The following is a 72,089-nucleotide window of genomic DNA, read 5'->3' on the forward strand; positions in this document are numbered from 1 at the left end:
AGGTGTCCCCTGGCGTTTCCAGTTATCCCTATCAGTTTAGACCCCCTCTTCTTTCACCACCATGCCTGCACTGTTCCCTGTTGCCTTGGCAACCCTACGGCCAGGTCTCTCTCTCTCTCTCTGGATACACAGGGACTTCTGTTCCTGCCCCCAATCAGCTGAAGAAGGACTCACTAAGGTTGTGCAGAGAAAAAGGTACATGCTTGTCCTTTTCTTCTCTCCCCAATGAGACACTTGCAGGAGCACAAACAGGAAAATAATAGCTCCACTCAAACTGAAGAAAGCCTGAACAATGTTATATGTGGTGCTGAAAACTGCACTGCACATACATTCTGAAAACCGGAACATAAAGGTCATATGTTTTGAAGGCTCAACACCCCTGAGTTTTAGGTCAAAAAGGTCCAATCTGTTCCAACTGAAAGGGAGTGCCGAACAGGAATACAATGGTGTTGTGTCAGATTAGTGTCCATTACGATAAAGCGTGAGCACAGACAATGTGCCTCTGCTTTCATCCACTGTCTCATCCAGTCAGCTAAAGCTCATTGTACAGGGCAAAAGGTCCAGCTTTAAATAGTTAAATTTTGGGAAATAATATTTGTTTTATTAGCATCTTATTTATTAATGTCTAAATTAAGCATTCACATTCAATTTTATTTGCATTGTCAAAATTTAAGTTCTGTCATTTTTAAGTTGCATTGATATAATTTGTCTTTCTTTTGTGTTACTGTGTTGCTGACCCAGGGGACCTCTGGCCTCCGCCATGTAAAGATTGACTGATGCAATGACGAGTATTAAGTAATAATAATAATGTATTGCCTAGTTATATTTTGAGTTCTGTTCTGTTCTGTTGACCTCTTTTAGGGTCCAGTTGATTAATAATCAATTTTGCTTTTGCCATTTCTCATTTTTAAGGGAAAATAAAAAAACATCTTTTTTAAATCCAAAAACCTGTGTCCTGTGTCTTGCTGCTCGGCCCCTAACAGACTTAACTTTAATAACATTTGTCTGATGTCAATTGCTCTGCTCTGTAAAGGTAAACCATCAAACAAATCTTCTAAAAGAACAGATTCTGGGAAATGCCAAGGTTGTCTAGCTGGCAAAATTGTGTGACAAAAGAAAAGTGACATTAGAAAATACCAGCACAGGTTGCTTTGTCTGACATTGTGTTCAACGAAACAACACAGGTTTTTGAACACTATAGCAAAACACTTAATCTAGAGCTAAAGGGATGTAAGGTTGACAAGTGGAAGGCACTTCTTTTCTATTTAGTCCCATTTCACCATAACATCAACACCATACAATGCAATATGTACAGGTCGAGGGGCCTTTTCCCATGCTCTGATTTAAGTGATTTAATAAAGTGTCAAGAGAATGGTTATCCCTTTGTCTCCTCAGCTGTAACTTATCAGCTTAAATTGTCTGGTTTTGTCTTGAAGGAATTTTACTCGGTGTGTGTATGTCTTCCCTTTGGCGGAACAAATTGTTCTGTTCTTAACAAGATCTTCCAGTTTCATAGACTGTCATGGGCCTCTCAGAGCTTAAGGGAACAAAGAATGAGAGAGGCAGGTGCAGCCTGAAGTGCATCATGTGTACTACTTTTCAGGAACAATACTCAAACACTGAGGGGTTTCTATGCAAATACTTGGTACAAATAGTCGGCATTTATCAGCTTCCAAGCACAGCGAGAGTCGAAACAGATGCTTCTTTTAATGATTGAGTGTGTGCAAGAGAGTGAAAGAGATAGGAAGGGAGACAGAAACAGGATGTCTCTCGGCCTTAAACCATCACTTAACCCTGTTTCATGAGGCAGCGGAGGAGGGAAAGAAACGGGACAAATATGGAGTTTTCTTGGAGAGATCCCTGACTGTGACCGCCCGGGGAGACAGACAGATAGATCTTCTGGAACAGCTTGTTTTGTTGACATTGGCAATGAGAGACACAAATCACTCGGGTAACCTAATGAGATAATTACTCAATCAAAAATGCAAACAATGACTGAAGTAAAAGCTTTAAGAGAACCAGATAATCTGTCCCCTCCTGACCTCTTTTATCTGCTCCATCAGCTTTAAAGCTCTTTCACAACAACTGAGAACTCCCAAGCATTGCTCCCAAACCTTATATGGGATTCTGAGATCTGATCTTTGCACAATATTATCTATTGATTGTCTTTAGACCAGATATTTTTTTTTTCTTTTGAGCTGCTGTAGCACAGGAAGTTCCCCAGTGTGGGATTAATAAAGTCTATTTTATCTTATTTTATATGCACAGATTTTTTTCCCTTTTGTGGGAAGCACAATAGAAAATGTAATGTCAGGTTAAATTACTTTGAGATATTTTAGTCATCTATTTCGTGTGCCTCGTTTTAAATCACCTCCAAACTTGGTTTTAAATCTTAAGTTTTTCTCCATAACATGAATTATTCTTGAGCAACAATAAAGGTCAGATTTGAAAAGAAAACATCCTTGGGTATCATTTATTAGGTGTTAAAACTACTATTTTTTGTCCAAAAACTATTAGAAACACATCAGTGAGACACCTTTGCACTTGGCGACATGTTCCTTCATTATCATGAACACACTATAGTTTGCGCTGTTCTGCTGACGGAAATACACACTATAGCACCAAATGCGCATTGATCCGCTGCTAAAAATAGTCCCAACTAATACACTATTTACTCCTGGTTGAGTAACATCTGCTGAAAACTACAGTGTCCAGATGTTTTAGGATTGTTTTTGCCCTTTTCTAAACATGAAGGTATATATTCATTACCCAATTAATTTAACAGTATTATGTGTTCAATAGGGACCAATGGGCTGAAAGCCACAGAAAGCTGGGGAAGTCAGAAAGCATTAAAAGACAGACTAACACACTGTTGGTTTTGTTTTTTTCATGAGGCACATTGACAATAAGAAAAATTTAGAATGACGCAAGCTTTATGCCTGGACTCAGTTGGCGGTGTATAAGTCATGAGTGCAAGCAACTGATGAGAGTCAGCCTGCAAACCAGCCAGTCGGTCACCTTGGCGGTCAGTCAGCAAAAGAACCAACCAATTGTACAGTTATTGTGCGTCTGCCAGTCAGTCGCACAATCACCGTGAGATTGCAAAGCAGCCAGCCAGGCAATTAATCAGGTCGGCAGCCAGTCATCCACAAGACTGATGGGGGAACATAAGGGAAATGGGAAAAAGCTGACAAAAGGTTTTCCTTCAATGGGGATAAATATTGTCATAGATCTGAAGCACTTTACACAGTTCAGCAGGATTGCAGAGAGGAAGAAATAGGCTGGATGACGGAACAACTGAATAATTAATGTGTAAATGAGTTCCTGTATGAGTTAAGTTGTGTTTGGTCAAATTTGCTGGACAACCTGAATTTGTACTGTACTAGTACATGTTTTACACAACTCCCCTACTTACAACCAATGACAAGAGAGATCATACACAGTATATCTTCCAGGCAATTTGAAAGACACCATGAAAACCTTATTGTCCGCTCTCTGTGATTGGCTGTATATAATCTGTCAGGGTCATGTGCAAATGTCAGCTTAGCCACGTTGGGCCTGGTTAAATGTTAAGGACATTAAACTCCCAAGAACCAAGAAGACTTGTCAAGAAGTGGCAGACGTCCATTCAAAGCACCATAGGGGAAGGCCTGGCAATTGATTGTCTTATTGTAAATAATGTGACAAGGGGAGCCTGAGGCAGACACCCCTGGTGAGTCTCAATAGTGTTTTGTGCAAGGGCCAGTCCAGGAATGAATACACACATATATGTCCTATACACACCATCAAGGGAAAAGAAACTCTTTGAGATGTGACAGGGGGACTAATAGTGCCGTGAATACGTTCCCCATGATGTCAGCCATCTGACGATTCTCATGTTGATGAGGTCAACTTCCTACTGGCTAAATGGGAACAGATTCTGGCTGCACTTGGCTGCATATGCCTTTTCAAACAATCTTTATACCAAGAGAGCATTTTTTTGTGGCAGCTGTACTTTTTCCTCAATTAAATATGTTGACCTTTTGTGGAATATTTCCATTTCAAATGCGTAGACTATATATATATATATATATATATATATATATATATATATATATATGTCTTATAGATATGTCTTATATATATATATATATATATATATATATAATATAATCGGGGCCCCGGTGCCGCTGCAAAATAGCCTCGAGAAGGAATTTGTTTTGGTGGAACATGTGTACGTTCAAAAGTACAGAAAACTCAGATTGGACAGATAGTCTAGCTAGCTGTCTGGATTTACCCTGCAGAGATCTGAGGAGCAGTTAACCATAGTCCTCACAAATCGACCAGAGTTTAAAATTCCAACCATAGACAGTATATAATGGACCAACAGATCCCGTTGCTCTGGACGGAGACCAGTGAAGGATATTAGAAGCACTTTTCCGGTGAGCACTGAGCGTTACTGCGCAGCCTCCAACTGAGAGAGACGACGTAAATGTGACGTGAGCAACCTGTCTGAAAGTTGTAAGTCTTCTGGTAGCTGTGCCAAGAGAAATCTCAATCATTCCCAATTTTGCAGAGACGGAGAGCGTAGGTATATGTAAGGAGATAACATGGACACAGGCTAATTATTGCTAACTAAAATGCTAGTTAACATTAATAATTCAACTTAAACAGCTAATGTGAGTCGAAACTGCCTGTGAGCTTCTCCTGTACTATACGGTAATTCCTCTACTATGCGACAGTAAGTCGCGTGGTTATGACACAATCGTTAGCCTATTTTTACAAAAACGCCCAATCTTGAGGTACAAGGTAATGGAGCCTTTCATACATTCTTGTGTTTCTTTAGAAATAAACAATGGACAAATAAAGTCTTTAAACGCTTCAGATGTAAAGTTATTTGCTGTAAAAGTGACGTCAAAATGAATGGCAGTCAATGGAATGCTAACGGCGAGTGAGTGCTTGTTAGCATCAAAATGGCACCATAGGATCTACGGGTTGTTGACAAACGCTTACCCCCTTGATTCCAACACGAAGAAAGCGTAAGGTAACGGACATCCGGCCGAAAAGAAGGACATACGGCGAAATTTTTTGCCAGCAACGGAACACACCCGGAAGTGGAAGGTCGTGGATATAGACTAGAACAGGGATCTCCAACAAGAGCAGATTTCCAGTAGCTCGCAAATAGGTTGACAAACTGAGACACAAATTTACCACAATATTAAAAGTGAGGTAGCTAACTTTGTGGGCCATAGCAGTGTAAAGTGGTAATGTTTTCTTGGACCCTGATGGGAATATTTTCAACGATGTAGCTAACTATTGGGGCTAAAAATAGTGTAAAATAGTGATTAACGTTGACGTGAAATGAAGATTGTTCATAAGCTTTGGGTATTGCAATTTCATTAGTGTACAAACAGTAGCTTCATTCAGCGTATGTGTGTTATGTAAATAAATGTAAGCAATGTGATGCAAGTAGCTCTTGGCCACTTTTGTTTTTTTTTAAAGTAGATAAAGAATACTACTTGCAGGGCTAGTTGGGGAGTTGGTGAACTGCTGTAGCTGTCTGTCTGCTCATTAGTCACAATATCTCCAGGAGCTTCTCTCTATCTTTCCCTCTACTGTTCTGTTTACTTCCCCCTGGCATCACCATTACACACTATTTTGTTCAATAAAAAGTTATTGAAGATGGAAAATAAAATAAAAACGGTCAGTCAGTAATGGAAAAATAAGTACTTTTTAATAGATTTCTTTTTTTTATTCTTCCACAAGACAATGTATCAATGCCAAACTAAAGAGAAATTTCTCCTTGCACGTACAACAGACTATGGGGTTAGGATAAAGGAGGAACACGAATTTGGACAAACACTAAGACGCTGTGTAGTGGGAATGTGAAGCAGTGTTTTATTTTTTCATTTGGCTCCAGCACAGCAGTCAGAGCACATTTCTTCCCTGCTGGACTAAAAGATTGTGTCAGTTTTCTAGGAAGCAATTGATTCAGGACCAGCCGTGTAGAACAGTAATTCAATTCACATGCATTGTTGATGTTTGTTTGTCTAGTTCAAGTAAAGCAATTCAGATTTGATTGTTTGTTTCATGTTATTGTCTAGGAAACTTGATTCTGTCATAATTGTCTTGACTTTCCAGTCTTTGAACCTTGAATTTGATCCTAACAGAGAAAGAAGGCCACGTTGAAAAGGTTGGAATAAACAATCACAATATTGGTGTGCTGTTTCTGTTGTGGTAACATGAATCATCTAACATTGTTATTGTGTATGTCCATTATGTAACAGACAGGCATGTGTTTTGTGATTTTAGTACATTGCTGTTTGGTTGTATTAGTAACAGGACAAAACTGTTCAGGTCGCTACTTCAGGCTGTGGCCGACAGTAACTCCATACGTTACACATCGCAGATAAAATCGTTCGTAAAAGTCATTATATTGTTTTGGGCACAATGACATGGCTGGATAGCTAACTTGTCTTGTTGTTCAACATACTGTCAAATTATTTTTACTAGGACTGTCAAATTAACGCGTTAATTTCTATTAATTAATCTGAGAAAAAATAACGCTTTAAAAAAAATAACGCAGATTAATCCATTCCATATTGACGTTTGACCCAGAGCCATTCTAGCCACCATTCGACTGTAAAATGAAGGAGGGAGATGAGAATGTGCTGCCTTGTTCATTGATTGGAACATTTACTTATACAAATCTTCTTCCTGAATAGGGTTGGCTACTGAAATCTGGTGCCACTGATATGCCTGCGCTTCTCTCGGATGCTCTGAAACAGACGTTACAGGCACTAGAAACATCGCTGCATGTGACGCTAGTTAACACTAGCTACACTCGACAGCAGCTAACATTAGCCTACCGCTAGTGAGTAGCTGGATTAAACACGGTTAAACTGCTGACAGCTAACGCTAAACGGTATAAAGTGTGTCTGCATTTCACTGTAGAGGAATCCAACACCGGGGTGTAACAATCTGCAGCTGCCGACGTCTGAAAAACAACACAGAAGGTGCGTTCAATGAAACTGGTAAACTACAGCTTCGTGGTGCATTCAAAGTTATTGTTAAATGTCCTTTTCCCATCTGGAGGTTGTTTTTGTCGTTCAACAGCAATTTACCAGTGAAATAAGTTATTGTTATAGTTATTACATTATTATTAAATCATTTAATTTTGACTATATGGCCTTAGTAATAAACAAGATGTTATTTAATGTCGCCGACTGTTGTTTAGTACCCTTCTTTTTTTTCTATTTTTTTAACTTTATTAATAAGTATCGGTTCAGGCACCGTTAATTATGTATGCGATTAATTTAGATTAATTAATCACAGAGTATGTAAATAATTAGATTACATTTTTTAATCGATAGCCCTAATTTTTACTGTCATCTGTACACAATGTTATTGTCTTTGGATCTTGCCAGCATAGTGTTAGCTTTCTGGCTTGTAGCTGAGCGGACTATAAATATCTCCCGTTGCTAAGGGAGGCGAGTCATATCTAAGGTCCTTCCTATTTCCTGGAGGAGTGAACAACGTTTGCATTGCATAAGAACCTTATAGGATGGGAATGATTGTTCCAGGTATTAGTGAAACCGTCAAGCGTAACCAGGGAAACAGAGTTATTGTTTGTAAAATCTTTAGATTTCAATTGTAAAACTAATTAAAATATAAACTAATGTTTTAAAAATATGTTATTTGTCAAGTGACCATGGTATAAGCGGGTTAATGCCCTTTGAGGTGTCGGACAGTTCACGCCTCACCGTCATCCATTAATACCTGACAATGGACACCTCGTCGGGCATTAACCCCATAGACTGTATAAGAATGGACCAACAGATCCCGTTGCTCTGGACGGAGACCAGTGAAGACCTTTAGAAGCACTTTTCCGGTGATGGCTGAGCGTTACTGCGCAGCCTCCAACTGCGACAGACGACGTAAATGTGACGTGAGCAACCTGTCTGAAAGTTGTAAGTCTTCTGGTAGCTGTGCCAAGAGAAATCTCAATCATTCCCAATCTTGCAGAGACGGAGAGCGTAGGTATATGTAAGGAGATAACATGGACACAGGCTAATTATTGCTAACTAAAATGCTAGTTAACATTAGTAATTAAACTTAAACAGCTAATGTAAGTCGAAACTGCCTGCGAGCTTCTCCTGTACTATACGGTAATTCCTCTACTATGCGACAGTAAGTCGCGTGGTTATGACACAATCGTTAGCCTATTTTTACAAAAACGTCTGCTACGGAGCCATAACTTGAGGTACAAGGTAATGGAGCCTTTCATACATTGTCGTGTTTCTTTAGAAATAAACAGTGGACAAATAAAGTCTTTAAACGCTTCAGATGTAAAGTTATTCGCTGTAAAAGTGACGTCAAAATGAATGGCAGTCAGTGGAATGCTAACGGCGAGTGAGTGCTTGTTAGCATCAAAGTGGCGCCATAGGATCTACGGGTTGTTGACAAACGCTTACCACCTTGATTCCAACACGAAGAAAGCGTAAGGTAACGGACATCCGGCTGAAAAGAAGGACATACGGCGAAATTTTTCGCCGGCAACGGAACACACCCGGAAGTGGAAGGTCGTGGATATAGACTAGAACAGGGATCTCCAACAAGAGCAGATTTCCAGTAGCTCGCAAATAGGTTGACAAACTGAGACACAATTTTTTTTTGTAGCATCAAAATGGCGCCATAGGAGGTTCGAGCTCTGAAGCGAAGCTTACCCCCTTGATTAACCCTTACCTATGTAAGGCTGAAATTCCGCGCTGGGAGACTAGTTGGAGTGGTGGATGGATCAAACACAGGACTTTTACCCAGGAGACCGGGGTTCGTGTCCCGCTTGTCACGTTTCCTAAAGTCGCTTTCTTCTTTAACTGTTCCGTTATTCCCACGTGTCACGGAAGTGTAAGCCCACCCACGACCTTTTCCTAAACTCAGCCGTCCTGTTCCCGCGGGTGTGTGTGGTGTGCTATAGTAGCAGTTAATGTAGCTTATAGCCTCAAACTAGCTACAGAGCTCTGTTAAACTCTTTCTAACTCAACACCTGCAGATTTTTTTTACTTGAGGCAAATTATCAAACTACGCAGAGGTCTCGCTGGAGCCACAAACCTTTTTTTCACATATGCAGTACTACTCCCCAAAACCTGTAAACAGACTTGTGTAAGATGTGTAAATTTGGTGGAGTTCCCCGTTAATCCAACAACAACAACCAAAAATGTTACAAGCGGCTGCTTTGCGAAACAATCATTGAGCTCTGCACATGTACTGTACTGGTACACCATAATTTTGGAGTAATTACGCTGTACGTTGCACGCTGTAATCTAAAGTGTTACCAATATTTGCTGTCAACAGCATTCACATCTTTGAAACACTCTGTTAACCCCCAAAAGCTCTGCAGACATCTTTCCAAACACAGGCCGGTCTGTCTGTTTAAAGCAAGGCTTTTGGTTTATAACTTTCTGCAAGCATAATCTCTGCCCTAAACCAAAAACCAAGGCCAAACAAACAGAAATGATACCGTGGCTGAGCCAGTGCTGAGTATATGACCTGCTCATCATATTTGCATGAATATATTACTGTAGGCACTGTGGAGCTGAGCGTTAGCATAAAGCTTTGAGGTCTGTTGCTGTAGAGGATAAATATATTTATTCAGCCTTTCCTCACCTTTGGCTTCAAGAAAACGCTGATCCATGTGTAAGGAAATGCAGTTTCGCTGGTTTGTGAAGCAGCATAATTGTGACCGTCGAGGCGCCTGCCGCTCCCACACCATCAATAGACAATACAAGACAAGAACAGATGGAGCTTCTGCAATACAATGGGCTCTGACAACATGGAATTACAACCTCTGCAGCTGAAAAGTGGCTTTTTTATTCCTGTGCTCTTGGGAATGGCAATAAAGGGTGGGACATATATTGAATAATAGCATTGATTGTCATACAAAGAGGCAAGTGGCAAAAAAGGAGGCAAAGCTAGCATCTGGACTGATCTTCCACTCCTGAATCTCCTCCCAATCAATAAAGAAAATACAAACAACGCAGAGGAAGAAACTCGGTGAAGAGAGAAATACTGGATGCAAGATGATTCAGACAGAGGCTTGTGATACATCAGCCTTTGGACTCCAAAACTAAACAGCCTCTGAGGAGCTTATATTATGGTGTGCAGAGCTGTGTGTTCATGCATGTGGGCCTGTGCTGAGCTCATTGAACAGCTGTGAGGCAGGCTGCAGGTGAAAGATGAGTCAAGTCCTAGGAGGAGACATCAATCATTGATGGACTGACACATCTGAGAAGAAAGACAGAGAGAGAGAAAGACAGAAGGAGAGCCAGGAGAGAGCAGACAACAAACACACTCTTACACTGTTGAGTTCTGACCTTGTTGAAAAGTAGGAGAGTCATCGCTGTCCAGCCCAGCCAAGCCCATCCCAGCACACATGAATCCAGTCTGCCCAGAGGGGGAAGAAAGGATGTGATGCAATTTATGACATGGGCTCTGACTAAACACTCATTTTCCAGAAACATGCGTCATATCCTGTAATTTTGCGTAATTCTGCCAATCAATCTCTACTTAATGCACAAACTTTAAAATTTTGCAGATCCCTGGGTGCTTTATGGTGTTTCAGGATAAAGATGCACTGGGCATTACGCATTATACTGCACTATGAAAATGATTAATGGTTCTCAGCTTGGTTGGTCTAAGATGACCATACTGAAGGATGCAAAAAGGGGAACAAGAAAAAAAAAGTATTGTTGGTGATAGCTGACCTATTCAGAACACAGTTTAAACATCCTAATTAAGGATATTAATTTTGAGTTGTGTTTCTGGCCTCCTGACTGTATGAATGTAAATCCAATATTCACTCTCCTTTTAACCCTGTTTTGGTTTGAAAAAAGAAATCTCCTTAGCTTCTAAATACTCCACTATGTTCACCAGTTAGCCATGAATATCTAAAAGAGGAGCTAAAAGAGGCACAAAAATGTCCTGCTGAAGAAAAAAACAGATTAATGTGATATTTCTCTGTGGATTTGGCACTATGAGTATTTTTTAATATAACACATTGTCATTTAATTAATTCATGACATTTAATTCATGTCAATTAAATATAATTTATATATAAATACTAATATAAAAATATTGATTAGTTCAGTTTTAAGATTGAACGTAAACAAAAATGTCTGTTTTCACCTTAAAACTTCCACAAGGGGCTATTAAGTATCTAAGCATGGACGGATGTCTCAATCAGGGGGTATTTTCTAAGGATATCTTCTATATTTTAGTCCTATGTCATGCTTTACATTGATAGGACAGATGTAAAACAAACAAACAAAATATTTTTGTATTTGGTTTTTATACATCCATATCTGGACCTGATTTATGGCAAACATAACTGGCGTGATTTATGTCAGAATGCACAGTGTTGCAGAAATGAAGTGCATTTCAGCTGCAGGTGAACAATCTTAGTACAATGTGGCCCGCAGGCAAGAAAAGATGAATGGATTAAATTCTGGGTCCAGCTGGTGCATCAAACAAGTCTGATTCATTCTGTGTTTTTGGGAAACCTGCTGTTACATCAAAAGTCCCAAACAATTTGCCCGGAAAGTGCAAACATTTGTTATTAAAAACCACTGAAAACTAAAATTGGGCATTACACTCTCGACATAAAACAGTTCTCTTGTTGCACGATTAGAAGCACATTTCATCCAAAGTGACATTTATAGCATCTCTGAACTCCCAAATTCTAACTCAAAAACTGAACATCACAGCGAAGTGGGAAGCTTAGAATGGCTTAAAGCACCTTTGAGAGAGGAGAAGAAGAATAATAAAGTCAGGGAGATGTAACCAACAAGGCCACTGGGAAATGTTGCTTCTCATTGATGAATACAATTGGTCTGTCAGTGTTAAAGTGCTCATATTGTGCTTTTTGGCTTTTTCCCTTGTGTTATATATCTTTTTGTGCATGACAAAAAGCCTAAAGTCCCCCCCAAAGGGACTTACCATGTTCCAGAGAAAACACTGTTCACAAACTGCTCCAAACAGCTCTATTGTAGTCCAGCCTTTACTTCCATGACGAACGTGTGTCACTTTTTAACACGTTATAATGCTCGCCTAGCTGCTAGCATGGCACTCCCTCATTCTCTGCAACTGACTGGACAGTAGTCCTTACCTAGATACTGCACATGTGCGACTCTCAACAGAGATGGAACAGAAGTGAGATGTCTCACTCTGTAGCTAAAACAGAGAGCTCAACACACAGGGTGAAAAGAGGAGCTGCAGCAATGTGCAGTACAACAAAAATATGGTGTTTTTTGAAAATTAAACCACATAAACCTATTCTGGTACAACCTCTAAATACAATTATGAACCTGAAAATGAGCATAATATGAGCACTTTAAAGTGAGTCTCTGTTAACAGGATGTGCTGTAGTTTCATCCCAGGCTCATCCTTTGACCCGCTCAGTATTAGATAACCTTTGACTGGTGGGATTTAATTGATGCATACGAGCGTTTGTGAAACGATCACACAGGAATGTGTCTCAGTGACATATGAGTCAGTGGCCAGTGTCATGCTTTAATGACTGCTAATGGATGTGCATTTTGCTGATGTGAGAGTCTCTCCTTTTCTGTCCAGTTTTAAGTGCTATCTCTATGAAACCTTTATTTCAGGTCAACTGAAAACTGAAAAAACGAAAAGATTGCAGAATAATACAAATAAAAGGACAGCTATGTAAAAACGTAAGGAAGGAAAATAGCTAATTAGAATGTGTAAGGTGAAACAATCTTTGAAAAGCAGCCTTCAAAGATTTTTGTTTTTCTCTTCTAACAGCTAAATGATAGCATTGACAGGTTGTGCAAGTTCCTTCAGACACTTGAGATCTCCTGAGTATGAAGCACAGCTGTATTCAGTCAGTCCAAAGCCCCATCTCATATTCTGAGCCACGTGGTTAATGTGGCTCGGTGACACTTCACTTGCCTGCTGCAAGTTCTTACCAGCTTTTCTCTTTCTACTTCCTATGAAACAATAAAGAACTAGAACCAGACCAGCTCATTTTCAGATCAATCTGCATGTAGTAAACAATTGTTATTTATTTGACCTTAATGTAACAAGAAGGCTTGATTAAAGGTTCAAAACATTTCAAAAATAATTTATATTTTTCCCAACTTACCCATAGGGATAAGCAATGCAGAGAGTATTGCTTTTTATTTGCTGATATTTTGAGATTTCGGCTGTAGAAACATGTGCTCTAACCCCTGGACAATGAGGGTGGAGATCATTTTATTTGAAGTGGTTAAGCATTGAACAACTACAGTTAAAAAGCTTAATGCCAACAGGCCTTGCATTGCTTGGCACTGACATACTGTGCCATTCCCCAACATGATTTTGATTCCAGTTCAAGCCCTAAATCTATATTTCCTTTTAAGGAACCTGAAAGTTGTGTTTCCTCCAGATTTGGTGGCATCTTTCCGTTAAACAAATATATACTTAAGTGTGGAGGTGTTTGCTGTTGCGCAGTCAGAGAGCACACCATTTGTCTGACATATGCTGCCAGCATTATCTTGCGCTCAATTTACGTATTTATAATGTGTTTCGTCATGCTTGAATTAATCTGTAATTATGGATCACCTATCAGTGGAGGCCATCTGTCTCCTTGGTTTGGTATGAAATGTGCCTTCAAATAAATGTGTGTGCTTTCCCCACTACAAGAGAACCACTGGAAAAAAAGAAATGGTCGATATTTCATTGATTGAACGACTCAATGTATGAGGAGTTTTGCAAGAGTTTATTGGAAAGAAAATCCAATACCATTTATCATATAAAGTATAGAGTCCATGAATTATGGCTCAGCTTTTACTTTCCTTAGTAAAGAACCCTTGTGTTAACATTCCATCCCAGTTTCAAACTGCAATGTTATGTCCCTGAACAATCTCCATCTCTTCTGTTATGTGCCAAAGACTCATCCTTCTAGTCAAAAGGTACTGTAAAACCCATGTGAATTCAGAAGAGAGAAAGTTTTCAATAACTCAGGTGGGTGGATTCCCCCCAGTCTGAGAGTCTACATCAAACAGAGGCAGCACCTGTGTTAGCCGCTCACCTCGGGCTACAAAACACTCTTTTTTTCAAGGAGCAAGGGAGAAACCCCGAACAGGTGCACAGCTTACATCTCCCATCCACCAAATCACAGGACTTGTATCAAAGCTTTGCACTGGAGCCAGATAGACACCAACAACCGTCCTTACTTAAATGTACTTTCTCCCAGATGAACAAGATTGCTTGCTCACATAAAAGCTGTTCTCTGCTTCTGGGGTGGTGTTTGCATCCTGCAAGTGTTCAGCTGGACAAGAAGCAACAAGCATGTGAAATCTTTGGGGTTTTGCTACACATAGAGAAATTCAATACTGCACATTAATGCATCGTATTGAAATTTTCACTGTAATTTCACCTGTTTGTTTTCTCAGTAGAGTCCTTGAAGTGTAAGGCCACCAATTATACACATCAAACTCCGTTTACAGTTGTATAAAGTATTTTGTGGCTACAGAGGGCGATATGCGAAGTCTGATGATGTCACTTGAGGACTTTTAAGTTTGAAAATGAAAATAATGTGGGAGTCTAGCAGCTCAAGGCTGCATTAGCTGCTTCTAGTGCGTAACAGACCCAAATCTCTGACTGAAATGTCGGTGGTTGAGTTGCATTGTGGTTCGTAGGGCAAGGTTTTGACAAAGATGAAGATAGTGTGGAATAAAAAAGATTTTTGATTTCTCAGATTTTTGATGCATCGTCATTTTTTTGTCCATCGTAAGTCCGATAATGTTAAAGTAGAGGCGTACAATACTAAATCAGCAGAGAACTCTTTTAAGAGAGACACCGTGTAATGTCTGAATGTTCATATGTGCCTTTAAAAAAAACCTGTTTGAGTCGTGATTCACTCGGATCTTTCACCCAAGTCTTTAAATGAGTCGTGAGTCTCTAGTATCATTAACTCGGATCAGTTGAGTCCTACTACAATTCAATCTAAAATGATAACAGCGCCAGACACAAACCTCTTGCAACATTAGCTACTATTAGTCCTAGCCATCTTAGCTGCCAAAAGCTTTATAACTTACAATTTCATAAGCAACCACAACTCCACAAGTCAACTCAAGCGACTGAGTGAGCAGAGAGACAGTCCGAGACACTTCCCGACCTGCAGACTCAGAGCCGGAAGCTCGCAGACCATGGGATTCACTCAAGAACTCATGAGTCCTCGATGACTCGTGAGTTGTCGATGACTCATGAGTTCTCGCGTGAGTCAGTCAATTCCTGCAAATCAGCCGGCTATGAATGGATCTGTAGCAAACGAGTGAGTGAAGTCTCTCCTCGAGCTCAGGGTAAAGCAAATCTACAACAAAAGCCATTCTTTCACTTCTGAAATAACATACAATGTTCTGCACGTAGCCTAGCTAGGCCTACTGTAGGTTTGGTGTATAAATATAGTATGTTAAAATGCAATTAGGTTGAGCAGACAGTCCGAAACATTGCAATCATTGCAATTGCAGATCAATACTGACTCAAGTGATTCAAGTGACTCGCACAACTTGGATCAGTTTAGTGAGTGACTCAGAATAACCCGAATCCTTAAAAGGAATCAAGTTCACCAGGCCTACTTTAAAATATACTATTTCTCACAAACATCTGTATCAAGCTTGTGTCCTGATTTGCAAGTCCATCATCAGCTCAAACTCAAATACACACCAGCACACAAACACGAACTGTTGCTGTAGTCAGACACTCACGCTCACTTTGATGTTTAGAGCAGCCTGACTGTACTGAACCTCAGGACTACTCTCTGTTTCTGCAGATTCTAATATTGTTATAATACTTTTATTGCCAATGTTTTCATGTTGGTTAGCCATGATTGACCACACTCACTTTGTTCTGCTACTTGTGCCTTCATTCTCACTTTATGTGATACACCCAGCGTTGGGCAATATAGTGAATATTCACATTACATTTAGAATAATTAGGAAGGCATTTATTGTATTGTACTGGAGGGGAAGCCCAACCTCAGCATTGTAAACTGGTGGCTAATTGAATGGTTACACCTGCATTCATTGTTTCATGATTCCAGTACAGAGAAGCAAGGTTTTAGTCAGTTGATAGAAATCTACATTTTCTATGGTAATATGAGTACAGACAAACCTTTTGAAATATCTTATTAAAAATATCTTATTATTTTTGTTTAGCAATAATGCCCAACACTATTACAGATGTTGCTGTATTGAACTGAGCAGGAATGCTGTGGGCCTGGGCACCTGGGTAGCTCACCTGGTAGAGCGCGTGCCCATATATAGCGGGTTCAAGTCCGACCTGCGGCCCTTTGCTGCATGTCAGTCCCCCTCTCTCTCCCCTTTCGTGTCTTCAGCTGCCCTATAAAAATAAAGGCCTAAAAAATGCCCCAAAAGAATCTTGGAAAAAAATAGGAATGCTGTGGGCCTGGTCAGTCTTTCTCCTTGTCTTGAAACAACAATGGAAAAAAATTGGCACAAGAACAATGAAGTGTTTGGTGCGCTGGCGTCCATGCTGATTAAAAGTGTAGCTTTCAAGGAAACTTGACTAGTCGGTGCCATTTCCAACACCGTCTAATGAGGATATCCTTTACAGACATGCACACATTTCCAACATGTGAAAAGGAAACAGCAACAGCACACACCGTTGGTCTGTCAAGAAGCAGAGTGGAATATTGCTATTGCTTAAAGTTAAAATATTTAAAAGATTTTCATTAAATCAGACTTCATTTTTTATACTATTTTTATTTATTTTATTTTTGTCATTCCATGTATTTACATTCAGTAATTAACTCTCTAGTAGTTCTAGTAGTCTAATAGTTCACTAACGTTAGTGGCGGACTCTTTAATTGCCAAAGGGTTTCACAGGAATAAATGCAGTATGTAATCCAGAATAATAACAACCTCACTGTTTACTGTTTACTCTCTCTGCATTGTGCCAGAACTTAGTTAATGCTGCTTCACCTTAGAGAGAAGACACACCAGCCCGATAATCGGGCGTCGGGCCGTCTGGCGAGGTCCGTGACTCGAGTCTGTTCGGTGTGTCCCGTGCTGTCGGCCGTCCGAGGAGCCGTCGGCATTCATTTGGGCCCACCCAACATGTTCAGTCGGGGACAGGGCAGTCGGGACTTACCCGGAAATGGGGAGCGGATGAGCCGCTATTTCAGAAACACGTTTCGGTGAACTATTTTAGTACAATATGAGATCGTATTCTGAACAAGCCGCCATGACAGTCTGGCTGTGAATTTCCAGAGAAAAAAGAACCACGTGACGCGTTCGTCCAATCAGCTGCCGGTTTTCATTTTCTGGGAAATAATCAGACTGTTAATGGAAACAATACAGAGCAGCGCCGCCTGCTGCTATGGAGACGTATTACGTTTCGCGCACGCGCAGAGCGTACGCTCAAGTCGGCGTCGCCTCAGTGTGTTCTGAGGCATTTTTTGGACCTCGGGACCCGACTGATCAGTACGACTGGCTTTTTCTGCCGACGGTCGGCCCGTCTGGTTGGTGTGTCAGGGCCTTTAAAAGCATTTCAGTGGTGAAACAGGGTGTGGCTTTTATAGTGCAAAAACAACAGGTGTATTTATCAATGTATTTATCACTAAGGTAAGTGGTAACCACAATCTTTCATAATAGTATAACTGCTTTTGTTGTTACCACAGTAACCACCTGTGTCGTTATGAATTAGTTATATTTATCAAGTAATTGTTGCTTATTGTGGCTATCTAAATTGAGAGAACCTGTTGGAAAGCAGTTATCACACTGAGAACCTTTCACATTCAAGGTAGAACAGAAATAGTCTTGGAGCAGAACTACAGTGACCACAATGTTACCAAGTAACGTTAAATCAGAATCTGGTTTTCAAAAAAGGAAAGAGAGAAAAGAGAGAGAGGAAAGACAAAGGAAAGGGTGTCAAACTGTAACCCAGTTTTTCACCCAGAAAGGTGGGTAGCCTATAGTCTGTGAGTGGTATTAACCTGTTGGCTTAATGTCCATAGTGAAATAAGCTAGCTAGCTACAGACTAGTGTTAGCCTACATTTAATCACCATTTAATCAGTGCAGCGAAACGTTTAGCAAGATATTCATATTAAATCATTGCCCCTGCCCCTTTTAGCAGACTTAACAACAGATGAGTCAGCAGCACCCCAATCTCCCCCTAACTGTGCCCCTCCCTGTCCCAGTGAAGAAGGTGAGCAACATTGTGTTCAATGACATTCCAGTTAGCATCATTGCAGGTAAGGGAGTCTGTGGGGATTTCTCAACCATTACAAAAAAGAAAATGAAATATTTATTAATGACAGAAATTCAAACACTTTTATGTAAAGCTTTTGATGGGACAGTTAGGTCCTAGAGATGTGGTGACAACGGCTCCACAGAAGGGGCCCAATTAGATTTTTTGTCATGGGGCCCAAAACTCCTGGCGGCGCCCCTGGTCTTGAGGATAGAGGGACCAATTAGTGGCTGTATTGCTGCTTGTTCAATTTGTTCAGTGTCGGTATTTGCTGAACCAAGTGCTCCAGCAATTAAAAGGTAGCTGGTGTTACATCAGGAGTGCTCTTTGACAACACACCAAACCCTTTAGAGGGTGATGCATGTTTAATGCAAATACATCTGTGTCCTGAAAGTGTGTGCACAGAGGTGAGCATTCATACAAATGCTTCAAAACTCCCAACAGGCGGATAATTTGTCTGGATTAAGAAAGGTTGAAATAAGAGAGAATGTGTAAGCCATATTGATTACTGCTTGTTAAAAAAACAAAACAATGTTAAGAGCCAGGATTTAAATCATTCAAGCTCTTTATTTAAGATCTCTTTTTAGTGGACTCAAAGGCTCAGAAAAATTGCAATACATGGGGATCATTTGATTGATCTCACCTGGTGAATGATGTAACCTCATTTTAAGGTTGGCTGAAGAATCATAACTACTTCATGCACTGAAGTAATCAAATCAAGTGCAGTATTCAAAAGAATGTTCAGATAGATTTTTCCTCAAGTGTTATTCATCTTGAGACAGAGTGGGCGTGCACTGCAGTCTGCAGCCATCACAGAGGTCTGATTTATAACTACATATATGGTTGCAATGGGAACTCTGTCTTCAAGAGTTTTATTTTGTTTTTCTTTATTCAAATGGTACAAATGTAGCAACCACGAGAGAGCCAGACCTGCATGATAGTCTGCATGTATTGGGGTATTACACAGTTGTCGATGAAGACGTCTCTTCCATTTTCTTGTCTGTCTGTGGACAGTCTGTCTGCAAACTCTCATACATTTGACACTGCACACTCCTGAACAAACTAACAGGAGCTGTATATCCTGAAATAGACACAAGAACTTGGTCCAGTGGGCTGTGGGGCTGTACAGTATGTGTCATTGGAGGAGGATGCCCCTGTGTTAATTACTGGTCTCTCCTCAGGGGTGAGAATGACCTCGGCTATATTAAACCCCTCACTGGAGTGGGATTCTTGAGACACTGTGACCCCACTGTGGCATTCACACTGTTGTCATAGTTCACATACTTTTCCTACAATCCTGTGGAATGTGTGTGCAACACCTTCTAGTCAACGCTGTACAGTATTTACAGAAAAGCCCTTTTGAAAAAGAAGCATGCATAAAGGCGAGATATTCATTAACACAGATGTTTCTAACATTTGCAGCCTACATGCAACAGCTGTGCCGAAAACACAAAGAATGCTCTCTGTTTTAAATGCTTCATGACAACACAGGATATTTCTTTGAAAGAGGCCTGATCTTACACAACAGCCTGCCCATTCTCCGGGGATTTGGTTTGAATTTGAACATGTGAACTTCATTTGCCCCAACACGCCCTGCCTGTACATCTCTTGAAAGCACTGAAAGCTTGGAGCGAACTGTCAGAGGACGAATGAGGTAATGCTGTTACACCCCAATAAAAACACGCTGTCAAGTAATTTGGGAAAACAGAGTAGGCCTACTACACTGACATGAATGAATAGCAAACACATCGCAGGCCAAAGTTAAAATACATTGGTGTAACAAATTGAACAAGCTGGGCTCTTTTGTTTTTATGCCCTCTCAAATTTGTGTAATTAAATATGACATGACATGAAGTGTCAGTGAAGCCTAAGTAATCGACAAGACTACGTGTTTACAGCCATTCTAGCTGCTCATTGAGACTGTAATGATAGGCACAGCAGTGCTTTGAGCTAAATGTTAACGTTGGCATGCTAACATGCTCAAAATAATAATGCTAACATGCTGATGTTTAGCAGGTATAATGTTTACCATGACATTATCATACAACATACAAAGAACAGCTGAGGCCGATGGGAATGCCATTAGTTTCGCAGGTATTTGGTCATAAACCAAAGTACTAGACAAACTGTCCTGATGATGGCTTTAAATAAAAAGAATCACCAAAATGATTAGGCTACAATTCATCTTGAGGGGGGCATGAATGTCTGTACCAAACTTCATTGCAATCCTTCAAGAGTTATTGAGATATTTCACTTAAAGCCAAAGATTTAAGTCAGGGGATCACCAAAGTCAGTATGGTTCATTCTCTGGGTAACATGAATGTCTGTACAAAATATCATGGCAATCCTTCCAGCAGTCCATCAGTCTGGACTGATTCCTTGAGACATGCCACTAGCATGGCTAGAAAACAAAAACAGAAAGTCCGATAAATATTAGTGAGCATGGTCCCAAGGCTAGATGTGAATCACGGCTCTGATATTTCATGTTGTTCAGAGACAAAGGCTGGTCTGTTATTAATTAGTTCAAGTTAGTTTGTGGGCTAAAAAAGTATAGTTTGAGCATTGCACAAACAGCCTTTTATTATATGTCAGGTATGCTGCACAAACCTGCACAAATTCCTGTCTCAAACTCTTTCTTTTCACTGTCAGTAACTTGTTGCATAATTGGCTTGTAGATGACATCATCATTATGTGTAGTTTTAGAAGAAAATTATACCTGATTGCAAAACAGGTCTCAACTTGCTGAGGCCATAACAAGTAGCACTGGCACATGGCAAATTCTCTCTCTGATGTAAGTTCCCTTTAGAGAAAATCTGTTTAAGTTCCCTTAAGAGAATATCTGTTTCGGATTAATCATAGTCTAACATGCTCCTTATCCTGAGAAACAAATGCAGTCATACACTCGACCTTCGTCACCACACTGTTCATGCATCAGTCTGGAAATACTGTACTGGATGGATTTCTAATGCTACAATTTACTGATTAATGAATTTTAACTAAACGGAGACTTTAGGAGGATTTATTGGCAAATGGGTCTGACAAGAATCTGCTTTAGCATCTTATTTTATTGTGTTTGTGGCTATTTGTGCTTGTGCATGTGTGTGTGTGTGTGTGTGTGTGTGTGTGTGTGTGTGTGAGAGAGAGAGAGAGAGAGAGAGAGAGAGAGAGAGAGAGCACAGCAAACAGTTGACCGTCCAAAGTGATGAAGCAGATGGTAATCACAGTCTAGACAGGCAGGGCAGAGAGGAGGAAGGCGAGGAGGAGATAGGTCTTGCTGTTTAATCAACCACCCACAGGAACAACCTTTTTAAGCCGTTTTCAAAGACTCCACTGCAGATTTCTGCAATGCGAAAAGCAAGCAGTGTAATTATCATGGTAGCGCATCATGATGAACTAACAGTACCAGACTTGAATATTAATTACGTTGGCATGGAAAAAAGGAGTATGTGTTACTGAAAGTCAGAGCATTTGCTGCATATTACCTCACATACTGTATTTATTATGTGAACAGCACTTTTTATGCACACAGATGAAAGAAAGACAGAGGCATGACAAAGAGAAAGCCTCAAATGGCCAGAAGTATGACTTATAACCCAGTGAGCTCTCAAACACCCACACATTGTCTGGTTACGTGCTCAAGTGATGTTCTATAACTGTGAGAAAACAAGCGGATTTTCCCTTTTGACAATGCCTGCAGTGTTCTTACCCTTGAATCTTCTAACATAACAATCAATACAAACTCATCCCACTTTGCTGACACAGTTTTAACCTAGGTTTGAGCCCACCAACCCGCAAACATTTAAATTCACAGCGCACTTGTATCGATGGGCCTCTGAATACTGAAGGGAGCCACAGCAGCATCTTTATGTAAAAGAGGATATCCTGTCAATAACACTGGATAATCACAGGCTGCAGGAGCCTGCACAGGCCTCTGTGCCCAATGATAGCATAGTATAGGACTGGAAGGCACAGTTATGACACACAGACAAATAAAAGAGCACATCTTTACTCTTTACAATTATACAACACAAACCCTCAATCATTTTCTGATTACCAGAAACAAATTAACTGGATCAATCGAATATCGTTTCCTTTCATGTTGTAAAAATATGTGCCTTTAAATGAGGAGAGCTATGAACATACAGTGGACCTGCCTTGAGCTTCTCTGACAGTTTTTAAGCGAAACACTGATGTAATTATTCCTACATTATCAACAATAATGAATTAATTAAGGAATCATATGAGACATGAATTATTTGGACACTGAAAAGATGTTGAATGCTCAGTCACACAAGTTCAGTGGAGTGCTTGTGCCCTCTAGTGTCAGAATTGTACGTTTCTCTGATATGTTTCTAAATCCATTCAATCAAAACATCGTCAGCAATCACTTGAAGACACAGGAGACTGCTTTTAATGGAATAAATCAAATCATTTTGATTTTATCAAGGAGGCATGAGGCATTTGGGTATGTCAAAAGGCTAGGTTTTTATCTGAAATGTTCCTTTTTTCCACCTCATGCACTTCCCCCATCTATTCCAATTTTTCTTTAAATAACCTAATCTAAAAAAAATAAAACTATAATAGTTCCGTGGAGATCTGGTACTCACTGTTTAATCGTGTCATACTAAGTAGTCAAAATATATAATTGACAGCTTTCCTCTGAAATAGGTTTATTATGCTAATCTGTTCTTGTCAGAATGTATTTTGTTGCTGTATGTGTATCTTTGTGTGAGTGGTTGCATTACTCACATTGTGGGGATAGAAAGGTGTGCACACAGTCCTATTATGGAGATTCACATGTTTGGGGACAGACAGCTGGTTCCCACAACAAAAGAATTTTATTTTAGGGTTAACGCTTCTTATTAAAAGTCCCCTTTTACTCAAAAATATGTTTTATATATTGTAACTTAACTTGGATGTTTGAGCTTCAGAATGATGAGCAGAGTTTGCCAGTAAACTCAACTCTCAAATTCATCTGGAAATGTTTTTTTTTTTTTGCACTTTTCTGCTTTTTTGCACTTCTGGTTAGACGCACACTGCATTTCGTTGTCTTTGTACTTGTACTCTGCACAATGGCAATAAAGTTGAATCTAATCTAATCTAATTTCTGTGCTCCCCGTGAGTATCTGTATGAGCAGGATTTTGTGACATCACAACTGGTTTGGAAGCCAATCATTGTCCAATATGCAATTACACAAATTTAATGTGGAAACTTGAAGCCTTCAGTACACCGAGAATGGACTTTTTATTTGCATTATCCTTTTTATTCATAGATTCTGGCTTTTTCAATGAGGAAGAATAAGCATTAAAGTGTAAGCAGTTTATCAAACTTCTTTTGTTGAATAAGAACCATATCTGACAAATTATTATCATTCAGAGCAAAATATTTTTACATGCCTTAAAGCAGGGGTCACCAACACGGTGCCCGCGGGCACCAGGTAGCCCCCAAGGACCACATGAGTAGCCCTCAGGCCTGTTCTAAAAATGAAAATTGAATACTGATATTATCTGTTTCCCACCTTGTTAAGTCATTGTTGATAATTATTGATAATGAGAAATCATTAACGTGATCAGTGTCTTCACATAGATGACTATCATTAATCATTAATAATCATATATAACTAAAGGCAAACTGAGCAAATTGGTTATTTCAGAAGAGTGTATCAAACTGGTAGCCCTTCGTATGACTCAGTACCCATGAAGTAGCTCTCAGTTTCAAAAAGGTTGGTGACCCCTGCCTTAAAGTATGTCAGTCCTGTTAATGTCGCCAGGGTGCAGACATAGCGCCACCTGGTGGATTTTGTTAATGTCATACAAAATATGTGTTTTACAGTAAAAATGACTCCTAGGTTATTGTTACTTTTATATTACAATAACATTATACACTAATAGAATTGTCGTATAATATAATAAGTAGGCTTTTTTTATTTTATTTTTTTTAATTAGCAACATGTTGTGGCGTGGGTAGGCTAATAGTCGGTATCAAAGGTTGTAAAGCCTGTTTAAAACATCAGTATTCATTGTCAACGACTACATAAAGAGGATGTTTAATGGCTGGTGGTGAATTCCACTAAGTCAGCCACATTCCGCCTTTACTTGTGGCGTTGAGGAGGAGCTCAGTTGTTTATTCATTCACGTCAGCCCCTCTCGCCTTCCCTTCCCTCCTTCCTGCTACACACAACGGGGACCCACCGTTGTAACTGTTTTTCCCATATTGAAATTAACCACAATCACGCCGCCACCATAAACCGATTTTGGAATCAGGTGAGTTATAATTTTATGTTTCTCTTCCTTTTGACGATAAACGAGGAAATGTATGTGCCGCTGGAGCGTTGACTTGTCCGGCCCGGCGAGGCGGAGGAGTGTTTCAACCGTAACTTATTAAATTCCTCCTGACCAGGCTAGAAAATGTATGCGCGTTATGTCTGGCGATTTTACTGCCTGTGCGTTTTAAACGGGTGTCTTTCGGTGTGGTTTTCACGCTAAACTGAAACAAATGGTCGATGTAGGTCAGCAACTACAGGCAAAATGTCGTCTTTTCTTTTTTTACTTCCACATTCTCTCATGCCACAAACAGATGGCGTCGAGAGGGGGGATGGAGAGAATGGGGAAAGAGACGCATAAAGGAGTAGGGGCTACACCAGGCCACATTAGCCCGGGTCTGCCCATCACTATTCCATACCCTGCACATACAGCATAACCAACATCTTCATGCCAGGACACGGGAGGCCGAGATGTCTTGCGTAGGCCTGTCTTGAACAAAGTTTTTGCTGCTAAGTTGTCGGGCCTTTTTCTTTTAAAGATACAGCGCGAGTTTCGGGGGGAATAATGGTTTAATTTAAGCAGGCAAAGGTGTTCACAGTCCCAATGTTATATAAAGCTCGCCCCGTGCAGCTTTGGTGTATAGCGTGCAGTCGACACCACATTTTGGTCACAACCCAGTGCAGAGGGGATATTTTTGACACCTCAAAGCACCGGTAAGATGCACTGCAGCAGATAACAGATAACCTGTAGCCCGGGCTGCTTGCTCCTGAGGGGGATACAGGGAACCACCAGTTGGCTGACTCCTCACTGGCTGTTGGAGATCATTGGTAGGCCACAGGTATCCTCCACTACACTAATGAGGGCACTGCATCTCACACTGACTGTCAAAGGATGTGAAGGTCCTGTGGCTGTCTGGCTCTGCATAGGCTGCTCTCATTTTGGACTGCTTGAGTGCCGTTGGATGTATTTAAGTGCAACGCCAGAACGAGTAATAACACTGCTGACCCCTTGCATACCTGCCATGCAGTGTATAATCATGTAATGTGGATGGTGCATTGCATGCAGCAAGGCAGCTGCATACTGTGCATACCAGTTGGCAGCCTGGGGCCTATGGATGTGCTCCGATGCAGTTCAGTGTCATTGCACATCAGTGGCTGGCAGTAATTAAAAAGACATCCTCCCCTTGTGGTCTGTGGGTCATCTGATTGACGGTCATTTAAATGGAAATATTCAAATGACTCAGCATTGTACGACCAAGGTATCACCCCCATGCAGATCTTACTTTTCTCACTGTTTGAAAGTGACCCATTTCTGCTGTCAGTTTGAGCAGACGTGCGTCCTGAAATGACACCTTGACTAAACTGATTTTCATCTCAGTGCCCAAGGGAGTGCAGGGCGTCAACCATCTCTGTCCAACTCACCCTTCTCTAGTGTTACAGTAGCCTTTTGTCAGGAGATCCTATTTCATTGCAGCTCTTAGACTGAGCATCCCCCGTCATTTTTGGCCATCCTTTCATGCCTTATGAGTGTTGGTCAAGTGATGCTGGCCTGGTATTTTCTCACTGTAGAGTCCACCTCTACCTCTGTCTTCTAAAGAGTGCATTTATTGGCTCTCGCTGTGCTTTTTCCCTTGAACTGTCAAGCAGCTCCAGTGAATTCTTACGTGAAGTGTTAGCTACATCGTTGATTGGAGTGCTCTGCCTCCCAGAATGCAGTTTTGAGCCTCTTTGACTTGCACTGTTTGATGTTAACCTCTCCAGTCTGTTTTTGCTTGAAGGCATCTCGCCTCATATTACTTTGCAAACTTGCTGTCTTATCAGCTGGCTGCTATATTTGTTGTCTTCTGTGTTAACCTTGTGTTAATGGTGTGTCTAATCTTCTCTGCTTACGGCTGAAAATATTGGCACCCTTGCACATTTGACATAATGTATGATGATCCGATAACTTCATTTAATAATAGTCTACTGAAAAATTGTCAACCTTAACAAAAGTTCTCAACAATTCAGGCTTGTACTTTGTCTGCCGAATGTATTTCTCTAAGTTTAACAGTTACATTTTTTTTGGCCAGCTTGAGTTGTACAGTGATAAATGAATTTCCCCAAGTTTAAATCGATAATGTGTTATTACACTGCTGCTGCCACTACACAATCTGTATGCTACCCAGGAGATCTTAAGCCGGTCGTCCATGGATCATCAGCAGCAGGGATGGCTGTGTTGTAGATAGGTACAGCAGAGCCAAACAGAAAAGCACATCAGGACATCCACAATATGCATAAAAAACTGAACCATATGCATAAAGAACTGAACCAGTCATCTTAACAGACACTAACATTAGACACACCTCTTGTAAATGAAGATAAATGAAAATTAGCTGTTCTATTTTTTTCTCTCCCTCCTTTCTTTTTCATGGTGTGGGAATATAGCTGTGGCAAAAGGTTTAGAATAGCTGATGATGGTGTCAGCACATTGCAGCGCTCGGCTGTGCTGCAGGCAGGGTTTTTAAAAAAAAAAAAGAGGCTGATGTTTCTGGAAGCACAAAGGCCTAATGTGTAGGGCCTGTTGGTTACAGCCATGCTGAACGACCTCCAGAGTGATGTGCCACTTTGTTTGTATGAGTAATGTGTAGGCCTATTTGAACGCCACAATATTCGAAAAAATGAGGCCTGCAACATTGAATTGTTCATAAATGACTTGAAGGGTTGGCATGTTTGAATGTTTCACTAATAGCACAACTGTCAGCACATTATCTCACTGTTGGACCATGTGAATTAATATGATTGTAAACATGATTGTAATTCAAAGCAAAAACAGTCTTGTTAACTGTTATCACTTGTGAGAAATAGTGTTGGTGTTTAGAGACAATGGGCAAAATATGATCTAGATTTAATCTAGACTCATCTGTCACTTTTTGATAATTTGACAATAATAATATAAAGATTTTTTTTAGATTTTTTATATATATATATATATATATATATATATATATATATAAAAAGTTTATTAATTAAAAAGTGCGCTACTTTATCTCCACTGCAGCTCTGTCCCTCTACTTCGGTTTCACTCACCACTGAGTCTGACTTAATGTCCCTCCCACAACACTATGTGACTATCTTTTACTGGGTATTATGTTGAAAGTTTCTAATTTATTAAATAATTAAAGCATTTAAACAAAGTTTTGTGTTGGAGTTTGTAACGTTCCAAAATCTTAATTTTGACTTAAAGATTTTCATTTTCACTGTATATGCATATCAGTTCCAAATATCGGTTATCGGTTCATTAACTAATAATAATCAAGATACCGAGAAATAATCGGTATCAGCCCTGAAAAAAACAGTATCGGTCTATCCCTAATTGTGATAGTGATAGTGTTAATCGATCAAAATTATAATTGTTGGTTAATGGTTTAAATGATTTTAAATTATTAACATCCCTAGTCTCAACAACTATTGGATTGCTTGCCATAATATTTGACATTCATGGTCCTCAGAGGATGAATCCTAATAACTTTGGCGACCCTCTGAATTTCCCTCTAGTGTCACCACAAGCTAAAGGTTTTCACTAATTCTGTGAAACATCTCAACATCTATGGGATGAAATGGCATCGTGCAGACATTCATTGTCCTCAGAGGATGAATCCTACTGATTCATCACTTTTCCTCAAGCGCCATCATAACATTGACATTTCACTCACATTTGACTTGAGTGAAATGTCTCGACAACTAATGGATGGATTGCAATGGATTTTGGTGCCCCTATTCAAATAAGCTGTTAACTTTGGTGATACCATAACCTTTCACCTATCAGAGCTGCTATCTGTTGTCTCTTAGTCCTGTTATTTTTGGGTTTAAAATAAAGTTGTGCTCATTTCCTGTTAGAATCCAGACAATTGGCAAAATCTCTTTGCTGCTGATAAATAAGCGAAGAACTGAAAAATACCACTATAAAGTGACACCACTATAACACCACATCCCTAAAATATATATATATATATATATATATATATTAGGGGTGTGCAAAAAAAAAAATTGATTCATATTCGAATCGCGATTCAAGCTCTACCGATTCAAAATCGATTCATAGAATTCCAAAAATGGATTCATATATATATATATATATATATATATATATATATATATAATATAAAAATATTTTTTTTTAATTGTATGTCTACTGCAATCACATGATAGATAGATAGATAGATAGATACTTTATTGATCCCCAAGGGGAAATTCAAGGTCCTAGCAGTTTACAGACATCACACACAACATACACATACATCATAACAGGATGTTAAAATAACAAATAAACAAATCCACATAATCCAACACATCCAATAAAAGATACTAAATAAACTAAATAAAAAATCCACATGAATGTATTAAGGGATGTATAAGATATATATATACACACACACACACACACACACACACACACACACACACACACACACGTACTTACACATACATACATGGGAAAAGTAACTACATTTACATACTGTGAATCGTTTTTTAATCGAGAATCGTTTTTGAATCGAAAATCGATATCGAATCGTGAGCCTAAAAATCGGAATCAAATCGAATCATGACATTTTCTGAATCGTACACCCCTAAAAAAAAAAAAAAAAAATATATATATATATATATATATATAATTTTTTTTTTTTTTTTCTAAATCTGAAGTCTGCTTCATGGGGTATATGCAGGAGGAAGTTTTTAATAGACAACTCCAGTATGTAATGCTTATTAGGTGCGAGTCATGCCTGTCAGTTCTGGTCTCGCTGCTGGTCTGACTAAATGCTGTCCTTGCCAGCTTTTACTGTGTGAAGTTGTTACTAGTTGTCTGGTGAGTCAGTTTGCCAGTCAGTCCTCCCAAATCCCGCCAAATTCTGTGTGAAAAAGATTAGTTGTTGAACTTATTTTGCTGCAGTTTAACAGAATGTGATATCATACAATCTGTTAATTATTTTATAGCTGAAATTATTTGTAGTTCAAAATTGGAGTATTTCGTTCACGTGTATAAAGACAACTGTTTGCTTCTCATTTGCTCTTTTGATCTGATTGCATCCTGATTATTAGCCTCTGTATTGAGTCGTGATCCGACCACAATCATCTGAGCTGACAATAATGGTATTGTTTAGTAAGATACCACTTACCCACATTCAGTGTTAGCCTTCAGCCTTTATGTCTCTGCAGTCCTCTGTTCACTTAGCAAACTACCACTTTCCTGCATAGTACAGAGCAGTGGCCTAGTTCATGCACTCTTGTAATTTTAGCTGTGTGTGTCTGTATTTGAGTGCATGCCTTCTGTGTATGCGTACATTAGAGGATGGATACCCGAACCGGGTTCGGACAGATATTTAGAAATGATGTTTGGGTTCGGGTCGGGCTCGGTCACATCAGCGCGATAAGGCATCGGAAATTTTAAATTTTAAAAAACGTATGTAGGTGCGCGCCTGTGTTAATGTGCGCTTGTTGCCCCATGTACGGGCTCGGACAGAAAAATGCGGCCTGATCCGCACTCTAGCGTACATGGACACCTCTCTGTTTTGTCTCCTTCTCTTATCGTCTCTGTTTCCCGTCCTCTCATTCCATCTCTGTCCTTTGACACTGTTCCTGTGTCTCTCTCTGTCGGTGATGCTTTTGCCATACTCAGGCAGATGATGCTGGGCTAGTTAGTTACCTCATTAGTTTTACAGTTTGTGATGTATCAGCAGAGCTACACCTCTGTGGACAGATGGTGTTATTCTCGAGGGAGTTTGAGACAATACACCCATTTTACAGTGTTGGTTTGATTGACGCCTTGTGTTGCTCAGCCATTACTGCTGATATTGGGTTTAAACTGAGGAATGTGTGAATGGGTGGAAAGTAGCTGTGCTGGAGAATTGGACAATGAAGGTGCTCGTTAGCCTAAACGTCTTTTGCAGATTAAAATGAGTATGAGGCCTTCTAGATTAAGTTTTGTGGAAGATAAGGAATAACAAAAAAAAAAAAAATCTAAGGGATCCATATCAAGATTATTTGTTTATGTTATGTGTTTATGTTTATTTATATGTATATCGGCCGACATATCAAATTTTTGAAACTCTCAAATATCCAGTATGGGTCAAGCTACAATAGATACATAGATTTATGGCTGTCTTGAAGGTATTATCACAGTTTATACCATCGTCTGGGTGAATACTGGATTCTGATTGGCTGCAGGGTGTCCAGGGTGTCAGTGCCTTGTCCTCTGAACGCTACAGGATGGTGCTAACACACAAGCTGCAAGAAGTAAGTTACACTGCCCCTCTGAACTTACCTTGTTTCACAGCGGATAACGCTATCTCACATCCCGTTCGCTTTTCAGGTCCAGCTCCACCAATCTGATTGGTGGAGTGCTAACCCGGAAATAATGAGCGGGATAAGTGATGAACGCCTCACAAAATCTGACGAAAATCTTTTAAACTGACTTTTGTCGATTAACATGTTTTCGTGCGTGCGCACGTGCGTGGGTGTGTGCGTGCGTGCGTGCCGACTCTAGAGTCATAGTGAGAGAAACAAAGTGTCTCCCCTGTGCTTTCTGACCACGGTCGGAAATCTGTAGCTGGAAAAGTTAACCCTCTCTTTGATTTCATGTTGTTTATGGAGAAGGAGAACCAGGAATCGAGTATGGGGAAATGCAAAGTTACCAAGCCACGGCCGAGTGACGTGCGTCGCCGGGACATGTAGTTACATTTTTCGAGAGGTGCACGTCAGGCTACGGCGTAGGGTCCGTGCCTCCACCTACCTATGTAAGTAGCCACGGCGTAGATTTAATGCAGAAGCATAAATAACGCTGGCAAATCGTATCTAAGGTTCCTTCTATTTACTGGAGCGTAAGGTTCTTGGCATTGCATAAGAACCTTATGGGATGAGAATAATTGTTCCGGGTAGCAGTCAAACCCTCAGGCGTAACCAGGGAAACTGAGTTATTGTTTGGAAAAACTTTAGCTTTTGATTGTAAAACGCATTAAAATATAAATGAATGGTTTAAAAAAATGTTATCTGGCAAGTGACCATGGTATAAGCGGTTGAATGCACTTCGAGGTGTTCAGTGTCAGGTATTAATGGACTTCAGCGGAGGCAACGTTGGGCATTAACCCTTACTTATCATAATGTATTATACATTTTTGGTAAAAAAAAATAATGTAATCACCAAGCACCAAGCCATGAAATCCTAAAATAAAATAACAAGTAAACCTACATATTGACCCCAGTAATGTCATCAGAACTTGCCTCAGTGCATACATTCCTCTGACAGTGCTGCCAAGTTCACTCAGTAGGCTGTAGGCTATGTGTGCAAGATGCTGAGAATCAGCTGTAGCCTACATGTGATGAAGGATGCAATGCAAATAAATTCACAATCCAAAAGATGCTGCGAGGTGTAGAATCTAGGCTAATGCTAGATAGATTAAATCTATACAAACATTCTGTGGGAGTAGGGCAACATTTCCATTTTAAGCTGCCAGAAGAAGCTATGCTTCATCTGAACTGCTTGTCGGATGGTCAAACAGCTTCCGAAAGCAGATTAGGGGGGGACTGTCTCTGACCATTTCTGTCATTTTCCGAATCCGACATTTATATTCACGTCACGCCGTGATTGGCCAGCTGTGCGGAAGTGAGAAAGAAGCCACGGTTTGAGCTTCTCTCTCTTTTTTAAATTCGTTACACAACACTTTTAATGTGAACAGCCAACTGTAACACTGTCTTCCTGGAGAGACTGTCTGAAAATGTGTGCATTTATCCCCGTATTTAAAAACAATATCACGTCTTCCCCCTCTCGTGCCCAACTTTTCACGCGGCCAGCTTTTCACTTTCTTCAAAATAGCATTAAAATCAACTTACAATTGTGTAATGAGAATATTGTTAGCAGCTTTACTTAAGTGTGTCCAGTGATACATTTCTGGAGGATTGTGAATTTCAATGGACAGCACAAACTGGATTAGCGTCATCTCAAAAGACTTGGCAAATGGACTGTAATGGACTAGTCTTGCATTGCCAGACTTATCTCCACAGCACTGGAGTATGGTCTGGCTACACCTCCTATCTATTCTGGGATAGGTGAAAAAAATGCTCCGGTTGTTTATATTTCTTTAAACCAATCACAACCGTCCTGGGCAGCGCTAAGCCCCGATAGCAGAGATAGCTAAAGGAGAGGGACATCAATGTCAGGCTTTATCCCAGCAATGTAGTTGGTTGAGCAGAACTAGTAATGGACCAACTACTTTGCATGCAGTGATGAAAGTGTTAGCTGTTAGCCGTTAGTGTAATTTCAGATCAATTTCAGATTGAATGGTTAAGATATTTAAGCCTATTTTCTGAAGTTGCATTATGGGATTTTTAGCCTCACGTAAATAAAGTAATCCATTTAAATGTATACTTATGAACATATGTCCTTTCTGTTACATTTTCTATTATACAGACCCAATAGGTGCTTGCCTGCTGTGTATTTTGAGGCCTTGATCTTTCTGTTCTGTTGCCAGGTATCGCTGGGCTTTACCTGAGTCTGAAACAGATAAACTTGATGATGAGCACAACAATCTTCCCGTGTATTCTAGCATATATAGGAGAAAAAGACGTCATGAGTACATGACTGCACCATTCAATTTCCATATCTATGAACCCACTGTAAGGTTAAGAAGGCCAAATGTTGAGCAGGGAAACCAAACTTTAGATCTCCATTTTAGCAAATGTCTGCCCTGCTGAAGTGTCCTTGAGCAAGACACAAAATCTCTATCTCGTCTCTCGGGGCGCTGTTGTGTAGCTGATCTCCAACTGGTAAAGAACAAGCGAAGAGAGAATTATCCTCCAGGGTTTAATATAGTACCAGAACATTAATCCTGATGTTTAAATGTCCTTTTTACAGGCTTTATTCTACTTTTTAGGTCCTTGGTTTGGGAAAAGAACAGCAAGAAGGAACAGATAACAAGGAAGTGATGAAACAGGGGGGGTTGTATCCATGGAAACACGAGAAAAGAGTGATGGGAGAGAAACTGTTGGACACAACACTAAGCACTAAAACAAAATGGTAGGCCCACATCAGCATTTAACAGAGGAGCAGAGATGACGTCTATTGACACTTTAAATTCTGTCTTTTCTCATAATTCCGTTCAAAGTGATTTTGTTTGAGGGCTTCATGCCTTGACATTTTATTATTGTAAGTGCATTTGTAACATAGGGGTGAAACATTGGAATTAAATGAAATCTGGGACTCATATGTAAATGCTGTTAGGTTAGTTTTAGTTTTAATGTCCCCATAAACCCTAAACAAAACCAGGCTTATTGCCCCGAACATTAATATCTACATAAAAAAAAAAAAGAGAAATTAAAAAGTGTGTGAAGTCCTGTAGCTGTTTTTCACTCACATTTAAGGAGCGCAAATAGGAGATGCTACCAGGAACAGCATACACACCATGTGTTTGAGAATTTAGGACTTTATTCCTATAGGAAACGCTTCATAAATATATTATACTGTATACTTGCCTCAAGCGCTGCAAATAGGCTACCTTCAATCTGCAGTTTACACCTGCTGTTTTGATGGCATATTCATAGATGGCAGTTTAATGTTTAATGTGTAAAATTCAAGGCATATAAACCTATCAGCATTGAATTGTTTTCATTTATTTGCCCCCAAAACAAAAAAGACAATGTATGAAAGAGTGGCACAAGTAAGCGTACACTTCCAACTTGGGGTGGAACGGTACACAGAAGTCACGGTTCGGTTCATACCTCGGTTCAGACATCACGGTTCGGTTTGGTAAATGGAGGGGAAAGCAAAACGAAAATGCAGAAGGCAATTTTTTTTTTTATTGTGCATGTGGCTGTACCACCTAGTGTCATACAGTCTCTCCCCTGAGCTAGCTGCAACAGCCTGAAGTGTGTAAAGTAAGATGTAAACAGTAAACAATAAGTACCCCACATCATCTCCAGACTCCATCTGTAACTTGTAAACAAAATAAGATAATACAAAAAATACAGCATCTCTTATTTATGAAAGTGCAAATTACATACAATAATAACAAAACAAAAATTCTACTTAGGCGAGACGTTCCCCGACAAAAGATAAAAGAAAGTATTCTTACTATTAAGTGCGACAGGCATACCTTCCTAGTTTCCACTCTGCCACGACTAGGGTTTAATCCTGGGAGACGGGATTCCCGGGAAATCTGATCAAGACATATTTGTTGTTGTCATACGGTAACGTTGATGCAGGTGACAGTGCTGTACCGTAGCTACGGTAATACAGGCTCACTAAATTCATTTTTTTCAATTCAGTTTTACATAGGCCTATGGCCCTGTCTTTTTGCAGTGCACAGTTGTACATTTCTGTGGTTTGTTTTCTTTAATTTAGTTGAACTTGTATGTGTTTAAAAGAGAAATATGCCTGCCCTGCCCTAATAAAGAAATATTTGGTTAACTTTGAGTGATTATTCCCGTTTGTAGCCGCTTACAAATCTTAACAGCCACAGAATGGATTTCGTTTAACAGAATGGTTTACTTTAGCAGATTTTGTTAGTTTTTATAATGGAGTTCTGTAAAAATATTGGTTTTATAAGGGTTGCCTAGATTTTCAGAAGACAAGTCACAGACATTCCACCTGGCATTTCATAATTAGCGCTGCAGCGGATGTCACGCACGCAGCTCACTTGATCACGCAGCAGAATTGATCATTGCAAACTTTGTTGATGATGGACATAAACTGTGTTCTTTTGCCCTAATAATGATATAAATAATATAAAAAATGTCAGTTTGGGATTTGGGAATGCATATTTGAATGATATCGATACATTACTTGGGCTAAAAACAAACAAACAAAAAAACAGCTATTTCCCGGGATTCCCGGGAAATGGGTCGTCTTTTCCCGGAATCTGATTCATCTAATTTTCGGGGAAAATATTAAACCCTAGCCAGGACCTCCTGTAGCTTCTCAGCTAGGTGAGTGCTTGTGTGCTGCTCATACAGGGCCCGTGTCTGTAGATCTGACGCTTTCATTTCCCACTCAGTCAATAAAATGAGCAGTCACCGTGAGATAGCTTTCCGTAGCACGCAAAGTCCAACCATCAGTAGTTAGTGAAACGGAGGGGGCAGCTGACAACTCATGCTCTATCAACGCCCGTGTTTGGTTGTATATGGAAGGGACAGTTTGCCTCATGTGTGGATGGGATGGCATGTTGTAACGAGGTTCGAGTACATACAGCAAATACTTGAAGCCAGGTTCCTCTACGAGTGAATATGGGCGCATTGAAAATGTATATTCCGATTGCTTCAGTAATTTTTTTGGCCCTATTTGTATCTAAAGCCTGGTTAAGCACTGTAGGGAGGAGAAGTTGGACAGTTTTTTTTTTTTTGTATCGTTCCAGTGATTGGCACATCTGAGTGATGGCGTCGGATATGCGTTAGCATGTTAGATGTATTTCCACTCACGTACCCAACAACTGCTGAGCAACGCCGACACAGTCCTCATCTTATCCACCACTCTCTCACCTGTACAACTGTAACTCACTGGGAAACCGAAGTTTTGGGTCCTCTAACTCTTGTGGGTCGCCACCACTCACTATAGGCTAGGCTACTCGTCCTTAGTGCTGCTAGCTCTGACTCACTCAGTGGACCGTCGACATTTAGGCGGAGCTCGGGAGCTTCAGAGCTAAGGGGGGGGGGGCTACAGATTAGGTGTCCCTAAAGAAACGCGTATCTAACAGTAGTTCCGCATTACATTAATTAATGTGCACGCAAGTTGTATTTATTTTTATCCCATTTTATTCTCCGTGTAAATTCATGTACCGAACCGAGACGCCCGTACCGTTTCGGTTCAATACGAATACATGTACCGTTCCACCCCTACTTCCAACTCTCTGCCCTGATACTTTAGACTTAATTGTTTTTCTTTATTCCAGGGGAATTTGAAGAAATGAGTTAAGAGGCTAATGGGTCACTGAACTGCAGTTGGACCCGTGGCTAGTGGTGCTCGACCCTCGGTGCTCACCGCTTTGATTCTAAAATTTGAAATGGCTATTCTGTGCCAGGGCTGCTGTTGATGTTGGCTGCATGTGTGTAAGGAGGGGGCTTCCTCCCTTCACTGTGCTGATTAGTGTCAGATCTAGCATGCTGGTATTTTTATTGCTTGTAAAAGTTTGTGATGAAATTCTGTAAGTACTGTGTTTTACTTTAAAAAAAGTTGTTAATTGTTGTTGTTTTTAGGGCTTGAGGATCAACATATTAAGTTTAAATTTACATTACATGACCAGTAGTCATTCATTTTAAAGGAGTGCTGAGAGACGGGAGCAACATTTGGGAGAGATATAAAGATGGGTGACAAATTAGGAAAGGGAAAAAACAAATGTCTCCAGAACAGCGTCAGTGCTCTCTAACAATCTCCCGCAAGCACTCACATCCATCTTTGTAAGTTAAGTTTGAGAAACGTTGAGTTCAGTTGTAACCAGAATCTGTGCAAAGTATATGGAAGCTCTAAAAAGCTGAGCAAATCTGCCTGGAGATGTTGGTCCTGTTTATGGTCACGCTCCACCCATGTATCATCTCTGAAGACAGGCTGCCTGCCCAAAGCTGCCAACGCCTGGACCACTGCATAGGAATAAGAAGAGAATTTTCAGAGTGCCCATTTTACCACTCAATGCAAACCTGAACCACTGCTATAGAAACCTGCTTACTAGCTGTGGTCAAGGTGAGCAAGACAGGCATCGCCTTTTACCACGCCACCGCATTGTAATGGAAAAACCAGTCGAGTTATGCGAGTACCATACCACGGCTCGCCTGCTCGTGGCTCTTAATAGGATGGGTGCGACTGCCCAATTCCCCCCCCCCCCCCTCCAAGGTAACCAGCACTATGTTAGAAGCGTACTTTATTTTTTTTTAAATGGCAGCATACACATTAATCGCAACACCAGCTGTATTCTCCTGCTCTTCCTGTGTCCTATGAAGGCTTAAAATGGCAAAATGTGTCACACATTCGTACTCTAATGTTATTATTGTTAATATCACCTGAATTTCAAATGTGGGCACATATTGCACCTAATCAGCCAGTGCTTCCCGAGTACATCTTTTTCACTCATGTATAGGGATCGTAATGTTTTTTAAGGATTACTTATTTATTAAAGAAACTGATCCACCAGTACTTCAACTCAATGCTGATCCCGAGTACTGATCCAATTCCAGTGCTCTCTGTTTTAGGGATGTCAGGGGAACCGGTACTTCAAGGTTTGAAAACGTGACTGTAGTCATTTTTCTACAGTACCATAGGTACCAGGGGATGCAATCGTATTTTATTTATATATCGATTCATCATGTTTATGTTTTCTTAAGTATCAACATTATCCAGTTATAGTTGTCTGTACATACAAACCTTCTCATAACAGGATACCAATATATCTGTGATAAGATAAAATGAGCCGATATATTGTGATATAATATAACGTTTTGGTGAACTATTTTAGTAAAATATGAGATGGTATTCTAAACAAGCCGCCATGACAGTCTGGCTTTGAATTTCCGGAGAAACCAGACCCACGTGACGCGTTCGTACAATCAGCTGCCGGTTTTCATTTTTGGGCGACAATACAGATTAGCGCCGCCCTGCTATTATGGAGACGTATTACAAACGCTCAAGTTGGCGTCGCTTCGGTGTGTTCTGAGGCATTTTTTGGACCTCGGGGAGCCGACTGATCAGTCCGGCTGCCTTTTCTGCCAACGGTCGGCCGTCGGATTAATGTGTCAGGGGCTTTAGGAACACCTAGCTTCCCATCTGTGACCACATCACAATACACCTGAGGCCTGTACTACGAATCAAGATCAACATGTCCTGGATTTCTTTCAGTGATCCGGCTTCACCTAACAACCGCGGTCCCGCATAACCTGTCACGACGCTGGTTATCAACTAGTTCAATCAACCCAGGGTTTCCCAATCCAGCGGCGCGCGCGTTCACATAAAAGAGGCGGTGTTGTTGCGCACCACGACCAATCGCAAACATCTACCATCTATCTATATTTTACATAAGAAGAGCAAACTATAATTCTACATAAATATGAAGAACACAGACACGGTTTTACAGGCAAAATGCAGGAAGGAAAGCTGGCATAAAAAGCCGACGCTGTTATGCGTAAATCACAACGTTTAGCTTATCATTATCCAGTGGTGTAGTCTACGTGATAGTAAGCTCCAGGATTTCCATATACTCACTTAAAAATGCACAATGACACATAACAACATACTTTTCATTATATGTTTGATATAATTTGAATTGTCATCTGTGCTTTATTCTTCACATAGGCTCAATGGAGGTATTTCACCATAAATTGGTGTATAAAAGTGTATCAGAATGCAGGAAATGAAGTCGTTGATGCTTAAAACTTCCCTGGGGGAGGGCACCCAGACCCCCCACTATGATATGCCCCCCTCCTCCCCCAAAGGCAGATTCTGGCCAATATACAGTACAGTACACCCACTATAATACATTAGACTAAACTGGTCACTTCCCCATCAGTCAGGCACAAGATCTGACCATGTATAATTACACTTTTGCTTTCCATAAACTGTCGTTGCTTTAGGCTTTTATTTCAGTTGCAACCCCAGCAGTGGTACGCGATTGTGAGAGAAAATAAAAAAACAACAACATAAAAACATAATTTAAACCGATGTGCGCATTGGCAACACACGGCTAAAGAAGCCAACAAATAGCCTATATGTAATTCCCTCCGCTGAAAATCTATCTTTCATAAAGATACCCATCAGGGAATGTTAACGGGGTTGTCGGTCTCTAAATGTTTTAACTTTTATGAGCGCACCTCTCTCTCTCCGCGAACCGAGCTCCAGCTGATCTTCTAAGAACGGTGACACCGTTATCAGTCGAGTATTGATTGGTCAGTGGGCGGTGCTTTTATACCGGTTGATCTCTGATCTCCAACTTAACCTGCTCCCGACCAGGTTAGGCGTTCAGCATAAGTTACCACGGCGACTGAACCCGATCACAAGTGTTCCACCTTCGTAGTACAGAAAACCCTGGGTTGAGCCTGAAGTTAGCTCGTTGACGCCAAATCTCGCTTCGTAGTACAGGCCTCTGGATGGATCTGTTTTCACCCTACAGTGATTAACATGGGTGATATCAGCTGATTGTGTGTGTGTGTGTGTGTGTGTGTGTGTGTGTGTGTGTGTGTGTGTGTGTGTGTCAGAGAGGACTTGTTAAAACCAATAATACCATTCCTCTTTTGCTGCAGCCATGTTTGTGGAACCACAAAATAGAGCGAGATAGGTTTTGTGCTCTCTTTCCCCCTCGCTCCCTATTTTTTTTGCTCCCTCTTTCTGTTTTTCTCTCTCCTGCTCTCTTCCCCTCCCCCTCTCTCTGTTCCTCTTTCCTCCTCTCTCCCTCTTTCATTCTCCCTCCCCACTCCCTCTCTCTCTCTTTTTTTCTCCCTCGTTTTTTTCCTCTCTTGCTCTTGGTTTCCATCACGCTTTACCCCTCCCTCTCCTCTCTCTCTTTGCCTCTCTCTCTCTCTCTTTCTTTCTCTCTTCCTCTCTCACGTTGCACACTGCCCCTCCCTCTCTCTGTCTTGCTCTCACGTTGCTCCCTGCCCCATCTCTCTCTCTCTCTCTCTCTCTCTCTCTCTCTCTCTCTCTCTTGCTTCTCTTGCTTCTCTTGCTCTTCCTCTTCATCCTCCCCTCCCCCACTGCTGCCTTTCATTTTCTCTCTCCTTTTCTCTTTCACTCCACCATTTCACTCCCTCCCTCCCTCACTCACTCACTCACTCACTCACTCACTCCCTCACTCACTCACTCACTCCCCCTCCCATACCCGTTCTCTTTATCTCCTCCCCTCCCTCCCCCTTCAATCCCTCTTTCATTCCATGCAATCATCTGTTCTGTTTCTCTCTCTCTCTCTCTCTCTCTCTCTCTCTCTCTCTCTCTCTCTGCTTCCTCTATTACGCCCCCATTTTGTCCTCTGCTGTTTCCCTTTCTCTCTCTTTCCTCCATGTTCTCTCTATCCTGTTGTTTACCACACTCCATGACATTTATGATACAAACTTTATTTAAAAAATGACAGAAAAAACAAACACGTTAGGGGTAGGAACATTTTTCTGAATTCTACAATAAAAGCTGTATCTTGACTAAAAGCTTCTCTCCCCATCACTATATTTGTTTCTTATTTAACCCGTCCATCTTTGGTGCTATTTACTGACCTCTGTTATCCACATTAACCCAAATATAACTGCCTGCCTCGTTTACCAATCGGCCCCAAGGCTAGCCGTTTACCCCAACATGGTGGTTGCTTCTGTTAGTCTATGTTCAACAAGTGGCTAACTCGCCAGGCTACAACAATGACCAATGACATGTCATCGTCCTCACAGGAATGTAAACTAGATGAACCAGGTGACGGACTCACCTTTCAGGCTCACAGAGAGGATGACCTCACAAACTGATCTGGAAGCTTGCTGAGGCTTTATTGCAGGTAAAATGCAAGTGTTGCTGTCCGGGCTGGGTATGATTTGAAATTGTTTCAATATAATAGAGTTGCAAAGTGAAGAGTTTTCAGGCGCCCCTGTTTCCGGAAGTTAAATTCCAGTTCATGTTTCCCAAAGACAGTGTTATGTTATGTGGTTTTTTTGATAAAAAGTCGAAGGTACAAGCCTGTGTGCATAAAACATGGGGCAAGAACAATTATTATTTTTTACTGAATCATTAAAAATGCTCCTCACACTTTTCCTAAGTCCAAGGTTATGTCTTCTAATATCTTGTTTTGTCCAACCAACAATTTAACACTAGAACGGCCATGACGGTCATTTTGATCGTTTTGAAATGTATATGTGTAATAACTTTGCTGAATAAAAAAATACAATCCTGCTGCTGCCTGACTTTTCCTAAAAGAGTCTGTATTTTAATTTAAAATTGTTTTTATATACATTACACAAAAGGCAAAGAAAATACAATCACTTTTACCTATTTCGGCCATACACGGTCATATTGACCGCTCAGATTTTCGCGGTATTGTTTTTAATTTTTCACGCGGTTGAAGATGCATCTTGGTTGCTTAGTAACTACCATAGTCTCTGTCAGAGAAACGTGACTAGCGGTCTCGAGTAACAAGTGTGGGCATCACCGATGGGCCAAAGGCAAAGCCAGAGTCGGTAACGTAGGCTACTACAGCGTGGATGGACTCTGTTCTGAATCAGAAGGCAAACACCGGGCGCTCGCTCTGTGAAAGGCGCGGTACACGTAGCTGGCCGGTGGCTGTTTACATGTTCATTTAACTTTATACATCCTCGAACTGGCTGGAATCATTGCACACATCCTCTCCAAGGAGTGCACCAACAGTAAAATTGTCCGGAGGAAGTTCATGCAGCAACTGGTAGAGAGCTGAGAGCGGAGTTTATGGAGGAAAAAAGGGCAGCGGCGCACGGTCCGGGCAGCGCTGCGCACCGCAGCAGACACCAAAACGGAGGCAGTGCCAGGTTAGGTTATAGCTAAATGTTCAAATAAGATACTTTTAATTGTTATTGGGCTGTTATGAGTTAAGTTTAATGAATTCCCACACCATATTTTTCGGGATATGAATGTATGAAATAATTACGGTTTACTATGCCATGATGTGAATAATTGAAACACGTATTACTACTCAAATGTATGATTAAACTTAATTTCGGTGTTATTACGTTTTTCTAAAGATATCCTAACACAATACATAATACAATATCGCAATTAGGTATTTATCATGAGAGATTATAGAGTTTGGAATCTGGCGGTCAAAATGACCGCTCACGGCAGTTCTAGTAGTTATGGAATTCCGGCACTTCTAGTGTTAAAAGCCCAAAAATATATAATGATGTAAAGCAATTAAAACCAGCAATCATTTGAGAAGCTGGAACCAGTGAATGTTTGCCATTTTGCTTGATAAACAATTGTCAATTGACTAATTGTTTCAGCACAATATCGCCATGTGAGATGCCTTATGACTTTGAATCAGAAGTTCTGGACGCACTCTTATAGAGCGGTAATGTGGAGCTAACATGGCTGCCTGCAGAGACTGCTATGGCCAAACTGTCTTTTAGTTAGCTCTGTCTGGACTTCAGTGTGTTTTTTATCCAGATGTATCCAGAACAAGTCTGGATACAATTGAGACAGACGGCAGTTTACACCTAGCATCAGAATTTATCTCGAGCAGCCCTGTTTGGTCAGATTTCACTTCCCTCTCCCATCTTATTTGATCAGTGGGAAACTGTAACTGCTGCTAAACTGAAAAAAATGCAAATTTTTGCTCTTGACCATACAGCTAGAATAGAGGTTTACAGTGGCTAGTGGGTGCGTTGCATCAGATGCAAACTTTGTAACTTTGCCCAAAGCTTTCTGGCATGCGGAAATCTATTTATTTGGCAGCACTGCTGTGCATTGGCATTGCGTACCTGTATGTATGTACCTACATGTATCTGCACCATATGTTGTGGTAATGGTAGTGGTAATTGGATCCCAAATTATTAGTGAAATCTTGCTATTTTTCAAAGCTGTGATTCCCTGATCCGATCGCATTTTTATAATGCTGAGTTTGTGAACAGGACCCAAGAGAGCGGGAGTTCTTGTTGTTGAGAAATGTAAGTCACACCCCTTGGCATGGAGTGTAGCTGTTATTAGGAGAATGGTCTGTTTAGCTTCCTATTGATGGGAAAATGTATCTCTCTGATCATTGGTAACCATCAATTTAAAGAAAATAGGAACTTATTTGCAACAATAAAGCAAAAGTTCAACATCCTTGGTTTTGCAAAGTGATCAGTTGTGTCGCTTATTTTTTGACACCTAAAGTGTTTTTCACTGTATCTCCCAAGGGAGCCATGTAAAATTACTCTAGCTGGAAATACTAATAAAACAAACCGTAGATGTCTAGCCCATATTAAACACAGGGCTGTTCTTCACATTGCAATTAAAAACAGAGAGCTCTGACTGTTATTACTGTAGTTGTGTTCTGTGACATGGGAAAGTGCATGCTTGCTCTAAAGGAAAGATGATCACTTTATTTAAATTAATGTTAGTAGAGAGATCACACCTTTAATAAGCACTGCATGGTCTAATACACTCATTTATAATGCACACATGCATCTACAATTACAATCAACTGTCCATTAACTCTTGTTATACCATGGTCTGGGTGAATACTCGATTCTGATTGGCTGCAGGGTGTCCATAAAAAAGTGATGTAGGACACCTACTAAAGGAGTTTCGGTGAAACTGTCTGTTTACCGTTCTAAATGAATGCGCTACATTAAAACAAAAAGGAAATGTGAACCGGTTATTTCCAACTCGTCCTCTGAACACCACAGGATGGCGCTAACACACAAGCTGCAAGAAGTAAGTTATACTGCCCCTCTGAACTGACACAGTTTCACAGCGAATAACGTTATCTCACATCCCGTTCACTGTTAAGGTCGCTACTTCAGCCTGCGGCCGACAGTAACGTTACACATCGCGGATCAAATTGTTCGTAAAAGTCGTTACATTGTTTTGGGGACAATGACATGGCTGGATAGCTAGCTTGTCTTGTTGTCAACATACTGTCAAATTATTTTTACTGATTGCCAACTGTACACAATGTTATTGTCTTTGGATCTTGCTAGCATAGCGTTAGCTTTCTGGCTTGTAGCTGAGCGGACTATAAATATCTCCCGTTGCTAATGGAGGCAAGTCGTATATAAGGTCCTTCCTATTTCCTGGAGGAGTGAACAACGTTTGCATTGCATAACAACCTTATAGGATGGGAATGATAGTTCCAGGTATTAGTCAAACCATCAGGCGTAAAAACTTTAGATTTTGATTGTAAAACAAATTAAAATATAAACTAATGTTTAAAAAATATACTCATACTCGCTATTTCGCGTGTTTATCAATGCCGTTTGGCCTCCATTGACTTACATTACCTTCTTCTTTTCCTAATCCAAACCGTTTTTTCTTTTCAGCCCAACCCCCACACGCCACGTGGCTTTAGAAAGACGTTGCAGACTGCAGTCAGCTGTATACAGCGTAAACATACACGCGGACAGCTGAAAATGCGTACAGATAACACGCCTCTTGGCTTTAGGAAAGTGGCGTTTATGTTTACGCAGTCATGATGTCATGTTGTTTATTTGGCAAGTGACCATGGTATAAGCGGGTTAATGCCCTTCGAGGTGTCCATTGTCAGGTATTAATGGACTTCAGTCGGACGGTCACACCTCACCGTCGTCCATTAATACCTGACAATGGACACCTCGTCGGGCATTGACCCTTACATAGCTTCCATTGACTCACATCGTCTCAGTGAATTCCAGCAAAGTAAGTCAGGCTTTGGTTTGTCTATTTGCACCTTTTCACGAGTCCTCCCATGTGTTGACACTAACTAAAGTGTTAATATGCGTAGAAAACATGTCAAATGTAGTTTTTGTGTATGTAATGCACATGTATGCATTTCTTGGGAGGAAGTCAGTCTATTGATTCCCGTTTTCTCATTTGCCTCCATAGTTTGCAGCTTTTGTGTTGTCTCAGTTTCTGCATTGGCATGACCTTTGTGGACTCTCAGGCCGCCATTGGCCCCGTCTCACAGCTCCGCGGCAGCTATCTCATGTCTCCACGCTTCCCTAATTTTGCTTCTCTTGAGATGTAGTGAAAAGAGATGATAGTTCTTCACAATATCTCAAACGTGTTTTCTAAGGTGTCAACCAGTGGCCCAATTGTTTGTTTGTGTGTGTGTGTGTGTGTGTGTGTGTGTGTGTGTGTGTGTGTGTGTGTGTGTGTGATTGAGGGAAGGAGAGAGGGATACGTTGGCATGTTTGCTGCATCGCTAAGAGTAGCACAATACCTTTATCTGTCCCTTTACTCTCATCTGTTTCTTTCCCACCATCCATCTTCCATTTCTTCTTATTCTTTTACCGCATTCTGCTCCACTCTTCCCATCCCCCTCCGTTTCTCTCGCTCTCTCTCGCTCTCTCTCTCTCTCTTTCTGTCTCTCTCTTCCACCCCTCCCCTTTCTTTTTCTTCAGTATTCTTTTCTTCCACTCTCGCTTCCTCTCTTTCTCCATTTTCCCTCTCTTCTATTTGCCCATCTCCTTGTCAGTCACCTTCCATCTCTCTCTCTCTCTCTCTCTCTCTCTCTCTCTCTCTCTCTCTCTCTCTCTCTCCCTATGTTCTTCTTCCCCTTTCCCTATCACACACTTGCATTCAAGTCTGTGCATTAAACAATCTTCCAACACTTTTCCATACTCATAAACCTTATTTGATAAATGAGAGAGAGAGAGAGAGAGAGAGAGAGAGAGAGAGAGGCATAGAGGATACACAGAAAAGGACTCGGCAATAGATAGAGAAAAGACATAAAGGAAGAGAGACAGACAGAGATAGGCAGAAACAAAGACAAGGAATGACAGACGGAGATGGAAGAAGGGAGCGAGAGTGAGGCGGGAGTCAGCCTGGTGGAGACATAATTTCCGACTGATATGTTGATTTTATTTTTTGTTGTTGGTGGTGTTTGTGTCTTGGGACTTTGAGGTGACCCATTTATCATCAGACTAGCAAGGAGCCTTGTGTGATATATGAGCTGCACATGTTTTGTCTGTTTGTTTTTTAAACCTACCGGCCACATGTTGATTTGTTGGAAGAATATTTGTTTGTTTGTTTGTGTCTGGTCTGGCTGGTGTGACCAGAGTCCCTGCCGAAACTGTGTTGAAGAAGAAGACGAAGCGGGGTGGAGGCGGGCTATGTTAGCCCCGCCTCCCCTCATCCCTCACATATAAATCAGAGGCGAACGTAGCCTGTTCTCACTCAACACTCGCACTGAAGAATGAGATCCTTAAAGCACCTGAAACCTCACAGCAGGAGGAGCGTGGTGAGTTTATTGGCTCTCACTCGTAGCATGTTGGGTAGTTCACTGAGGTGGTGGGCAACATGGGTTGATCACACTCCCAGCTGAAAGACGACAGGTAGAAAGCTGCCTTCAGAGATGCTTTGGCTCTTTGTAGGGTTTTTTTGTTTTTAAAGTTGCCCTTTGCAGATTTCTTATTTCTCACTAATTAAGGATTGTGTCTGTTATTGACTTTATTTGCCCTCTTTTGAGCTTTTTTTTTTAAACTCTTCTTCCTTCCTCTTTTTCTCTCACTTGCTCTGTTTCGCTTCACAATTTTTTTTATCTTTCATTCTGTCTGGCTTTCATTTTGTCATTTTCTTTCTCCTTCTGTCTCCTGGTTGCTCACTGCCTCTCCCTGCCTCTCTGTCTCTACATATCTTTTTTTTCTCTTTCTTTCTCTTGCTCTCTTTCGACTGCTGCCACACTCACCCTCTCACTTTTTCACTCAGCTCTCCCCCTCCCTCTCCAGTCTCTCTCTCTCTCTCTCTCTCTCTCTCTCTCTCTTTCTCTCTCTCTCTCTCTCTCTCTGCCTTCGTCTTTCCCTCCCCCCCACCCCCTCTTCTCCTTATCTCTCCTTCACTCTCCCTCTACCTTTCATATTCTCTTTTTTCTTTTTTTCTCTCCCCCCTCCCCTCCACTAGACTCTTGCCTGCTCTAAGCTCTCTCTCTCCTGCTTCCCTCCCTCCCTCTCTCTGTCTCTGCTTTTTCCTCTTTTCCCTCTGTGTTCTCTCTCTGCTCTCCTCTGTTTTTGTCTCCTCTCCTGCTTTTACATTCTTTTTTTATTTCTTAATCTTGCTCAGTATTTTCTTTCTCTTTTTTTCCCCCTCTTGCACTTGAATGTGTGTGTTTTTGTGTAGACCAGTAGGCCATCTAATCCCCCACAACACACACACACACACACACACACACACACACACACACACACACACACACACACACAGAGCCATACATGGTTAGCACGCTGGATTAGGATGTTGTCTTTCATAGTGTTTGTGTCTCAGTCCCTAGATCTAAATATTTGCCAATTTGCAATAAAGGGCTCCTACACAAATTTAAATCAATCAATTTTGAATCAATCAAAATTTCTTTCTCTCTCTGTGTCTTTCTCCTATCTCTGTCGACAACCGGCTTAAAGAGACACTCTGATTGGATGATGAGCCTCGACATCTTTTTGTCCTCATTGGATCACTTTTGATGACGGACACATTCTCATTGAAGGACAGTATGCTGTAGTGTGACTGAAGCCAAATTATTGTCATTACTTTTCTGCCTTAGTTTAGATTGTTTGTTGCCTAAGTGTCCTGTATTGACAAATGCACACTGTTTTCATGTTTTCTTGTTATCAATAAGCTGAAACAACAAACCATTACCTAAACTTAAGACATTTCATTAAATTCCCCCCTCAATATCGTACAGTAGAATGAGTTAGAACAAACTCAATTTGCTGTTTGTATCTTTATAGTCAGATATACTTTGATAATTGCTTCCTTGCAGTGCTGATGCCTTGTCTGTGTATTTGTGTCTCTTTTTGTTCCAGGAGGAGGCGAGCCGGCGCCTGGGTAGATGTGAGCCCAAGGTAATGGCCAGGCTGGTGGACATAGGCACACAGACAGACCCCGTAGTCGTGCTGTCCCTGGCCCAGGCCGCCGTGCTAGGTCTCATCTCCCAGAATGAAGTGTTCGGCGCTACCATTGCACCCAACGGCTTCTACACCGGCGAACCCAAAGAGTCCCCCGCACCACCAGTAGACGGCGTCGACTACGAGTACGCAGACCAGCTTATCGGAGCCAACGGAGATTATCTGGGAGACAACTTGGGAGAAGACGGACAGATGCAACCCAGCTGCAGTCAGAGGAGGTGGCAGCAGGGGCCCCCTCAACATCCGGACGCGAAAATGGTGGGCCCCGATCGTCACAGCCTTCAAGGCGGTGACGTGTCCTCATCCCATGTGTCCTCTTCCCATGTGAAAGGGGAAGTGGTGAACTCTGCAATGTCCTCCTGTGTCCACATGCTTAACAATCTGGCTCCCAGAGGTGGTTTGGTACAAGTGGATCCAGCCACCCTCAGAGGCAACAACAAGAACTGTGCAGAGTGTGAGCGGGAAGCATCCAACCAGCCGCAAGCCAACACACACGGTCACCCTCCTCCCCCCCAGGTGAGCCACAGAGGAGGGGAGCAGGGCCACAGAGGACTGCAGAGCCAGCGCCCTATGGGGGGCCACGGTCGAGGTGGCAGAGAGGACGAAGAAGAGGTAGAACACCAGGGGAACAACATGATGAAGCCCACCCAGCAGGATGAAGCCATCAGCAGCTACTTCCAGACCAGCGAAGTGGGCAGCTATGATTCTGCCGAAATGGGCATGGCGGGCGAGTACGAAGACGGCAGCCAGAACATGATGTGGACGGATGGGAATGCAGGAGCGCAGCATCAGCAGCCTCCGCACCCCCAGCCTCCTCGTCGCCACGGCGGCCGCAGAGTGGACCGGCTAGATATCAATATCCAGATTGATGAATCTTACTGCGTGGATGTGGGAGATGGTCTGAAGCGCTGGAAGTGCCGCATGTGTGATAAATCGTACACCTCCAAATACAACTTGGTCACGCACATCCTGGGCCACAATGGCATCAAACCACACGCCTGTCCACATTGCGGGAAGCTCTTCAAGCAGCCCAGTCATCTTCAAACCCACCTGCTGACCCACCAAGGCACGCGTCCCCACAAATGCACCGTCTGCAAGAAGGGCTTCACCCAGACCAGCCACCTGAAGCGACACATGCTCCAACACACTGACGTCAAGCCCTACAGCTGCCGCTTCTGCCGCCGCGGCTTTGCTTATCCCAGCGAGCTGCGAGCGCACGAGGTGAAGCACGAGCGCGGACGTTGTCATGTCTGCTCTCAGTGTGGAATGGAGTTCCCCACCTACGCCCACCTCAAACGCCACCAAACCAGCCACCAGGGCCCCCACACCTTCCAGTGCACTGAGTGCAACAAGTCGTTCGCCTACCGTAGCCAGCTCCAGAACCACCTGCTGAAGCACCAGAGCCCGAGGCCTTACACCTGCTCCCAGTGCGGCCTGGAGTTTGTGCAGCTCCACCACCTACGTCAGCACTCGCTCACTCATAAGGTACTGACACTTCCGCTCCAACCCAGACTTCCTGACTGCTCTAGTTACAGACGCACTATACATATTACCTGCATAGATAATGAGACTGTTAAGGGCTTTTCTTTTGTTATGTAGAAGAAAATGAGAATAGAGAGTGAAAGCAAACAGGCACACAAAAAAGGGGGAACTATCAGATCACTAAAGCGAGGCTACCACACCTGTGTTCATCTTCTGTGCTTTACCCACTCAGATCTGGGTGAAGTAGGCAGGCAGGAGAACTTACCCTGGCAGGCATCCATACTCTGTACTGCGTCCGTTGTGTCTTTAGGTCGGACTTTTGTTGTGACTAAAACTTTCATGGGATTGCTGGTGTCAGAATAGAAGTGGATAGAAACAGCAAAATGTCCCACACCAAGGTCAGAATTTGCTTGTTTTTTTTCATCCATATAAGGCTTTTTTCATTGTAGTGCTAACAAGTCTGGATCAGGATAACCCTGAGCACAGTTTATCACTCATTCTCTATTCAATAGAGCTCCAGGATGTGTGCCCTGGGGAGAATTGAGATTCTACCTTTGAAAGAGGTTTGTTCATGTTAACAAATAAGGACAGATCTGTTGCAAGATAATTCTCCTGTAAGCTGTAAAAAGTCCCTTTCACTTTAAATGTTTTAATTAAGGAAATGAGAAGTAGAACAGATATCTGTTCAGTGCTGCATTTTCACGAAGATTTGAGTCTGTACATGCACAATGCTGAGCGTCTTCATGTAGCCTACTCCTCATTATAGACTGGCTGAATGAAATGTCTGTAATTGCTCAGTGCCCCCTGTGTGTTCTACACACACACACACACACACACACACACACACACACACACACACACACACACACACACACACACACACACACACAGGTGAGGAAAAGAGAGATGAGGACACTGAGGGAGCACAATTAATTTAATATTACCACAGGACTATCATTTCCTCAGTTTGTCCAGTTTTTAGGCCTTGATCATTTTGTTGTTCTAAAATACCCAACATGTGACATCTTGACATCTCTCTGAAACCGCACTCTTCATTTCACCTTTTGAACGAGGCATTTTTTGGAAATTGCTAGACTTTTTACTTCCCACAGATAGATGAATTGCTAGACATTTTACTTGACACAGATAGATGGAGCAACGGATGGATAGCGTTTCTAATATAACTCACACACTGGCAATTGAAAATGCTGAATTCCTAAGGATTTATAAATGTGATCACTTTCAGGGGAACAAAAACCCTGAGCCACACTCATCATGGAAATGAGAGAGCAGTCAGTATTCTCAGTGGAGAGAATGTTCTCTTTTGTATTTGAGCCTGATGTCTGTTCACTGCTCCCCCTGGTGGACAACAGCAACACAGCACAGGTGTGCAGACTGTGGGGAGGCTGACAGTCTGCCAGATTTGTCTGCTTATACAAACATAGTCTCTCGACCCACTGGTGACCTGTAATACTTATTTGTTCTTCTCCATAAACCAGAATCCAGTTATTCAGATCCACTTGTTTGTGTGTTAACTGCAGAGTGGTGTATGGTGCAGCAGCACATTCATTGAGACAAGCCTCAAGGCCTTAGATGTCGGGAATTGTCTGCTCATGTGTTCTGCTTTTCAATGTTTATACATATACTGTCGCGTGTGGTTAAGAATATTACAGGAACAGAATAAGGAAGTGTAGAAAGGGCTTTTTTTCCCCCTATAACTGTAGTAATCTTTTTTGGTATACCCAAAATGGCTGCCGTGAATTTTGATAAAGTCAAACAAATGATCGACCTCTCACAGGCAGGATGTGAATATCATTAGGTTAAAATGTTCAACAAAATCATCCCAGACAAACGGTTGCTTTGCCATCACAGCCGTCATGCTCTTCTTTGATGCATGTTTGACAGAAACGTTATACCTTCCCTGTTGTTTTGTGGATGACGTTAGATATTAGGCTACAGTAGCACAATTTAAGCCAGTGGTTTTCAAAGTTTGACACTGTGGCCCCTCCTCAGTCTTACTACTTCTGTGACGGATAATCATATCTCATTGTTTTGGAACTACAGTTCCCGTGATGCTTTGGGGGATGTTAACAGGAAGTACAATGTTGCCATGAATTCAGTGAGTTATGTGGTGGGCTACAACCTTTTTTGCACCCTTGTTTACATTTTTTACAGAAGAATTATCACTGGATGACTTTGATAAAACATATTCTTAGGCAAGTTCTGGAGTTAAGAATGGCGTATTTTTTTATGATTTAGAACCGAATGAACAGTGCAAGTCATTCTGAATCTTAAAATATGTATATCATGTCTGTTCAGATTTGTTCAGAGTTGTGATCCTTGACACTCAATCTGGTGCTAAGGTTTTCAAAGTACCTTAATTGTCTCCAGGAGCTGTGTGCCACTGTAGCAGCTCCAACTGCTAACTATATTGACAAGCAGGCAGCCAAACTACAATAAATAACATCGCGTTGCACCTGTCCCTTTTACATCACCCAGCGTCCTCCTTTCAACTCTCTCGCACCTCCCCCCTAACAGTTCAAACGATCTTTGAATTAAGCAATAAATCCACTTGTCTCAATTTTAGTGAACAATGTGATGAGAAGAAAAATGACAATACACATTTCTATATCTGAATGGTTAACCCTTTCCTGCTCTTTGGACCCTGCAGGGGATGAAAGGCCACAAGTGTGACGTGTGTTCCCGGGAGTTCACCCTGTCCGCTAACCTGAAGAGGCACATGCTGATCCACAACAGCGTCAGACCCTTCCAGTGTCACGTCTGCTTCAAGAGCTTCATCCAGAAACAGACCCTTAAGACCCACATGATCGTCCATCTGCCTGTGAAGCCATTCAAATGCAAGGCAAGTGTTTGAACTTGATTCATTTTATTTAAAAAAAAAAAAAAAGAAAAGAAAAAAGATAATATTCTGGGTGATAATAGCAAGATTTTCTAATTCATTTTGGTGTGAAATGAAATGTAAGTTCAGTATAATTTAATATTACAGGATTTTGTGAGGAATTTCATAAGGATAATACGCTTTGATATCAGTGGTTTTGCTACAATAAAATCCACATTCTTACCGTGGGACAAAATACAACTGTGAGCTTTGAGGCAACTGTCATCAGGCAGGATGTTTTCAACATGTACAAGTAGCTACTTTGACGTATACATATCTTTTAAATTAGTTTATGTATGTGTTAGGGCTGTTCGATTTATGGAAAAAACATCATAATCTCGATTATTTTGGTCAATATTGAAATCACGATTATTTCACACGATTACTCATTGACTTTTGGAAAGACGTTGCTTTTGTTCACTACTGAATTCAAAAAACAGTGAAAACACCTTGAACTGTGAAATTTCCCATACATACTTTTCCCGTTATAATATAAAAATATAATAAGAGTTAACTTGCAAAACGTAATGTGTAAAATAATTGTTTTTCTTGATTACTCTGTTTTTGTGATAGTTTGTGAAGTCGTAATCACGATTTAAAATTTTGATTCATTATTTATATATATATATATATATATATGGTTATGTTTTTTTTTTTTTTTTTTAAGGTATGTGGCAAGTCTTTCAACAGAATGTACAACCTGCTGGGCCATATGCATCTCCATGCTGGCAGTAAGCCCTTCAAGTGTCCCTACTGCACCAGTAAGTTCAACCTGAAGGGAAACCTCAGCAGGCACATGAAAGTCAAGCACGGAATGGACGTCTCACCAGAAGGACAAGGTGAGGCCGACTGCACGCTGTTGTCACACAAACTGTTCTGTTATTTATCCAGTGAAGGTTGATTGAATGTTTAAGCTCTACTAGGCCTGTAACAATTATTACATAATTGTCTAATCTATCGTAATTTTTTTACGTAATCGCGGTTTCTTTGTTTAACTGCAATGAATTGCTAACATTAGCTAAGGCCATAAGGGGTATGACTGTTGGTGGTCATTGCTGATTTTGTTTAGATGTACCAAATTGTAATTATATCAGTGATTAGTGGTCGGACTGTTGATCTAAAGCTATGCTAGCGGCAGCTGTCACTTGTTGCCATAGCAGCTTCAAACGTCCTGGGCTATAGCTGCCTGAAGCCAGAAAAAATGGAACATGCTCGTGTTTCTGGCCTGAAATCTGCCCGACAAACCCGTTGATTAAATAACCATCATCACCCCCCACCTTTATTTTTTCAGAGGACTATATATTTGTATTATTATTTAAATTGTTAGTTGTTGGCACTTGTACCTACATGCAACAAAAATGACAAGGGGGATACAGTAATGGTAAGTAAAGAAGCAGTGATGACTATTTTGCCACTTGCTTTTGCCAATAGTGACTATTTAAAAAAAATCTCTACTTCAGTCCACAATTCACTCGAGTGACCCTCTGATCACAAACCTGCTACTGGCCTGGTCGTACAGCTTGGAAGCCTACATCAAAGCTCTAAAACTCATACACACATGCCCACAAATATAAGTGATTAACATGTTTAATTGTAATTAGAATATTTAAGTAATATTTGATAGTAACAGACCATCAGCGTGCACAGCCTGAATATATTAAAGTGCTCATATTATGCTCATTTTCAGGTTCATAATTGTATTTAGAGGTTATATCAGAATAGGTTTAGTTTTCAAAAAACACCATATACTGTATTTGTTGTATTGCACATTGCTGCAGCTCCTCTTTTCACCCTGTGTGTTGAGCTCTCTGTTTTAGCTACAGAGTGAGGCATCTCACTTCTGTTCCATCTTTGTTGGGAGTCACACATGCACAGTAGCTAGGTAAGGACTACTACCCAGTCAGAAGCAGAGTATGAGGGCGTGCCACTCTGGCAGCTAGGCGAGCATTATAACGTGTGTTACAAAGTGACGCACGTTTGAAAGTCTGGACTACAATAGAGCTGTTTGGAGCAGTTTGTGAACAGTGTTTTCTGTTGGAGATGGTAAGTCCCTTTGGGATGGACTTTGGACTTTTTCACTTTGTAAACCTATAACGTGCACAAAAAAGATATATAACACAATAAAGGAAAGGGATAAAGCCAAAAATGCATAATATGAGCACTTTAATATCCTTCGAGCCCGTCATGCTCCGTCTAAGATGCCGACACTGTTTCATAATACGCGGTATTATTTTGCTCAGACACCATGGATCAGTGATGTAATTCATTTTTTTCCTTTTTATTCAGGCAACAATCATACCAAAGCCTTTTTTTTTTTTTTTTTGCTGCATTAATGTATTATCGACTTAATCTCGCTTGTTTTTGCTTTTCACTTTTTCAGACAAAGTTTAATTTATTGGTGTAATGTGTTTACGATTACTGCAACATCAAGTATTGCAGGAATGTTGAAGGCCCAGAAAACCTATTTCCTCAATGAGCTTCTTACTACGTGCCATGCGATCCTACAAGAACGCACAACTTTCTGCCAAACATGAGCGATTTCTGTTTTGTTTCCCCTTTATGCTCGTCTCACTAGTTTGAGATGGATTGGGTGATGCCATGTACCTCCACGCAGAATTTATCGACATTTGAATCAGAATCTGATCTGACAGTTATGGGATTGCCTGCTTATGGAGCCTGGCCACTGTCAATCAAATCTGATCAAATCTCACCCGCACAGTGAGTTGTTGAGTGTTAGACTCTTACTTAAAATGACATATGGATATTTTTTTCCTTTTATCTATCGTTGTTGCTGTTTTTAATCATACATATCTAATGGTACAGGGAAACACTTCAGGGGCTTTAATCTGAAAAACTAAAAAAACAACTATATATATATATATATATATATATATATATATATATATAAAGTCAGAAGTTTTGTAGCACAATCATGAAATTAATAACTCCTTCATTTTTTTTAATTCAAAGCAAGAACCCATATCTATTAACATAGAATGCAATAAAACAATGTGAAACAGGATGTGTTACCCTAATGAACACTGGTGGCCCAGGGATATCTTCAGCATGATGACACTAATTGTACGTGGTAGCTTTGGAAATGCACTTTATAATGCTTTTATTGTTTGTTTTGTATTTCCCAGAAGTTCTTCCAGAAATGGATAGCCAGGGGGAGTATGAAGGACAGAACTTCAGCTTTACATCACCAGACAATATGGACAATGGTGGCTCCCAAAACCTCACTAAACTCACTACAGCAAACATGGAGGACATGGAGGAGTATTACAATTTCGGGAAGGATACAAGCAGCTACACTACACCTTGAGTGGTGATGAACTGATGAACATGTTATGTTTTTTTGAAGACAGAAAGACATTACAGAGTTGTTGTCAAGGCTTTGGGAGACACTGGGGACAGGGATTGTTTTAGTTTTGGCCTCCTTCCAGAAGAGCCAGAACTGATGGACTCTGATGGGAGGCCAGGAAGGAGACGCACTTCAAGGGACACGTTTCAGTTCTGTTGCTGTGGCAGAGACACTGAAACTGCCAACGCTGGTCTGGAGCTCATTTATTTTGGGATTACTGCGCTTACCGTCTCAAAGACTCGCACTGGCAGACAGTCAAATCTGTATGTTGTGTGTATGTATCATGTTATTTGAAGAAGAAAAAAAGAAAAGAAAAAAAGTTGCAGTTGCAGAGCGATCAGTTACATTTGATGTGATAGAAATCTGTTTACCATTTTTGCCAAGTTTTTTGTCATCCACCACCAATGTATGCCCTTATATTTTTGACTGAAAGTGCCAGCTAGATACATTTGCAACTAAGCTTCCACCATGTCAGCTATTTACTCACTGTATATTGAACTTTTGATACATAGTCACAACATATTCATAGGTTTGAATGCTCTTACTAAACACTTCCTAATTGTAGTTACCCATTCCTGCCCAGCCCTCGGTTTAAACAGGCCGCTCTTTCAATGCGTGTGTGCTTTCTGCACAGGACATTGTAGCCTTTTTCTTGCCAGGGCACTTACTACCAAAGTTGCTACTGTCCCATGTCGGCTGATAACCACAAAACAATGTTACCGACATGTAAAGCCCTGCCACTGTACAAATGATCCTGCAACATGCAGTGTGTTTACACACCGTTTTTGTCTCACATGGTTTAGCTTTACATTAATATTCTATCCCGTGTAGTGAATATACTGCTCAAAGTTTTTGAATTACAGAGTGAACAATACAAAGCACTTTTTTTCCTTTTTTTTTTTTTTTTATTGAGACCTGTCATTTTTCTGTGAAGGCTGTCTCCAGTAGGAGTAAACTCATTTGCCTCAAGGAGAAGAGCTGGGGGAAATAAGATCTTAGAATCTTCCAAACCCCCATGACGGCAATATTAATAGACACAAACAGATATGCTTTCTCCTCCTTTTTTTTTTTTTTTTGTAAACTGCAGTTTCCTTCATATGGATATTTCACAGTTGTCAGTTTAAAAGCAAATTGAAGAATGAGCCGTTTGGATGGAGAATCAGCAGTTTGGGTTTTTTGTTGTTTGTAGTTTCAGCACTCTTAAATCCAGGGCTGTTTTCACTTCACTTTCAATTCACAAAGATATTTCCGCTCTCAATGGGGGGAAAAACATTGAGGCCCTATTTTAACGATCTGAAACGCAAGTAGCTTTGTGGGCGGATCTCGGGCACTGTTGCTATTATACCGGCGTGATAAATGACTCTTCCGCCCGACGCAAATCTAAAATGGGTTGGTCTGAAGTAGCTTACATTACTCATAGGTGTGGTTTGGGCGTAACGTGCAATAAACCAATCAGAGCGTTATCTCACATTCCCTTTAAAGCAGGCGCACTTGTTCCATGGCGGATTGCTATTATAATGGCGGATTTGCTAGGCGCACGCTCTAAATACATCTATGGGCGCACACCAGGAGCGGTTCACAGCCGAGGAGACCGACGCTTGCTATTGATTTTTCTTTTTGACAAAATATAAATAAAGAAATGTCACAAAAACATACTTACCGATATTTTGGGCTCACTCTCACTGAATCACGAGGTTATGAATGCATGGTGATATTTTTGCAATGTAGTCTAACATTAGACCAAGATGACCTCACTATAGACGATGCAGCTCTTCTGTCTCTCCTCTCCCGTGCTGCTGCTGGGGCATCCTTAAGTCCTCTAATATTTCCTCATTTATGTCATCAACACATCCATGATAAATGGAAATGTGTAAAACAAGGTCATATTTTTCCTTGTACACTCTACATTACGGCCAAGCATGCACCTTTAAAATAGCATCTGGATAACGCACCACTGACTTTAGACTAGGTTTTTCCTGGTCTGTGGGGGAACTGTTTTCTGAAACTGCAAAATAGCACCATGGAACGTTTGCGCCGGAACACGCCTCCTCTTTTTGCTGAACCGCCCCCGGGAGCGCAAGTTCATTCCCTAATTTACTGACGTGAGTCTGTTGAGGGAAAAGTCAGCTGTGCGTCGGGTGCAAAATAGGAATGATACATGCGTCGGTGTACAAAGTCACTTGCGCTGGGTGCAAGATAGGGCCCTGAAAGTGGATATCAAATCCAATCTAGATTTAAAAGAAGAAGACAAAATTATTTTGGTGGTCCAGGTTACATTTTGTATGATTGAATTGAAAGTGGACTGACACTAGTCCTGTTATTCATAATTCTGTTTTGGGGAAGACAGTCAGCTCCCCCTGTCCTGCCATGCAGGTCAGCCTTGATATGCACACTAAACCAGAGGAACCGTCTGCTAGTTCTTCTTTGAAATGAGGAATATCAAACTGAGACCTCATGGAAATTGACCATGACTTATTTAATAAAGGTTCTCTAGTTTAAATGATGGAGACTCGTGTTTTAATTTGTCACTAATGCAGTTGTTTTAACAACTACTGGATGGATTGTCATGAAATTTGGTTCACACATTCATGTCCCTTTCTGAATGAAATCTGGAAAGATTTGCAATTTGTCCAACACTGTGGTTTATGATTGAACACTTCAAAACAAGTGATATACAAGGAGTATCCGCACACTGGAAACACACCTCCATTTAATTGGATTAATGCTGTTTTGACCAACTACAGGTTTTCCTTATTAGGCAAAAACGCACAAGAAGAAAATGAGGGACATTATTTTTTTAAATTGTTTTTTTTTATTTAGAATTCAGTTTACAAACAGTCATCTCAGTTCGTAAACATAAAACTGTACATAAATAAGCACACATGACAGTATAAAAGTAAGTATGAAAGTAATAGTTTAAACAGAAATCAATAAAATAATAAATTAATTAATAAAGAAGTTACAGATTTGCAAACTTCATTAAAGATGGTGACAGCAGGTGTTCTTTATTAAATAACTTTGAGTAGATATCAGTTACTAAAATACCTTTCTTATTTGTTACCAATTTAAGAGACTCAAAGTACATGTCAGTTTCAATTTGGAATAGTTTAAAATATGGGGTTGATTTGGAAAATGTTGTGGATATGGAACTTACTTAATAAGATAAAGAGATTTACAATATTACACTATATATTAAGTTGCTATCTTTACATTCAAAGTAGGTGATAACATGTTCCCATTCAAGTGTGATTGTTTATGTTGTTTTAGATATCGTATCATTGTCAAAACGTTTCCAGAATGTAATACAGAATGAACAACCATAAAAAAGATGGGTTAAAGATTCTTGTTCTGTCTAACAAAAGCTACAATGAATGAGGGACATTAACAATGTAGCTAAACGGCCAGTGACACCATCATCTAATCACAATCATATGAGTGTGATCTCTCATTTCCATCCTGTAGATATTTGAGAGCTGTAGTTGGTTCAAACGTCAATACAATACAATTACAGAGAGCGTTGATTCCCGTATAAATATAATTGCAATAGGTAGGTACTCCTATTGCAATTATATTGATTTTTGTATCCAGCACCAATCCAACTGAGGTTTAGTGGATGTGTGTATGATTACTCTAACTTATTAAACAAATGATATTACCATCAGCCTCAGCTGTTGCCTGCACTAATTAGCATATATGTTAGCCGGCCAACGTGCTAAACTAAGTTGGTGAATATGGTGAACATGGTAAACATGCTAAACGGCAACATGTTACCATTGTCATTGTGAGCATGTTAGCATACTAATGTTAAATGAGACAAAAGTGCAAAATAAACGAAACTGTTGGGACATTTAATAAATACAAATAAGGCAGACACACATGTCTGACTTATTTATGAACTGTAAAGGGGGTAACTTCCCTTATTAAATGGTAATCACTTAATCACTAATTTATTTTATGCAGTCAGCTGGCAGGAGGTTGGTGTCTTGCTTTAGGACACGTTGCCTGTTGTGGGAACTGAGTTGTAACTTTTGAGTTATTTCTGTGGTCTTTCTGAAGCCTCATTCACTCCAGTGCAAACCCTCCCACTGTAAAATGTGCACTCATTGATTGGTTCTACACTGTTTCACGGATGCTTTGCATTGTGCACGGGTTACACTTCCATAGGAAATCCTTTCCCAGGACGCGATTGAACAACATTGAATTTTCTCTGAGATATGACTCTTTTATGGCTGCAGATCATATTAAGTGGGAGGTCTTTTAGCACTTAGCAGTTTCACAGGAATGTTCCTCCAGGAGTAAATTTAAAAAAGTGCGGGGAAAGGTAATCTAAATGCAAATTTCTGGTAATTCTTTGATAGAGGCACCTTGTTCATTTTCTTTGCCTTTTTAGTGACTGGGAGGGAGAGACAAGCATGTTCCCTGGGTAGTGGTTCAGTTATAAAGTTAACCTCTGTCAGGTTTTTTGAGTACCAAATGCTGTAGATTGAAAATGAACAGCAAGAATAACAATATCGTACCATCCATTGTTCTGTTAGTGTTTGTATGTTTGCATACTCCAGTTGCCTTTAATTAGATTACCAGCCCGGCCTCATGACATCATATTCACATATTCTTCCCAAAGGCACATTTTGCTTTGGTCTACTTTGGTCTTATTGGTTGTTATCTGGGATAACATAATAAAACCCAGGTTTTGCTAGCATTGCTAGAAAAGTAAATGCAGGCAATTTGGGATTGGCAATTTACCCTGACACAATCTGAATTGTCTTCCTGCAGCAAGCCTCAGTTATTCTGCGTTACAAGCAGACTGGAACAACTATCAATAATGATCTGTTGGTGCAATTTTGCCCAGGAGCTATTTTAAACAAGAGCAGCATAAACTTAAAAAAAAAAATTTTCTTTCAGAGTTGTACAGTGAAGCTTTTATACACAGTACAGTGTAGTACATGGTTGGCTGACTGTGACCATGTCGACATCTGCTGGTAATATAGTGTAGTTGTCACCACAGCAAAGAGCTTTTGCCAAAACTCCCATCAGGTCTGGCCCCCTGCTGGTGCAAACACCACTCACTCTCATGCACTGGAGGCTGCATATGACACCTACTGAATGAGCATACAGCCCTGCATGAATCCACTGCTAGACAGAGGCTCATATGTGCAAGTGCATGAAATGAAATTGCACCTGTGAGGGAACCTCTATAGCGCCCTCTGGAGGAATTATGGATTCAACACAGGTTGAACATGAGAATCATGAGATTATGTCACTGAGGCTTCAGTTAAGCACTACTTTGCATTCCCTAACCATTGTCTCATTGAATCATTCTTGAAGCTCCTCCATAGGACTCAATGGTAAAAGCTGCCACGTTCAACACTGATCACATCAATACTTCCCAGTGCTATTCTGACAACTCACTTAGTAAAAACATTCTTCTTCTTCTTGACAGTTTGATAAACTGAAACAAAAATGCTCCTGTCACCTAACATTTAATTAAAACGCCTCCATTTGCCTAACTAAGAGGTTTTCAAAGTGGGAGGTGGGCTCCAAACTGTTTCAGGGGATGCTCAGTGAATGGTAGTGAACGGAAGTATTACATTAGTTATTAAAAGAAGATCATATAGAATAGCCTAAATGTGTGGGATTGGGTTAAAGATATAGTTCAGCAATACAGTAGTTTTGGGGAATCTGACTCTTGTTCCCACTTCCCCAAAGTCAGAAACTGATAAATGCCTTACAACCATAGACGACAGACCTTTTTTATGTATTTGGTGTAGTCTGAAATCGTGTCAAAAAGCAATATTTGGCTATCTTGGCTCAATTGTTGAGTGTCAATAAAACAATTATGATCCCAAAGGCATTCATTAGGGTTAGTGTTGCTGCTGAAGATAAGAACAAAATGACAACCAAGCAGAAAAAGGCATCTTCATACACTGCATGTTATTGAGTGACTATCACTATTTCTTTTTAATATTTATACTTATAGTGCAAAACATGCCATGTTAGGGTCCTTGTTTGTACATAGTGTTACCTGAAGATGTGATCTAATTAAATTTGAAAGACTGAAATGTCTTCGAAATGGTCATTGTAAGTTAAAAGCATTAATATTAATTTATACAGTACAATCACTTAATTGTGCAATACAAAACTGGACCTTTGGCAACAGAAAAGGCAGAGGAGGAACATGAGCACAGTTATGTGTCAGTGAGCTATACAAATAAAAACAAAAATGGCACGAAAAATAGCAAACTTGGTTCCTTCAAAATTGGATACAAAGATTCATACAAATGAGGTTAAAAAAGGGGTTTGTCTCTCTACATTGGCAAGTGTTTCTTCTGATTGCTCTTTATTTGCCCAGAGCTTTGTCCAAGTTGGTCTTGATAGCATCCAGGAAGTCCGATGTGTTGACATAATGTTCATTCAACTTGCAGCTGCGAGATCACAGTGCAGGGGTTACATTTGTAATAAATTATAAAATATGTCCTCATGTTAAAACATAATTTTTTTCCAAAAAATAGACCATGACTGAGGGATCTAAAAATGTAAACTCACTTGGCCAAGCCATGGATGCAGCCTGCAAGGTCCTTGGTCATCACCCCATTTTCCACTGTTGCCACACAGACTTGTTCCAACGTCTGGGAAAACCTGGAGAGCGACAATGCAGAGTGACAAATCATTACGCTGCAAGATTACGTAAACATATGCCACATGAGTAAATGACATTGAACCATCAGATAACAGACTTCATCAAATCAGGATTTCCGTCCAGTTTGCCTCTGTGCTCCAGTCCTTTGGTCCAAGCAAAGATGCTCGCGATTGGGTTGGTACTGGTTGGTTTTCCCTACAAAGCAAGGACAGTTAAGGTTAGTTACAGAAACTTCCACATGTCTTGTGGTTGCTTTGCATTCAGGTCCATTGATGCTACTTTGGATGGAGACATTAGTATCTCTGCCTCTTCTACCATGGATTTATGGAATACATTTCCTGAGTAAAAAATGTGTAAAATGGAGAGAGACTAGTCTGTTTGATTCTGAAGGATTTGCAGCATAACTTGGGATTAACTATGTCATGTAAAAATGACATGGATCACTGACAAAAAAAATGTCTGCTTTCAACCTCTGCTGAATATATCACATAATGACATAATGTTGAATACATTTAGCCGGTTGCCTGTGGTAATAATAAAAAACCCCACCTAAAAAAAGTGATCTAGAAATGACAAATGCTGTGTTTAGTCGTTTATAGGGTGAAACCTGTGAACTGCAATTTAGTATAATTTGGTTCTAAAATTCAACAATTATTTTTTACATACACAATTAAACATTTAATTATGCTCCTTTTTACACTAAGCTTAAACTGAGTGAAATCGCAATGACTCTGTTAACACTCACAGTTGATTAACGGTTGCACTCCACCGGCTTCAAACATTTAGAGAATGTTTGTAATGTAATGTAAGTGGAGAATCACAAGTTCAACTACACCAAGTCTCAGCCAGAAGTGTGGCCTGGTGGCTCTTACCCTCTGGTGTTCACGGTAGTGCCTGGTGACGGTGCCATGGGCAGCCTCGGCCTCGATAGTCTTTCCGTCAGGGCACACTAGCACTGATGTCATGAGACCTAGAGAACCAAAACCTGGACACAACACACAGACAAACCTCGCATCACACAGAAATCCAAATTCACAAAAATAAGCCCACACACAAAACATGGCAAGAAGCTCAGATGTAAATAATATGCCATTGTGACCGTGTGGCCTTTGCTGAGCAAGCAGGGCAATCCAACAACTGCCTACCCATTATCAAATTGAAGTGCACTAACCCTGAGCCAGAATGTCTGACTGCACATCTCCATCGTAATTCTTGCAGGCCCAAACAAATCCTCCAGAAGACTTCAGGACCTGGGCCACCATGTCGTCAATGAGACGGTGCTCATACCAGATCTTCAGCTTGTCAAACTCTGGTTTGTACTTCCTGAAAAAGACAAAATAATGAAATGTCCATGTCTCCTTAACAGTGTCCTGACCATTGTACATTGTTTATCTGATTTCACCACGTGACATTCTGCTCAAGAGTCTATTCCTTGAGCAATGTAATGAAACAATCCAGTACATCAAGTCTGAATCCTCATCTGTTCAGTATCTTACCTCTCGAAGATGTCCTGGAAAATGTCTTTGAAGCGCCCATCGTAGGCCTTGAGGATGGTGTTCTTGGTGCTCATGTACAGAGGCCACCTTTTCCGGATGGCATACTGAAAACAGCTGTGCGCAAATCCACTGATGGACTGTGCAAAGAAATTAAATTAATATGGTCCAGATTTCAAAGCTATAGTTTAGCTTTTTGACATTAATAAACATCCGTTACATTCAAGCCATTTCCAAATGAGTTGCTACAAAGCTAATTAAGACTATCAGCTCCTCAAAACACTCTCTGTATTTCTATGTTCAGAAGATTGTGTCTTCCGGTGACTTTCCCCAGAATCCATCATGTTTTTTTAATTCTCCGTGTATTCTTTGGCTACTAGCAACTGTGTGGTGGAGGGGTAGGGGTAGGGGCGCGTGCGCGATCATGTAAAAGCAGTTACAAATCGGGCCGATAATCGGCCATTGGGCAGTCTGGCGAGGTCAGTGACTGTTCGGTGTGTTCCGTGCCGTCGTCTGTTGGAGTAGCTATCGGCCTTCATTTTCGCTGACCTGACATGCTCAGTCGGAGACAGGGCAGTTGGGACTCACCCGGAAATGGCAAGCGGGATGAGCGTGACTAGAGCCTCTCAAAATCTGACAAAAATCTTTTAAAGTGACCTTTGTCGATCTGAAATGAAGACAGATTCAGCAACTGCATGGCCTATTTCTTGCTTAAAATGTTTTCAAAAACACGTTTCGGTGAACAATTTTAGTACAATATGAGATCGTAATCTGAATGAGTTGCCAGTAATGGCCGTTCGAAAAATCCAAAATCCGGAAGCAGCAGCCAGATCCATGTGACGCGTTCGTCCAATCAGCTGCCGGTTTTCATTTTTTGGGCGACAATACAGATAAGCGCCGCCTGCTGTTATGGAGACGTATTACGTCTCGTCACTTTGGTGTGTTCCAAGGCACTTTTTTGACCAACTCGGGGAGACTGATCAGTCCAACTGCCTTTTCTGCCGAGGGTCGGCCGTCTGGTTGGTGTGTAACTGCCTTAAGGCTTGTATCATGTGGACGCACCGACAGTGTTGTTGTCATTACTTAGAATTCCTCATGGGGGAGACAGAAACTACACACTATAGCTTTAAACAGAAGCAATCACATCACAGAACATTACATCAAAACGTTTGTATCTAATTTCATGTAAATAAATGTAAAAACAAACTGTTTCTTACCTCGTCAGTGTTGTACATTCCCAACCCACAGCCCCCTGCCTTAAAGTCATACACCTCCCACTCCTTCTGCTTGCTTCCATCGGCTGGGGCAAACACAATCTTGAACTTGCCAGGCTGGTCAATTACAAAGTCTGTGGCCCTGTACTGTGAGATCAAACAGCAAGCCTGAGCTGTCAGATTGCTCCTCCGTCAGTTTGGATGCATCTTTGTTAAGAGAAAAACACACATTTCGCGTTTCTTACCTGATCGCCAAAAGCATGTCTGCCGATTGTCATGGCTTTTGTCCAACCGGGAACAAGACGAGGGATGTTTTTACAAAGGATTGGCTCACGGAAAACGGTGCCACCCAAGATGTTCCTGATGGTTCCATTAGGACTCTTCCACATCTTCTTTAGCTTAAACTCTGAAAAAGAAAAGTATACGTGCTGTAAGCTTTTTCCATTTGAAGACTCAAAGCAAGGCTCAAGAACAGTTAAGAAACTCATAAAAGATCCAAAAAGAAAAGTACCATTACATGTATTCTTATGAAAATACGCACACACATACAGCTGATTTTATTACTAATGCAGCTATTGGTTGAAAAATGAAATATTTTGTATTTCTAAACATTTTACAATGATAGAAATTGTCTGATTTGCTGTATAAATTCTACACAAAGCTAGAATAGTACAGATAGCACAGTTAGCGTATAATAAGGCCTTGTCAAACTTACCCTCAACTCGGGCCTCATCGGGGGTGATGGTGGCACACTTGACAGCCACATTGTATTTATTAGTCGCGAGAGCAGAGTCGATGGTGACCTGGTCATCTGTCTGGTCACGGTAAGGCAGACCCAGGTCAAAGTACTTCAGCTCAACATCAACATTGGGCAGGATGAGCTGACATGACATGTACAAGATGTGGATGTGTTATTTGTATGAGGACAACACTGCACAGAAAACACACACACACACACACACACACACACACACACACACACACACACACACACACACACAGTTTCTGATGACTATAATAACCCATTTTAATGCTGAATACAAACATCCTCAAATTTGCTCATAAGGTGATCTACAGTTTCTTTATACAGTGAAAGTCTAAATCACTTTACGACTCTGTTCGATTTACCCTCTCTTTGATGAACTCCCATATGATTCGAGTCATCTCATCTCCGTCCATCTCCACCACTGGCTTGTCCACCTTGATGCGCTTTGTGGCATCTGAAAAGTTAACAGTTACATCAGCTCTCATGTTTTACAGTGTTGTTTACAGCTGCAGGGGAATGATACTGAAACATGTTCAGGAGAAACAAAAAGATTTTTTGCACAGTCGAGGCTGCTGCATTCACTTAACATTCATTTAGCCAGAGGGTCATTTTCACGCAGTCATTATTTGCATGTTTTCATTGCTTCAGACGGAATTCACTTGTATTTACACTTCTTGTTTATTGAATTCATTCTGGCTTTGTGTGCGACTGTCCCTGCAATTTGGGAAGGAGTCTTTAAACTCACATCCCTGTGGGAAAGCTCATCCACAAGTCGAGAATATCTCTAAAATAACTCCCTTTAATGTAGTACCCATCTCACCTGTGAAACCTTTCTAAACCACCAGAGAACAAACTGATGACACAACACACCAGCATTTGATTTTATATCCCTTTGCTTACGCAGGGTTCATTCTTACTGTGAAACTCTGCCTGACACTGTGGCCTTGGGATTATATGAGTACGTTGATGGCAGTAATTACATGTCCAGCCCTTTTTGTACCTGACACACACGTGGACTCACATGCCGAGATAGGCTGGCACCAACTGCTATTATAGACTTTACTAAACTAATTTATCTTCCATTCTTCAATTTATTTTTCAGTTTTCACCATGATACAGCTTTGTGTAGCTTCCTTACAAACACCTTACGGTTTTCTATTACATTGTTTTAACCTTCTTTTCTGGGTTTTCGATACTAGTGCTAAATGAATAGTTTTGGACTGTGGACTGTATTTACTCTGTTCAGGATCTTTTATAGATGATCTAGTGATGGCTAGTTGCCAATCAGCAAAAGGGTTTCAACACTGACGCCTAATCTTTCATAAAACACTCACCCTGTCCATAATGTATCTTACACAGCCAGGTGGCCACACTAATGTTGTCAACTTCGCTGAAAATGCGCACTAATAGGCTAATACATTTTGATTCGTATTGTTGTGGTTTTAGCCGACGGCTGACTTACAGTTCCTCTGTTGCAGCCTATGATGGCAGACGGCGACCGGTGAGAGCACTGCGGGGTTTTGCGTCAGAACAGCAGCTGTACTTCTCGACACGGCCGTCAGAGCTTTTAGGTAACCCGCCATGTTTACTAGGAACTACCACCTCACTGACAAGACCCTTTTTTCTTATGAATGAGCAACAGACAGGTAGAGCCCGGTAAACTGGTGACGCAGGAAGTACTGTAGGCGTCAGTGAACACCTTCAGCTTGGACATAGCATGCTTTCCTATGATTGGCCAGCAAAACCGGCTCCGGGCCAATCACAATGAAGTATGCTCGTTGAGTAGCCAATGTTCAGGTCAGTGTGTTTCAAGTTCAAGTTTAGTTTAGCTTAGTTTAGTTTATTAGTTTATAATGTCTTGGACAGTCCCCCTTAAGTAACTGTACAGTAAAAGGAGCAACTTTAGCCTCTAGGCTACAGCTAATTTCCAGCTGTAGCCTAATCCCAGGCCAGCTGACAATAGCATCCTAAAATACAATGGTTAACAAATTAAAATAAATTACATTACATCTATAATGACAGCAGGCCTAAGCAAAAAGGATTAAGACATACAAAGAAGTGACACACAAACAAGCACAAACAAGCAAGCACAGATGACGGCAAAGGCATTAAAGTAGTCCATGCATTAAAGACAATATAAAGGAGTCAAGAGAAAGGAGAATAGTCCCAGAGGCCACATTGAAAGCTCATACAAGACATAACATGGAGGCAGGCAGCAGAGATGGAACGGCAGCAACAATGACTATGTCACATCAAACACACATCACATCTTGGGCGCCTGGGTAGCTCACCTGGTAGAGCACATGCAGAGTTATAACTCCTCGACGCAGCGGCCGCGGTTTCCACTCTGATCTGCAGCACTTTGCTGCATGTCATTTCCCCTCTCGCTCCCCTTTCATGTCTTCATCTGTCCTATAAAAATAAAGGCCTAAAATTCCCAAAAAATAATCTTTAAAAACATCACATTTGACAGATTAATGTGTGCAGTTATATTGGACAGCCATGTTTTAAGGTGTGTTGTAAAGGTGGAATATTTATGTATATCTTTGATAGCAGTGGGCAGTGAATTCCAGTTTTGTATTGGCGCAACAATAAATGATAATTGACCAAACTGCAGTGCCCGTTGAAAATGTGCCTGTTTGGAACGGGACGACAGCACATATCTGCGTTAATCACCACCAGAACCGGACTGTTTGTGTGTGTGTGTGTGTGTGTGTGTGTGTGTGTGTGTGTGTGTGCAGAGAGAGAGAGAGAGAGAGAGAGAGAGAGAGAGAGAGAGAGAGAGAGAGAGAGAGAGACGGTGTTGTCTCGTGTCGTATGAGCGACTCATGAGTTAATTTGAAGAGTCGGGTGAAAGATCCGAGTGAGTCACGACTCAAACAGGTTTAGTGCTCAGTCAGTGTGCATGCAGTGTGAGAGGGGGAGTGACCGACGATATCTTTTGCATTTCTAATTCAAACAACGTCGAACTTGGCACTGCACTTACTCGTGCCCGTAGCAAGACACCTGTCAAGTTTGAAATCCATCAGACTAACGGTTCGAGAGATATTCGCATAACACCCCTGAAATTAAAACCAGCAAGCTCAAAGTGAACTCGGACACCCTGACATAATACAGCATGACTGACATAATCCATTAAAACTTAACTGAACACTGAGAATGATGCAACTGGTGAACTGGAATTCAAACATTAGGTGTGTAATTTGTGATGCATGTCAACATACTGACATGATTTTCACACCTAAAAACTAGCAGCCTTGGCATGTCTATTCTCATTTACAGCTCATTGAGTAGATAGTCTAAAACATAAGAACCTGTGGCCGGGTTGGATTAGTGGGTAGAGCAGGCGCACATAAACATAGAGGTTTATGCATCGACGCAGAGGTCCAGCGTTCGAATCTGACCTGCATGTCTTCCTCCCCTTTCTCACCTAGCTGTCCTATCCATTAAAGGTGGAAAAGCCCCAAAAAATAATCTTAAAAAAATCATAAGAATCCATCTCATACTTAGCATAATGTACAACAATAAGCATGTTCATACAAAAAGATGGATCAACATCAAACTGAGATATAACGATGACTGAAAGCTGTAAAACAGGAGTATCAACCTCATGACTTTATTTTAAAAAGTGGTACGTACAGTATGAGAGCTGAGGGATGCTTTATTTTTTCAAACGCCTGAGCTATTTCAACTAATTCTCTTTTTTCGGTAATCTATATTTTCACCTAGCTTAATTTAAAAGAGCTCTGGGAAAACTCTTTTAAATAACCAAGGTTACATTTAAGGAGCTCAGACTGGCAACCCCATATCATAAGCATAAACTGCTCTCAAACACAATATGGGGCCACATTCACCCTTTGGAACACATCATCATCCTTAAATGTGCTGATAACCTGCTCACAAAAGCCTGGATTCTCTATTTGTTTCTGCAAGTCATGATGTGACTCAAAAAGAATATGTTTCAGTTGTTGTGGACACTATTATCTCATTCACAGCCATTTGTCTTCCATGAATATACAGTATATTTAAGAGTTTTAGTTATTGCACCTGTTATTTAATAACTGACAGAAAAGAAATAATTTTTAATCAGACATTTATTGCCAAAAATATTTCATTGGTGGTTCCCTTTTGTACACTTTGTTCATTTTTGATAAGTTCGGTTAACAAAAGGCACACAGTTCAATTCTCACCTTAAAGAATGAAAGCCACCATCGTGATACAACAAAGAGCATGCACACACACACACACTCACACACACACACACACACACACACACACACACACACACACACACACACACACACACACACACACACACACACACACACACACACACAGACAGACAGACAGTCATTCCTGCAATTTATAGATAGATGTGCTTTTCCTGAATGGAATTAGAAGGGCACCTCCTATGGTGCTTCTAGTGGAGGAGGAATGGTGTTGTGCATAATTTTCCAGACCAGACAGATGTTTTTGTATTTGATTATATTTTCCCAGCTCAGCAGTTTACGGTTGTTTAGAACAATACAGTGATGTGAACTGTTAGGCTTCTGGTCCAAAACGCTGAGTGTTTTCTTGTAAAGAGTAGCTAGTGGCTTTAGTGATGAGCTGTTAGTTTGTCCCCAGCTTGTCAGACAATATGTTAATATGTGACATAATCATGGCATCCATAAATAATTTGGCAGTATTAAAAGTTAGTACATTTCTAATAAATTTAAAATTGGTAAGGCTAAACTTGACCATATTGCACACTTTCTTAATATGTGCTTTATAAGAAAGATTAGAATCAATAAGAATGCCCAGATACTTAAATTGTGGCACAATACTAATGTTTTGACCTAAGATGGTTATATTTGACACGTTACATTGTCTTTTTGTGAAAAAACATTACTACAGTTTTATTTACATTAAGTTGAAGGCAGGAACGATTTAACCAAATCGGTGATCTGATCCATGGCTGTGGGGAGTTTGGCAGCAGCCAGATGTTTTGTCTTGGCATGCACATATACTACAGTGTCGTCCGCATACATTAGTGTTTTGATATCAGGGCAAACAAACGGCAAATCATTAATATATAAGTTTACTTACCTTCTTCCTCTTTCCTTTTCCCACAGCAGTCTGTCCAGGTGGCAGTTTCTTATTTCCACTCTGTCAGTGGTGGAAGAAGTACTCAGATCTTTTACGTGAGTAAAAGTAGCAGTACCATAGTGTACAAATACCCTTATAATACAAATATAATTTATCCTATTGAGAAACCTGATGTAAACCCATTAGGGTTAAAATCATAGAAATAAAATGGATTTTATTGGTGGTTAAAACACTCTGTTTAGTTATTATTAAAGTTTGGGAGCTGTTATCTAGTGCGTAGATATTTTCAGCTTTTTAGCACCTGGACTAAATATAGGATTGGTTTTGCACACAATCACAGGCAATGCCATTTTAACCCAATCTATATCATTTTTATTCTTGATATGAAATAGTAAAACATGCCATGAGGAGGGCCTGAGTCGGCCAGAAATAGCTTTCATCATCTGTAATGTGGTTAATCTTAGAACACTAAAAGAGCTATATCTACTTGTCATACACAATTTATACATCAAAACGTAGGTATTTTTGTCTAGTTTCAGCCAATGTGCTCAGTTATGCGATACGCCTTATACTTTTGGCTCGATGAGCCTCCAAACGACAAGAGTTCCACATCTCCCTCCATTCACTGCCATGTTAAATGTCCTCCACATTTCCCAGCGAAACGCAGAGCGAACCACTTTTTTTAAAACGCTGATATGCCCACATTTTTAAGTTTATCAACATAAATTTTACATGAATACGTTCACAAAGGCCGTGTGTCTCTAACGGTGAAGTCGTTGTTTCGATAGCATGTACTGTTGTGGATTTATTAAGGCTTGTTTGAAGGCTTCTCTCACACTGTCTTTCACTCATTAGCATTAGCAGGTGTGGTGCAGTTTAACAGCAGGTGACACGGTCGTTAACTGATCAAAGGATGTTTATAAATACTCTTTCACAGACAGCATCAGCAGTCTTTCAGCCTTTTCAGACAATTCATTTCAACTTTCATCTTTGACAGTATTACAGTTTAGCTCCAGCTTTTCTAACAATGTATTTTAGCTCTTCACTTATTTAGGTAATGCTTCCAACTCTGACAATTTTCCAGATTGTCAGAGTTGCATTGCACTGCTGAGTCTC

At 40.7% G+C, this 72,089-nt stretch overlaps 2 protein-coding genes across 6 annotated transcripts; one reads left to right on the forward strand and one right to left on the reverse strand.

The window, feature by feature from the left end:
• The first annotated feature begins 24,258 nt into the window (after positions 1-24,258).
• znf710b (zinc finger protein 710b) lies at positions 24,259-56,831 on the forward strand. Of its 5 annotated transcripts, XR_004107513.2 has the most exons (6): positions 46,130-46,373; positions 47,929-49,515; positions 52,184-52,375; positions 53,079-53,250; positions 54,987-55,129; positions 55,555-56,831. XR_004107513.2 is itself a non-coding variant. In XM_031314018.2 (5 exons), exons 2-5 carry the CDS (start codon positions 47,971-47,973, stop codon positions 55,734-55,736), a joined length of 2,091 nt encoding a protein of 696 aa, XP_031169878.1. In that variant the 5' UTR covers positions 24,259-24,514; positions 47,929-47,970; the 3' UTR covers positions 55,737-56,831. The 5 variants fall into 5 exon arrangements, 4 of the variants coding, with proteins under 4 accessions (XP_031169878.1, XP_031169880.1, XP_031169877.1 ...); XM_031314018.2 differs by lacking the exons at positions 46,130-46,373; positions 54,987-55,129 and adding an exon at positions 24,259-24,514; XM_031314020.2 differs by lacking the exons at positions 46,130-46,373; positions 54,987-55,129 and adding an exon at positions 24,331-24,514 and having other exon boundaries at positions 47,527-49,515.
• Positions 56,832-61,678: 4,847 nt separating this feature from the next.
• LOC116060461 (isocitrate dehydrogenase [NADP], mitochondrial-like) lies at positions 61,679-67,575 on the reverse strand. Its single transcript, XM_031314026.2, has 11 exons — positions 67,348-67,575; positions 66,248-66,339; positions 65,835-66,000; positions 65,365-65,525; positions 65,123-65,266; positions 63,909-64,045; positions 63,584-63,735; positions 63,285-63,397; positions 62,510-62,607; positions 62,319-62,411; positions 61,679-62,197 (listed from the first exon to the last, which is right to left on the reverse strand). Exons 1-11 carry the CDS (start codon positions 67,466-67,468, stop codon positions 62,113-62,115), a joined length of 1,362 nt encoding a protein of 453 aa, XP_031169886.1. The 5' UTR covers positions 67,469-67,575; the 3' UTR covers positions 61,679-62,112.
• Positions 67,576-72,089: the final 4,514 nt, after the last annotated feature.

The sequence above is a fragment of the Sander lucioperca genome, chromosome 3 (assembly GCF_008315115.2).
Source record: "Sander lucioperca isolate FBNREF2018 chromosome 3, SLUC_FBN_1.2, whole genome shotgun sequence".
Lineage (NCBI taxonomy): Eukaryota > Metazoa > Chordata > Actinopteri > Perciformes > Percidae > Sander > Sander lucioperca.

Coding starts and splice junctions, on each gene's coding strand:
- znf710b (XM_031314017.2), top strand. CDS start 46,329: ATGAGATCCTTAAAGCACCTGAAACCTCACAGCAGGAGGAGCGTG. Junction 46,374..47,928: donor CTCACAGCAGGAGGAGCGTG/GTGAGTTTATTG, acceptor TTTTTGTTCCAG/GAGGAGGCGAGCCGGCGCCT. Junction 52,376..53,078: donor TGAAGCCATTCAAATGCAAG/GCAAGTGTTTGA, acceptor TTTTTTTTTAAG/GTATGTGGCAAGTCTTTCAA.
- LOC116060461 (XM_031314026.2), bottom strand. CDS start 67,468: ATGGCGGGTTACCTAAAAGCTCTGACGGCCGTGTCGAGAAGTACAGCT. Junction 62,608..63,284: donor ACTACCGTGAACACCAGAGG/GTAAGAGCCACC, acceptor CTTGCTTTGTAG/GGAAAACCAACCAGTACCAA. Junction 62,412..62,509: donor GGAAATCCTGATTTGATGAA/GTCTGTTATCTG, acceptor GTCGCTCTCCAG/GTTTTCCCAGACGTTGGAAC.